The 72089-nt window shown below is 32.6% G+C and overlaps 4 protein-coding genes across 5 annotated transcripts in view; 2 read left to right on the top strand and 2 right to left on the bottom strand.

The window, feature by feature from the left end:
- Window positions 1-551, top strand: part of LOC113397270 (achaete-scute complex protein T8-like) — a 1504-nt gene extending 953 nt beyond the window's left edge. Inside the window, exon 1 of the mRNA XM_026635548.2 lies at window positions 1-551. This exon is cut by the window's left edge and continues 953 nt beyond it. Coding sequence (XP_026491333.2) covers window positions 1-373 — 373 coding nt within the window. The 3' untranslated portion in view covers window positions 374-551.
- An 11127-nt stretch (window positions 552-11678) lies between these two features.
- On the bottom strand, window positions 11679-19200 carry LOC113397130 (facilitated trehalose transporter Tret1-like). Its single transcript, XM_026635293.2, has 3 exons — window positions 18747-19200; window positions 14883-15018; window positions 11679-14529 (listed from the first exon to the last, which is right to left on the bottom strand). The coding sequence occupies exons 1-3, from the start codon at window positions 18885-18887 to the stop codon at window positions 13286-13288; spliced, it is 1521 nt and encodes a 506-aa protein (XP_026491078.2). The 5' UTR covers window positions 18888-19200; the 3' UTR covers window positions 11679-13285.
- A 4895-nt stretch (window positions 19201-24095) lies between these two features.
- LOC113397129 (cytochrome P450 4g15-like) lies at window positions 24096-31408 on the top strand. Its single transcript, XM_026635292.2, has 11 exons — window positions 24096-24205; window positions 25081-25292; window positions 25514-25711; window positions 26102-26284; window positions 27984-28053; window positions 29020-29146; window positions 29232-29418; window positions 29687-29799; window positions 29978-30215; window positions 30332-30517; window positions 31063-31408. Exons 2-11 carry the CDS (start codon window positions 25085-25087, stop codon window positions 31239-31241), a joined length of 1689 nt encoding a protein of 562 aa, XP_026491077.2. The 5' UTR covers window positions 24096-24205; window positions 25081-25084; the 3' UTR covers window positions 31242-31408.
- Window positions 31409-33863: 2455 nt separating this feature from the next.
- On the bottom strand, window positions 33864-67777 carry LOC113397131 (monocarboxylate transporter 13-like). 2 transcript variants are annotated; one of them, XM_026635296.2, is made up of 9 exons: window positions 67423-67777; window positions 42814-42937; window positions 41902-42045; window positions 40990-41262; window positions 40154-40217; window positions 37365-37512; window positions 36977-37121; window positions 35959-36147; window positions 33864-35313 (listed from the first exon to the last, which is right to left on the bottom strand). In XM_026635296.2, exons 1-9 carry the CDS (start codon window positions 67537-67539, stop codon window positions 35192-35194), a joined length of 1326 nt encoding a protein of 441 aa, XP_026491081.1. In that variant the 5' UTR covers window positions 67540-67777; the 3' UTR covers window positions 33864-35191. The 2 variants fall into 2 exon arrangements, with proteins under 2 accessions (XP_026491081.1, XP_026491080.1); XM_026635295.2 differs by having other exon boundaries at window positions 40154-40310; window positions 67423-67775.
- Window positions 67778-72089: the final 4312 nt, after the last annotated feature.

Genomic DNA, 72089 nt, shown 5'->3' with positions numbered 1-72089 from the left:
TTTTCCTTTCCCGAATTCAGCTGAACAGTTTACAGTGATTCCTGAACAAGCCTACTGCAGCGAAACAGATGGGGATTTCGAAGTGAAATACGCGGAAACGATTCACCAGCAGATCAATTCGAACTTCGAAGAGGAATCTGAAATGCCTTTGGATGCTATAAATCCCGACTTGATGTTATCCAACAATCAATACAAATTTAAAGAGGAGACAAATGGGTACCTGGATATTCAGCAATACGACGATGTTGAACTAAAAAAAGAACTTCCCGACATCCAAGTGACCCCCGAAGATCGTGAGCAGTTCGAAGAAACGCTTAAATGGTGGCAAGAAAAAACCAGACAAGCCCGTCTACTGTCAAAAAATGGCAATTAACGTATTAGTATTTAATGTTTAGAAAATATTCCTTAAAGAAATTAATACCAATGTAAATATATTGCAATTATTTAAACAGAAAAAAAACATACAGCTGTCGTTGCCAAAGAGTGTACTCGACGCGGGCGCAAGGTGTTCTGTAACGGTCACTCCTCGTAACGTTGATTAAAATACTGTAGAGTTAGATGTTTAACATTTAAATATGGAATAACTTATTTAAACAATTCTATTAATAATATTATATATCTATATAATTTTATATAGGTTAGTTATAATGTAGTTGAAGTATATTGTATAATTGTAATTTGATCTTACTAACGATGGTGTTATAATAATATACTAAACTAAATCGTAGGTATAATTTAAGTATGTACATAAAGGTCAAATAGGGCACCTAATAAAAATACAAATTATGATAATTACCTAACACTGTGCCTTCAACTAAAAGTTATGTGATGTTAGATAATAGGCTTAAGTATAATAAATAAAAAGGTTTATCGACACCTCGTGATTTAATTTATAGTACGACCTCTAAATAACAGCCCATATACATTTTCATCTAATTTTCGACATTCGATAATCTTAATCACACTCTTAATGCCACATCTTCTGAATAGCAACCCCTTGAAACAAACCCCTATGGTAATGCAGCCAAATTGCTGAACGTTAAATGACCTACTTAAAATGCTTTGTGTTTCAAAAAGCCGCCGAGCCAGTTCCACTGCGTACAATAAACTCTGGTTAGTGTTAAATTTAACAGGCAGTTCAAATTATTCATCTCACTGTAAAATTAAATATGAAAATAATAACGCATATTTAGCTTTTATTATAATTGCTTATTAATAATAGAAAATAAAATGTTTAGTGTTATTTCTCATCAAATTTCATTTATTATTTAACTATTAGGCTCTCGTACCTTAAGGGGAGATCGTCGGTGTAGTGAGACTGGGCCCAAAGTTTGGCCCGGTAACGGTTAGGCTGAAACGCCATTATGATTGTAATGCGCTGCCGTTACTCGTCTAAAAAATACCAGATTTCAAGGGAGATGAGAAGAATAGGAGCATTTTGGGAACGGGTATTGGAACGTACGCTCGATGCAAATTAACCGTTTTTTTTATTGTTTAAAAGGAATAATTTACTCACTCGTGTTCTTGAACTATTTTGAATAATTTTGAATAGATATAAGATATAAATGTTTTATAATGTATTTGCGATTTTTTGTATAGATAAAGTTAAGTGTTTTATTCGCATTATTTTTAAAAAGACTCTAAACAGTTTAATTATTATAAAAGTCTTATTGATTTGTTAGCGATAATTTGTGCAGCGAACTGGGACTTTTGCGTAAAAATTCGATATTTTTATATTCGAAGATTTTTTATCTTTGTATTAAATAAACAAGATCTATATTATAATTATAATCACACTTTTCTTGTAATAAAAACTATTTAAACAAACACCCAGGACGGTTTATTGCATGACTCTTGGTGAGAAGCAACAGAGAGGTCCTTACAAAAAAAAATCACCTCATTTCGGCAGCTGTTTTTATTATTATATTTTTGTTAATTCACGTAATCAAGATAGTTTACATACCGTTCTAAAAATACTTTAATGGCAAACAATTCTTTACTTTTCATAAATTAAATTACGTTTTGTTGCTGCCTACAAAATAAAACATTCAAATAAATCTACTAAACTCAATCAAATAGTAGAAAGATAGGTACGGACACCTCGTCTGAAAATATAATTATATAATAAATAAACCTTAAAATAATGCCAAAAATAATCTGAATTCATTTGGTACTTACTATAAGAGTACATATCTGTGTAATGAATTATTAAAATCGGTTCATTTTTAGATTTTATCGTATACAAACAAACAAATCTATAGAAACCTAACATAGTAATTCTTCTCCCATGAAATCTCACACAAGTTGCGAAAAATGCGCACCATTTACTTTGTTTAATAACGCAACTTCGTTGTGCATCCGTCCGTCCGGTTTCCGGGAGCGTTGAGAATTTTAATTTCTTATATTTTTTCATCAAACGTCGTCATATTTTAGGGCGCAACGTTGCACGCTATTTTGGCTTCTATTTAAATATTTTCCGCTCCATTCGTCAGGCACTATTCCTCATGATTAGTGTTTTAGATACACGTGAGCGAGCAGCGAAATTAATGCATTTTGAAAACCATTAAACTCTTCCAGGTAGCGGCAAAATAAACAAGATCACTTAAAAAAATCTAATATTAATAAACTCTTTACATTATTATCGCTGTAAATTAGAATTAAAAATGCTGTTTAAGTTTGTTTTAAGTGACGTGAACAAATAAATCTTTATAGGGGATTAGAGATTTTTACCCAAAATCCGTGGGAAGTTAATAAAATATCCTTACTTGAGAATAAAGAATCCTTTATCGATGGAACGGTGAATATTCAACTCCGTAGTATTGCTGTAATGTTTACTCTATCTCATAATCCCAAACACGAGAATCGAACACGACAACACATAATCTTTCAACAGCAAAGGAGTGTAGACACCACCTTCCATGCTACTTGAACTCAATTGCTTCCTAGTAGTTCGACCCAGGAATAAAACCTAATACCTCGGGATGTGTTTATTTATAAGCAAACTAGAGCTCCACCTATGCGATAGTTGCTGATTCAATGCTCATCTCGTACAGACACGCACACAGGCCAGTCAAGCTGAGGTGACAATAGAATTCATACACAAAAAATATACTTTTATTTGCACCAAAATACAAAAAATAAAGAAATATCACGAAATATAGAATCGCTATGTTAAAGCAATAACTTTATCAGTATAAATAATAGTATATTAAAGTAAGTAAGAGAAGCAGACACGTAAAAGCCCACTGCAGGGTTTGTCCCTTATTCCGTAGAATTTTAGAGACAAGCAAAACTTAAGGGTCCTTACTGCGCGCATTTTAAAAACAAGCGTCTTAGCCTTAAGTACAGATTCTTCAAATAAAGTGTTAGTTAATTACTTTCGATAGCTCCCTTCAAACAAATTATCGTAACTTAACTATGTATTTTACGATACTATTTATATTTTCCATGTTAATCATAAGTAAATAAACAATAAAAATATTAAAGGCGTGGGAATAGAAAACTCAGCTTCGTATTATAAAATGTATTAATTGTTTATATACATTACGCGAGGAAAAAATCTTGATCGATGCATCAAAAAGTCCGTTAGAAGCCGCTATATCTTTTGTTATTTTGGGGATTATAGCGCGAACGACTAACATTGATACTCTAAAAAAATTATTACATAAATCGTCAATGTTTGTTATAATGTTAAAATTATTTCGATATTATTCGAAGAAAACTATTTTATTTTATAGATTAGATAAAATAAAAACTAAAATTATTAAAAATTTTGTTGTGTTACATTTACTGAATAAAGATATTATGCTGTAACAAAAAAGTAGCATAACTTTTTTTTTTTATTATTACCCAAATAACATACATGAAAATTAACATATGTATCCATATGCAGTATATAAATAAAATATAATATTTCTACCTCTTTCTCGCCCGGTTCACTGGGCATAAATCAAGAGATACGAATTTTATGCATTACAAATATATTTATGAAAATTTTCAGTATAATCCATCTAGTCGTTTCAAAGTTAAAAGGACTAACATCTACTATAACATTTTAAAATTATCAAGAATTATCTCTGCAAGTATCAAACCGTCGCAGACTATCTACACACGCGAAGTAAAGTCAAAGAAGCTACCCTATTGTTGTAATATTTATTCTTGCGTGGATCTCTATTCCAGTCTTTCATCGAGGTCGCCTCCATTGTCGCAAGGTTCATGGGAACGAGCAAAAAACGGACTTTGCTTTGAGAATTACAACGTTCGAAACTGAATAAGCAGTTTTTCAACGCATTGCTTGCATAGATCCACGTGTTCAGAGATTAGAATGACGTTCATAATCTCAGCGTTCTATGCGAAGACCTTTGGGTTCTGAGACGTATATAAAACGAGTTCACTGATTTATTTACTGATAAATAGATAGCTTTATTTCAAACAGCACACAGCGTTGCAAAAGTACGATTAATACAAATACCATAGCTGAATAGCCATTTAAAAGGATAAGGAAAAAATAGGAAGAAACACAAAACAACAGAGCGTACTTCGCGACTTTAAGAAAATCATTATTAGCAACGCTAGTTTCGGTGGTCGCCTGTATATATGTCACTACGGTTACTTAAAAACAAAAGTATCTTCATTGATATCAGATCAAGATCCAATCGTACAATAAGAATATAAGTACAAGATAATCACTTCATTAGTATACACATTATACACTTGAGTGAAATGTAATCCGTCATAATTATTAACTAATCACAGGATCATTCGATCCTAGTGGTTTTTTTACGTTAAATAGCCCTCAATAATAGTTACCAAATATATAGTTACTTCGCTTAAATATGTATAAATAGAAAATCTTTCCGTCGCGTTTGGTATTCATACTTTAGTGTAGACTTAAACTTCTTGCAACAGACGTAAATAAGATTATCTGAGATAGTAGACAGAGAAATTGCCAGGCTCCAAAGCCTGGTGCCGCCATACGGCATGCGACCGACACGACGCAAGAACCATCTGGCAGACTCGGATTGTTACAAAAACCAATACTAAATTGACTACAGTAAACGCAAAAAGTCACGGTAACATATGCTTTTGTTTGACTGTAATTTGAAAAATCTCATTCGACGTATACGACCACCCTAAATAGATTATTAACTTACCTAACAAAACTAAGATATGTGTATATTTTTCTACTTTTCTTTATTGTATTTTCTCTTATGTTTTATCCATGTCAAACAACGTGTTTACAATTATATTTATAGGTTTAATAATACGGAATATACTGCATGTTAAGCAAACTCATCGAGCAAGATTTATCTTTGTTAGAAATAAGGTTCGAAGTTGGACCAAAAAGCAAATCAGTAAATCTATAGAGTTTTGATTAAACACGCTTACCATACGATCTACCAGTTTTATAATTATACATCTCATTTATCAATGAATATAATTGATTGTTATATAATCTCACGAGCGGAGCAGTAACGCTTGAACAGCTACGAATTATATAAATCAAATTTTTGCGTATCACAATCGCAATATAAATTTATCCATGTAACTTAAGGGTGTTGGAAATTAATAACTCACTTTAGAACTGGGTTTGGCTAAATAAATATATAAAATATTTGAGTATAACATCTTAAGCGGAAACAAGTAAGATCGGGAGTAAATGTATATAAATTAAACACATATTTCGAACGATTCGACCATTGTCAAAGAAAATATTACACAGTATGCACGCAAACGCAGGAGCACTCTATCATAAACCGATAGTATGGCAAACCAAGACCACCTAAGAGAGTTCCACTTTCCTATACTCTAGACTGTTCACACTAACTACTTATTGCCAAACTTCAGGATGCTTCGGATAATTATTTCATAGAAAATCGAATAATATATTATGAGTCTTGAGTTAGTCACTATAACTACGAGACATAATATATGAGAATATATTTTAACCCCACATAAGGACAAATAAAAGTACTTAGAATAAATTCATGGTTATTTCCAGAGTATTTAACAAAGTTGCTTGAATAATTTAAAATTGTATACTAAAAGTAATTATAACTAGAGACAGTATATTTTATACGAAACACGTACACAGATAATGTATAAAGTTCAAAGCGAATGAGCTCGTTTACATAAATGACAAGATAACAAACAGCAGATTCGAAATACAACTCGTAAACAATTCATTATTAATGATTCACGGCGCAAAATAATTAGCAACGTGTACTTCAGAGATATGGAAATACATTTTGATCTGTGTCATGATCTCCTAAAATAAGACAAAGTAGAGCAGCATGTGAATTGGGGATTATCACATAATCCCAACTTTTCATCAATCAGCTATTGCTTCTAAAACATTTCCAAGGTGTTCGAAACTCCCACACAACCGATCTATGTATCCAATCAAGTGTAGACAAGGCCCACCATCGTCTTTACCTCTTCGACCCACCTGGCTGGAGGAGTAGTCTCTTATAATCAGGCTTTCGACGTGACCAGCTCACTTTAACCTACTAATTTTACAAGTTAGGTTAACTCCGAATATTCTGTAAATAAAAGCATTCCTCATTTTATCTTACAGAGATTCCACGAAGATAGCTCGCTCATTAGCACACTGAATCCGCACCTGGAATCGTCTCGAATGATCTAGTCCTGCAAGGTGACTAGGACTATTCTGCTAATAATTTATAGTGTACAAAAGTATATCACTTGTTTAATTGACTAAACAAAAATTACATTTGGTGTAGACCGATCTTATTAGTCATAATAACTACAAAGTAACTTGTCTAACATACTTCTAAAATATGTTCCTAAATTAGCCAGCCAGTGCTCATTAGAAACCGGTAGTACCTAAGTAAGAACTACCTTGTAAATAACTGCCCATTGAAAGTTTAAATGCTTACTTATTCTTTATACTACAATGTCTATTAGCTAAAGTGAATATGTTAATCAATCGTGTGACAAGTTTTTTTAAAGGTCATAGTATAATTCAGTCTAATAAAACAATCACTATTATGTAAAATTTTAATTATAAATTAAAAAACAATAAATTATTCAAATTTCGAAAAATATTTAAAAAATAAAATGTATAGAATAAATAAATAAATCCTTTTCTTATTAATAAAAGTTATAACACTCATTTCAACAAAAATATACCTTTAAAAAAGTACGAATAATTTATCTACATATAATAAGTCAAAGTTGACGAGTACCTAATTTGTATTATCATTTCAGGGCGAATTGCTACCCTAAGAAGTCATTTAACATATTTCACTGACCCAAAATAGCCAACACAATTCGCCATCAATAATAATTGTGTTTATACTGTAATTCAAGTCAAGTCAAGTCACTAAACTGAAGTCATCGACTGACATAAAATGGGTTTATCATGAAATAGCAGTTTTCATTATTTGTTTATACCAAACGAACGCAGATATTATGGTATATATTGTATGTTGTATGTTGCAATGAATAGTCAACGCGTCACTATGACAGCCTTTGTTTATCATATAACTAACGTTGAAAATATTCCAAAGAGATAACATTAAGATTGCCGAATGTCTAAACAACTATTGACTAAAATCAGCTCAGCTAACACAAGCTTTACGCCCGAGAAACAAACCATTTGACAAAACGCTTATAATTTCTTAATCTTGGATATATTTGAGATTGCGGCGATACCTATTAAACCATTGTTACTTCATTGGAATATTAATTATTTACAATAAGTATGTGTGTAATACTCATTACGTTCCGCGTTAAATCACTCAGATTCCCTGTATCACTATTTTATGTTATGTTTCTCAGATTATGAGAGTGATAAAATAGAAACTGCACCTGTGTTTACGCACACACACTTTTTTAATAACTATTATATGTATATAGTCAAGTTCATCATTGATTTTATAGATAAATACAAATCACCTCATCATCTCTCAGCCGAAGGACGTCCACTGCTGGACATAGGCCTCCCCCAAAGATCGCCACAACGACCGGTCTTGTGCAGCCACGAGCGGCTTCCCGCGACCTTCACCATTATTTAAATTCTATAGAAATTCTGGTACTATTTTATATTATTTATAAAATAGTACCAGACTCCATTAATATATAATTGATACGAGCATGCCGTGTACACATGCTAAGGAATGTAATCTAGCTCAAAATTGTGTAATTCCGTAATTTTAATGTATGGTCTGATTGTATTCTGTTTGTGTACCTATAAATAAATAAATAAAATAAATCATTTAATAAATTTTATAATATAATATTAATTAATATATTTCAAATTTAAGTTCAAATACAAATATTAACGGACAAATATCGTAAATAATAAATTCTGTAGAAATATCAATTTACGGTGCTGTTGAACTTTGTATATAAGCTAATTAATATACGTACTAGATATTCATACCACTAATCCACTTGTTTAAAATATTTCAAACACCTAGTTGAAATAAACCAAGCCACGATTAGTCCCGTTTAGTATATTATAATCATGACCGATTTCTTGTGTAGGTAATCATTTTTATTTTGCATAAATAATTCATTGCATGTGATCTGATTGAGTTTGTACTATACAAGTACGTTAGCTATGACTAAATCATTTACATTTACATTAGCAGCCTGTAAATTTCCCACTGCTGGGCTAAAGGCCTCCTCTCCCTTTGAGGATATGGCTTGGAGCATATTCCACCACGCTGCTCCAATGCGGGTTAAGCAATCATCGGTTAAGATGCACGCGTTCTAACCACTGGGCCATCTCGGTTCTATGACTATATCACAAAATATAAATTAATATATTTAGAACTATGTGCATGTATTTCCTAGATAAAGTGCGTAACAAAATATAGACAAGTATTCATACTGATGTAAAGTATGTTTATGTAAATGTTAATGCCTCCACTTAATCTTAAGTTCATAGCCTTTTTCACCGCGCTGCTCTGGTGTGGATTGGTTTATGTATCAAATCAAATCAAACGACGCATGTAGGAAAAACCATCAAGTACGATATATAATAATAAACAATAAATAGACTTATACATATTCAATGGTACCTACTGGCCTTGGTTTGAACCAATTCTTGAGTGCATTGGCCTTTGAGACAATTTAGCTATGAATATTGATAGTCAAATATATTTAAAACTTAAGCGATTTCAAATAGAATGTGTTATTAATGTTAACAAAATTTCGAATTATTATAATAGTCTCTGTATTATATATTTTAACATCGCTAATATTACGCATGTTGCTTTATGAAGACCAGTTTAAAAGTTAGATAATTGTTTACTAGTTTATAATAACTGTAGCGCGTCCGTAACAAAACGTGTTCTAGCTAATATGAACCCTATGTTTAAAATATAAATGCGACGGATAAATGTGTCATCCACCAAAGATATGCTTGTATAAAGACATTTGTATATTTATTTTTTATTTAAAATAGGAAGTCAGAAAATCGAAAACAAATTTAGGTATAATTTATTAAAATTTTCCTACGAACACTTTAAGCTACAAACACGGTTCAGAAAATATGTCTATTATATATAGAAGATCCGACAATATATTCCATAGACACTGTTTTCCAAACATTTGACATTTAATTCGAATAAGTATGTAACAGAACGTAACATACTTATTTGATTCAACATCAGATTCTACGTATTTCTATCTCTTACTGTACTGAAGGAATTCAAGGTAATTAAATTGTACACACTAAGCTTTATCCAAGAGTAAATAAAGCATTCTTTCATCAAAAACAAACAACAGATAAAAACAGTAACTTAGTGAGGAAAAGTAGATTGCTAGTCGACGATAACGCATATGTTTATCTCGAGAACTTTAAATTGTACGCAGTTACGTTAAGAACAAGTCGAACACATGCATTGCATAAGGACAACAATTAAGAGATACAAAAATAGAATTGAGAGTCATGTGTGATTCAACCAGGAAACGCGAGATAAAAGACCGTCGCAGTTATGACGATGTTGAGAAGGGCTCCGAGCTCCTACCCTATGATGAAACTATTTTTTTCTTTCCGTCTCCGTTGATGAGTTGTTTCGTAAGTTAATTTGAATATTAAAAGAATATATATCTTTAAAACGATTACAATTTTAATTTAAAACCTTTACAAATAAAAATTAACATATTATTTGGCAATAAAACTTATCAAGACGAAGCACCTATAAAATAAACATTTGATATGATGATGATATTATCGTCTTTGTCTTTGTATTATAGTCAATGACCGCCTGCAGTCATTACAAACACTAGTGTGTATTAAAATATAAAATTGACTATTTCTGCCGCGATAAAAGCTATAAACAATAATTAAGATAATATATTTTATAATAAATTTAATTTGAATGTCAAATGTAAAAAATTAAAACATCAGATACAAGTATTATTCATTTACGATAGCTATTTCAATAATTATTCCCTTTAAATAATAAAAAATACCCCATTACCAGAACCGGAATCACGGAACAACGTTACACGTGCACGCAGATTTACGTGCACAGTTCAACTATGATTCCGCACGTCAGGCGCATGTCACAGAATTTAAATTACTCAAAATATATCCGAACAATAATCGTTACTTCCTATCAAGTCATTACTTATGTAAGTTTTGTAAAAAACGACGTAGGGTCAATGCTACGGCATATGTAAATACATTATTCCATTGAAATAAATTACATAAAAAGCGATTACCCCCTTTCATACTAAAATTTGGTAATAATACTCGTATTATTGTGTTTCAGCTTGAAAGATGGGTGAGCCGGTGTAACTACAGGTACAAGGGACATGACATTAGTTCCCAGGTGGTCAATTTTCCAATATAGAATAAAAAAGTCAATTTTTGTTAGATGAATCACTACTAAACAAATATTTATTTAAATAAGCTTATGTAAGCAATTTGAGTCACGTTAAAGTATGAACTTAAATGTTATACTGCCTTGAAAACGTCGAGATACCCAAAAGAGACTCACAGGTTTTGTATGGTAATAGCAATAAAGAAGTCTATGGTTTTATTCCATCTTTTATTTTTTTAATTTAAACAATTGAAGACAAAGACAAAAATATCTGCGGTATTTTATTATATTAACGAATACCAAGCCAACAACAAAAATATACGGAGCTCGTGGAACAATATAGTGAAGAATCAAAAGCGACTACAAATTCCCAGTAGTGTGAAGCGAAACCTATTATTTTCAATCCGTCAAGAATAAATTAAATTAATCAATTTCTTTAGAACTACACTGCTGGCAATTAGCATTTTCTATTAATTTTGTATTCGCTGTTGTTGCTTTACTATAATATTCAGCGCTCTGTTGTTTTATAATCTGAGATTATACTGAATCGAATAAAATCGGAATCCTTTATTAATTACTGAAGCATTAAATTTACTTGTTGATCGTACAACTACAAGTATTCTGTTTATTGGTTTTCTGCATTTTTATAAATAAATTATATATAAATTACAAGGTTTGCTTTGAAATGTCTCACTACTGGGCTAAGGCCTCCCTCTTAAGGAAAATGTATATAGCCCACCACTGACACCCGACTCAGGCCTCGCCATGTTTTACTTCACTAACGAAAATACAATAAATGATAAGGATTTGAACCCGATATCTTACCAAACATTTACGTTTCTTCTTAACATATGTATAATTTATTATTTCCTTTATTAAAATTATAATATAATTTTACATCTTCTTAAATTAATAATTAGATTTTATCAACTATTTGAGCATTACATCTAAGATATATTGTTATCAAACTTATGTTTAAAAGCTTCATAAATCAATACAAATTTCTATAATATCTTGCTTTACATTACAACTCCTCCCACTGCGGGTGAGCCTTTGAATTATTCTAGTATTTTTTATAGACCTCTAATTGATAGCACGTGTGCGACTTCCGCTCTGGCACGTGTCTTATTGTGAGTTATTAAATATTCGTTCCGCTCCGAGCGAAGCATCGCTCGCCCTGGCGATGGCACGATATGCAAGTGGTGCATAATAAACAAATGAAAACACAGGAACTACTTGACGTGAAAATAAAAGGCAATTTTGACGCTCTCCCCGAATCCTCCCCCGCTCTGTCTTGAGTTCCGTATGTCGGTATTATTAGCCTCTTTTCCTTTTTTAGTCAAATCCTGGGCATTTCATTTAAACGAACATCGAAGTACAAGTTTTCTTAATCATATACAATAGAAAATGCAAACATATTAAATTCAGACGCAATATCACAGTTACGGTAATATGGCAAGCTTGTTAAGGAGATCACAAAATACAGTTTTTATTAGAATATGAATCCGAAAATAATTGACGCTAGCAGTTATATCAACGTTGCGTAATCTTCTACGATATAAAGACTTAATACATAATTTGCTTAGTCAAAGATAAAAACCAATTATAAACTTTATCGCTTTAATTTATTTTGTATATAAAATATAAATAACGATTCCTCTCATAACTCTGCGGTTATCTAAATATAGCCGTTTCCATGCCCCAGATGTTTTCCTGATTTTTTGCCTCCTTCAGAAACATGTCGCGTTCCGACGTGGGAATTTCTGGTCTCCGATAGTGGCTCGCAGATGTTGGCGAATCATCGAGAAGCGTACACTTCGAAAGGTCATATACACGTGTCAAAACAGGAAGACGTGTGTAACATAGCGACGACGCGTGCCACTTGTCCGTCTCTAACGTTCTGTGAAATAGACCTCAGGTTTTTATTAGCTAGGGAGCATCGAAGCGACTCAAATCCACTTTGTCTTACAACAACGCTGCTTTTAAATTAAACGAATAATTTAAACAAATAATTAATAAAAAGTTATAGTAATATATCACGTGATATTATCGAGACATTAATTTAAATTATAGGACAATTACTTCAATTAAACAATCAAAACATTTCGTAAGCGATAACACGTATCACAAAGATATACGAACGCAACATTACTACGTTATTAAATCCATGTATATATTTCGTAATACTAAACGATACTTAATACGATTTATTACAGTGCCCTCCATTAATTTTAAAACATTATCTTACTGGGTTAAGTAGTTACCTCTATTAACAATCTCAACGTCACTTAGTTATTAAAATATTATCAAATAACATAAACGTACATACATAAATACCAATTATATCGAATACAATAAAGGTATATATCATTTATTTAAATCCTTTGCAATATAGCATTCTCTTAAAGGTATCACACTGGAGTTTAAAATAAACTTAAATATTGTTACATATTATTCGAACACACGACCTCCCGACATTGTAATTATACGTTCACACAATCCTTATCTTTTCTTTTGCTCCTGTCTCCGTATCGGAATTCTTCGGCTATTTGTAATAATGTCTTACCTTTTGTTTCAGGAAGACAAAAGTATAAGAATATTGTCCCGAATAACGTTGACAATCCATAGAACAAATAAGTCCCCTCGTATCCTATCCCTTGGAACATGGCGGGTGCAGTTTTTATCGTTCCGAAGAATGCGACTGACGTCATCATAACGCTGATACCAGATCCCAAGCCCTTTGTTTCAGTTGCGAATAATTCTCCAACCATGTTCCAAGGTAACAATGATATTCCCAAATTAGACACAAATATATATATCGCCATTAAACCTAAGGATATGAATGGAGATATATGTCTTATAATACGTTTTTCCACTAAATATAAGTACATAGCGAGTAGTATCAGAGACAAGGTGGTGAAGATACCACTGAATATAGCCAAAGGCCGTCGTCCTCTTTTCCTCAATAAAACGCAAGCTATTACTAAGGCAATCACTCGTAAAATATCCGTTGCCAACATGGCCGCATAGGTGTGCGAACTGTTACCAATGAGCACTTCCATAATGTCGGTGGTGTAAGCGCAGATTACGTTTATCCCTGACAGTTGAGTTATTATGAAAAACACTATCATTATACACAGGGGCTTCCAAAATTCAGGTTTTTTGATATTTTCCGTTAATGTCGCCAATTTGCTCTTCTCTTCTCTCCTCTGAGTCTGATCTGCTATCATCTTCTCCAGTTCAGATTTCATTTCCGGACTTGTACCTCTGTACCATTGGAAGGACTGCACACACCTGTCGATTTCGTTTTTAGATGCCAGCCAAGCCGGTGATTCCGGTGCAAAATAAAGTATAATGCATCCAAGTAGAGGGAACGCACCGCAAAGCAGCGAAGCGTGGCTCCAATGTAAAAACGTTCCGAACAAGTGAGACATGAAGACACCTGACGCTATACTCAGGGAGAGACCGGCTAAAAATAGTCCTCTGTAAGCCGGTGAGCTAATTTCTCCAACAAAAACTGGCCCCAATGGACCAAGCCAACCTTGACAGAATCCTGTAATGAATCTTCCAAATAGTATGAAATTTATGTTTCCGGCAAATCCAATGATGGTCCAACCACCGATGTAAAACACTGATAGTAATATTTGTGATGCTCTTCTTCCCATTCTTTCCATTAAATATCCGGATATCATGTTTCCGAATAACAGAGCAAACGACGCCATAGCCGCTGGAAGGAATTATATAAAACGTCATTAAATGTTTGCACAATTTTTACAATATCTCGTAAATATTTTCAAAACCTAAATAAACTTTATGCAATAAAACCAAATACTTTTACGAGAACAATTGAATTGTCAATTCAGAAGATTAAATTAATCTAAAGCTAACATAAAAGAGTAAAGAATAAAATAACAGCCAATGAAAGCAATAGTCTTGCATGTCTTAACTTGAACCCACAACGAGTATGACTCGCGTTCTTGCCACTGAGCCATCTTGAACATAATTACATTGGAAGTCTAAAGTGATTGGACTCGATATCTTAGTGCAGTATAGTTATAAATGTGTGTCAAGAATACCTACCCACCCACGAGACCATTTCAGTTGAATATTTATGTTTCCCCTTAGCATGCTGTAGTTGAGGTATGAGGATTGCTGAAAACCCTGCGGTGGCTCCCGCACTGAAGGACAGCATAAACGACCCTAAAGCTATGAAGGCCTGAAATAGAGAGCATTACTCAGTTTAATTATTTAAGAAATATCTTACGTAATTCCTATGTAATCCTAGTTAACTACTCGTCAAACAGAAACGTGATAAATAATTGATATCGCTTACATTCAAGCCGACTCAGAATATTATATAACTTGTATATTACGAATAGAAGAAATCGATAAACATGTGTTAGAGTTCTCCTGTGAAAGAATATTTATTTTTTTATGATTAGGCAGACGAGCAAGTTCTAGCACTATAAGTAATAATTACCATTCCTTCCATCACCAATGTGCCACCAACCTTGGGAACTAAGATGTTATATCCTTTGTAGTTACAAATGTCATCCTTCCAACCGGAACACAACAATACTGCTGTTTTTCGGTGGAATATCTGATGAATGGGTGTTACCTAACCAGACGTGCTACAAAACTCTACCACCAAGTAATTTTTTAATTAAATTTAAATAATAAAATCCAGTTTTAGATTTATAATATAATATTTCATTAAGAATAATATTAAATAAATCGTTATGAAAAAATTTATAACTTTGCCACGGCCCGTTGATAGATACAAATTCATGACTTTTTATAAAAAAGCAAATTAAAATATTATATAGAATTGGACACATTAACTAAGTTATTTATTGAAGTCTTATTAATATAATATATGCCATGCAGTTTTATATAAATAAAGTTATTGCCTAAATATTTCAATAATTTATTCATATATACATGATCAGTTCATTGACACCAAATCTTCAACTATCAATATGATATTTAATTTTGATTAAAGCGGTCACTGCCAGACCCAGTGCTATCTTGATGAACACCACGGACTCCGTACCCCACGTTATATTAATTAAATAAATGATTGTATTCAAATAAAATCAAAATACACTTCATTCAAATAGGCATTTCCAAGAATCGTAATTTTACAATGCTAGTTTTAATATTAAGTAACATCTGCCTCAGAATATGGAATCTATCGAAAAGAACCGACAAGAAACTCAGTAGTTACTGTTTTTCGTAAATAAAAAATACATTTAATAATAATGAACAATTATATTTATGTGTCCTGTATGTAACGTTAACAAATATAATCCATATATCGGTATAATATGCCTTATATATTTTCTTAAATCTGAGCTTTAAATTTAGTTATAGGTAAATGTATTATATACGAGTATACATATTCGTGTAAACATCGGATTATTGGCAAATCAGCACCTGGTGGTAAGTACCACTGCCCATTGGCGTTATTAGAAATATTCACCATTCCTCACAAAGGCAACGCGCCAACAACCTTGGGAGCTAAGATGGAATATCAAACCGGAAACAATATTAAGATTTGCTGTTTGACGGTAAAATATCTGATGAGAGGGTGGTATAATTTAATTACAAACCTCCAGGTTACGTTCAGAGAAAGAGGCATCTCCTGCTAAGCACGGTTGTCAGAAAAAACTCCCTCTTAACAATGTTAGTATGATTATATAAAATGTAAAGTATCAAAGATGTAGGGTCAAAGGGTACTTTTAATCATTTTACTAATTATATAACATATATATGCTTGTTTCGCGAGACACTTTGCAGATACGTTACAAATAGATGATTACAATTCACGGAGCTCCAAAAACCAACACCTTTATACTCGTATCTGGTCCACACGACGCATACGTTGCAATAATCATTATCGTATCGGGAAATAAATGTTTAAAGTCGCCGTATCAAAAAAAGATAATGAGTAACAATTATATTTCTCTGACCGATTTGGTGATGACGGTCAATCCCAACGACCCTTGAGAGATATTGTAGTATCGTCACTAATAAACCTGATGGGACGGCGAACCCATAAAACCGGAATTGTTTAGGCGCAGGACTTTACGTTCTTAAGTCCCAGGAATGTAATCACAACCAACTGACAAACTCCATTCTTTATATACAGAGAATTTCGCGACAGAAAAAATTAACTTATTATCGACCGATGGACGTTTGAACTCCACACTTCGGAAACTTTACCCCTATAAATTATAAATTTGCTACTAACCAATAAAGCCATTTCTGAAACGATATACAGACGACTCTCATGAGATAACGAAAATAGGTGGAACATTTGTTTCGACATTGGTTTTACGCTAAATGGAAATGTAAACATCAATTTAATTTATGCAATATTAATGTTTAACCAAATTCAAACTTAGCCCATATTTGGTCATCATATATTATAATATATTTTCGTGTTCGGTAATGATTGATATCATCATATCTACTTCCAATCATTTGAGCCGAGATGGCCGAGTGGTTAGAACGCGTGCGTCATAACCGGTGTGCTTTATTCATGTTTATATATATTATACATCTCGTGTTCTTCTATGTAGGAAAACATTGTCAGGATACCTGCACTGGCTCTAATTTATATGAATTCGTGAACCATGTGTACCACCTACCCGCACTGGAGCAGCGTGATGGAATTATGCCCCAATTCTTCTCCTCATGGGAGAGGAAAACTTAGCCCGGTAGTGGGATTAACAGGCCTAAAGACTGTGACTGTTACAGTTACAGCTCCTGCACTCATTCAACAGGAGAGGAGTTCTAGAGAATATTGTGTATTCAAAGAACAATAGCGAACATACCATCGGTTTATCTTTGTTTAGTTTTGTAGGTCATTATTGCAAAACACGTCATTTTTTCCGATCACTTATCTGACCCACGCGACAAAGGAACAGCGCTGTCACAAAGGTCGGGTTATATAAATATATTGATATTATTACTGAGATATTTTTTTCCCTTACATATGATACAAAAAAATGTAAAATGTAAAATAAAATTAGGATAACTATGACAAATTTTCCACACATAAAATCGATAAGATTAACAATTATATTGGGGAGTGTTAAAAGCTGAATGAATTATTGTATATATTTCAAACATCAGAACAAATGTGTCTTGTGTTATGTATTCACATTTATTAAATTAATTAACTTTCTAAGCAATTGTAATAATTAGCATTATAGAATAGGGGGTTAAAGTACATACAATGACGCGCAATGCTGTTTCCGCTAAAATGTAGAACAATAATTAATGTAAGTATAGCTCACTATGCATCATCTTTAAAACGGTAGCAGAACATTACATGTTGAAATTTAAAACACCAATTGTATCATTTTTATGATTTACTATCGCGTTTTTTATTTTATTTATTCAAATATTAATAATACGTCCAAATAATAAAGTAACCAATAATTTCATATGTATTTTTAAGACGTATATGGAAAGAACAAAGGATATTATAAGTATTAAAAGTAGCTTGGTTTATAACCTTTCGTTGTGTGTTGACTTCAAACCAGCTTCCCGAGGCAGTTGTTGGCTTGCATACTCGGTTAAAACGTAAATTATTTTTGTATTTAACATCAAATCAAGGTCCGAATATATAATTAATACATTCGTTTTGAAATTCGACTTTTTGATTTAAAAAAAAAATATTTGTTTTTGTATAATTGATTGGAATAAATCATTTTAATTTAATTCAAAAAATAAAACGTCATTTGCACGATCGGTTAAAATTGACCCCAAAATCAGTAATCTATTTCGTTGTATTTGTTACTTCAATAAAAAATATACATATATATTACTTTATTTGCGAATGGGAAAGTTCAATTGAGGGTTTACGAGCGAATGAAAACTATATCACATCAATTCTCAGCCTCCTAACAAATACGCAAAAATTATATAACGCACCTGTCTCCAAAAAGGCGAATGACTGGATTGTACTTCATCGTAGGTCTTCGAAGTCCTTTGTTCACCATTGCTCTTAGCGTTACCATTCTCGTGTTCACTTACGTTAATTTTTTCTAACTCAGAGGCGGTCGCGCGGTCCATCGCGTTCCGAATCAGTGGTGATACTGTGTCGTAAGTCCGAAACGAGGGTTTTATGGAACCAATCAGATGTTTGATGTTCACTATCTTATCACTGACTCGTAAATACTCGCATTAAAGATCATTTCACGTTTCAATTCAACCGTCATTGTCAAGATCAAGAAAATTTTAAGAAATCTTTTAGAGCACCGAACTGGTGGATCTCTATTTCATTCTAAAACGTGTTTCGTTAGAAGCTCTCGACTAACGGAACCAGAATATGAAAGTGCGTATTTTAAGCTCGGTGAAGTATTCTGATATGAAAAATGACCGGTGGTCTCGTCTATACGACCAAAACGTAAAGTTGGAGGAACGCGTTTATGATTTATACTTCATTACCTTGTTGTGTACCTGTTTTATTGAACGTATTATGTCAACGATATTATTACTTTTATTTGAAATTTTATCTCTGGAATCTTCGTTATCTTTGTGTTCTTATCGCTTATTTTATTTTGTTTGAAATGTAATATTAAATTTCTTCAACATGAAAACATCGACGTACAATGTTACTTTCATATCAATTTACATATAATATTGGTACAAATTTCTTAAATGAAATTAATGGTTATTTGGTGCAACTACTTCATTTCAATTTAATTTAATTTACGTAATTATTAAAAAGTCTAAATAAGATTGTTTTAATGTTAATTAAGTAGGACAATTAGCTAATGTGCCAACTGACGGTAAGTGGTCACCACCACCCCTAGATATTGACGCTGTTATTACCATTCCCTTACACTGCCAATGCGCCACCTTGGGAACTAAGAAGCCTTTTGTTATACTAGTTCATCCGCGGAAAATATCTGACGAACGGGTGGTATCGACCCAGACGGGCTGGCACAAAACCCGTTAAAAACTTACACACTTTATGGTGCAGATTTATTCTCCTGGTTCAGTTGCTGTATAGTTTCGTATCAAAAAAATATCAAAAGTAGGCTAACATCGCGTTCCTTTGTTTGTATACATAATGACTCACACGTGACTTTATTAGTTGTAAGCGTAAATAAAGGTAATAAGGAATAAAATAAAAAGCATATCCTAATGATGACTAATTTACTTTTTAAATCCACTTAATTTTATTGATATAACAAGCAAAGAAGTGATAATTTGCAGTGAATGTTGAATTTTTATAATTCTAATGAGGTTATTGACACATATTATATTATGTAAAATGATTATGATATTTTTTTTATATTTCTGATGAACCTTTTTGTTTGAGAAACTAAAATAAGTTAACTTGCCAAACAATTAAATTTCTGGAGTCGTTCGACTTAAGTGTTATTAATACGTAAAGTAATATTAATAGGACGTAGAAATCCTTATACTGAGCAAATACATAATTTCCGGTACTTGGTTTAGTACTTATGTATAATTATCCCTTTTTTATCAGTGCAGTGAGTTAGCTGCACAGAAAAGTAAGCTGGAAATGATAAAGCTGATATCTACCGCCGGCCACAAGCTGGACGCAAATTTTGGTTTGGTGTCGTGGGCTTACCAAACACCATACACGCGGTGGACGACATAAGAGAGCATCATGCTTCCCGTCTAATCACACCAGTCGATCTCCCCCCAAAGCGCACCAATAGTTTCATATCATAATTAGAGCTTCTACGACACTTGTATTTTAATAATATATAATAAAATTAACTCCCACTAATTCATTTGTGTTCTAGCATACAGTAAATATAGTAAGAGTCGTTACAGTATCATACGTTCATTAGGTTCTAATGGAGTTCGGGCAAGAGCGAAGGGTCAAAAAACTCAGATTTAAAAAAGGACATCATAAAATGACCACGAAGGAGTTGTTTATCGGATCTCACCCGAGAGGACTTTAACCTTATTATAAAAAGGCTTAAGGGTATATTTAAATAAACTAGCTTCTCACAAGTATTAACTTGATATTGTTTACATGAAGGCTTATGAACTGCTTTTAAGAACCCTTCATAAGCTTTGTTATTGGCATAAAATCTACAAAGGAACGGTTTCTTTCAAAAGTCTACCTTAAAGCGAATATAATATTAAAAATATATTTTCAGCAATTTCTTTAAGGAATTTACTATATGTATATAGCAATCGTATATTATATATCAAATATGTACTATTAAAATATATGTCATCGTAAAACTATAAAAAACTTTACATTATAATCTATCTCACAAACTAAACTGTTTGTAAACTGTCGAAAGATTACGAATGGCGCTTCAACTTACAAAACGTACAAATTTTTTATAGGTTTAAAATCTATAGATAAGATAATTTCGGATTTGGATAATTGAACTGAAATTCACTTTCATAGATATAAATCTACGGACAAATAATGCGTTTAATTATAAGCGATGTACAACATTTTATATACATCAAAATATTCTTTATTCAAGTACGCTCAAAAAGCACTTTTGAATCGTAATTATATAAGATTTACATTTAATTCAACGCTAACAGCGGTTTCAATTCCGTTGAAAATAAAATACTTTTATAATTAATTACATAATGTTATTCCAAAAAAAGTTCATGGTTTTTATACTAGCATTGTACTGGGTTATTAGCTTCTAAATCATTAATTATATTTAATTTCGTTGTCAAATCATGTCATTTAAATATAATAGTATTTTTTTAACAAATGTTATTTACAACTTGGTACCTATTTGTATAAAGATATATGCAAATAGATACATATTATTTTACAAATTTCTTATATTGATACGGTCAAAAATATATTTGAATAAAATCCTCTAGGCTCTCCTAAACTCTACTAGTAAGTCCTCCACTCCCTAATAGTACTTAATATTTCTGTATCCTTTTCCTGTTAAATGTATGCAAAAGCCTAGGAAAACTAAGACGTAAATTGAAAGATTACCTACTTTTCAATCATAAAATTCCTAAGAACTTAATAGAAACACAACATATATTAACAAATATACAACAAAACGCCTGAATAAATCTTAGAGCAATTACGCTAGAACAAAAAATTAGTATAATAATTATCAAAGTAAGGAAAGTAAAAACCATTTGTAATTTAATACTAGTAATAACTAGAAAAAATTAAATATAAAGAATATTTTTTATGTATTTGTTTATTAAATCTTACAAACGTAGCCTCGGTGTCTTAATTTAATTGCTAGATTTATCCGTTTTCAGCAACAACGGTCTATCTGAATAGAGAAAATCGTAAATACAGGAGCACTCACTATTCCCTCATGCAATACGATGGGATCGCACAGATTTACCGGCCTACCACTTTAGATGTTTTCCGAAGCAAAGGAGTGTTAACACTTGCAATTTTCAAACTCAAGGCTTTTACTGAAAATTTCTTAGCTGAAATACGCGAAAGCTTTTATTTGCCCAGCCCAGGGTTAGATTTATGTACTTTGGTATCTGCAGCCTTACAAGCCACTAGATCATATTACCAATAAGACAATCAATAAATGTGTCGAACTTGCGGATATTCGTCAACGTTCCAAACACTTCATACAAATATAGGTTGACGCTCGTTGGAGAAATATTCCAGTGATCACCCTTTAAAGTTTTAAGTACATACATATTAAAAAATCCAGATTTATTACGTGCACTTGAAGAGGTATCATGGTTATAATGCTTCTGGTGGTATTACCCTGAATTATGTCACAGTCTACTTTAATAAAAACCATTAAATTATTTACTAAAATAATATCTCAATATTCTGATAAATTAAAGGCTTTACACTTAAAGATTAATAGTAACTACCGTAAACATTTATTGTAAGTGCACTGAGTCCGGTCAGTGGACTTACTATATCAATTTCTTCATGTAAATAACATTTAATATCGAATTAATGCAATAAAGAGATATCAATATATACGAAAAATGCCACATACACACAAGGAGCAAAAGAGATTTAAAACTTAAATATAAATTTAGGGAATAATAGCGAAAATGAACGGGCTAGGATATTTTTAGATATTATAAATTAAATTTATCCCTCAGTTCACAATATTGCTTCTTGAACTAGTTATAAAATGAATAGTATTTATAACTGTGGCTATATTACAAATTAAATGTTAGCCAATGTTAAATATTGTATCACACAGAGACTCTCTTAACACGACAATCTATTTCTTATTCGATGTTTTCACTTTTCACTAGACTTTTTATAGCCGTACTATTATTTATTAAAATAAATACTCAAGTTAAAAACGATGCATTTCTAAATACTCCAATTACAAAAACAAAATATAATTTAGTATTCTACACGGATTTATTACAGCAATAGTATTTGAATATAGCGTTGCGTGACGTCAAGTTTTCAATATATGTTTATTAATTTAAATATATATCAAAAGTTATTAATTTATAACCATATTTTTAAGTCATATATTTTAATATTAACCTAAAACTAAGATGGTATTGTTGCCCTAGAAAAATAATTTAAAATATATTATATTCGCCGCCAAATAGTACGCGCCGTTTACTGCCAGTCATTCTATTGGCAATTATTTTTTGGCTACAATCACCGATTAACAAACAATGTGAAATATATGGTCAAAGGTTATTCATTATCACAACAAATTAAAGTATTCCATTAAGGGACAGATTCAATAAATTGTTTTTTAAAAAAAAGAAACCAATAAAAGTTGTTTTGTACTTAAAGAGTTATTAAATTGTTACCCTGGGATACAGATTATATTTTTTTAATTTAGTTCAGGATACCCTACACTATTGCCATCTCACGCGTAGTCTATATTATGAAGCTATATTCTGGCGCGATCCAATGAACATAAATTAATCAATTTACGAGATTTTTTCTCAGAATTTGAACTATGAATTAAAATCAATGATCCCTCTTGGCTTTGAAAAGACACAATCATATATTATTATATAAAATCCCAAAATGCCCTTACACTAGCTTACTGTTATCTTTCCATCGTCGTAAGGTACACCTCCGACTTCCAGGTCCTCCTGAAATGGCAAAGTTCGCCATGGCCGGCAAGCACTCCGACGAGTACTGTGGACTCCAAGCACGTACCGAGGTCGTATCATCTGTCGATCGTGTCATATTTTTAAAAATATTTTCCACTGTTCCATTTTTAAAAATAAATATGTAAATCCAAACAAAAACATTAAAAATAATCTACAATCTTCGCCTTAACTACACTTATTTATTGCATATTAAAACAGAAGTTCTTAGCTGAGTTTATTATATAAAAAGTGCACAATATACAAGGTAAGTGTCTTTAGTTAAGTTTAGTGGTGATCAGTGGAGTGCGAAAGAGACATTTTGAGACAGTAAGGAAATAATATAACAGGTACTTTCAAATCAAATTTTATGAACCTTAAAATTCCTGACCTACATCGTGTAACAGACTTCCTAGTAATACTTCAAATTATAGACTTTTTACAAAATTTGTTAAAACTGTATTTTAATCTAGAATTGTTCTAATTTTTAATTGGTTTATCGATAAATAGTTAATTACTTAACACTAAGTGGTTTGCAAGTTGCATAAGTTAGTTGGTTGAGTTACAAAAAATTGGTGAACAAACTTATTCCACGGATAATAAATACAAATTAATATTTTTATAAAAAAATATAATATTCTACAAAAAAAAAAAGATTATAGAATTTATGAGAAAACCATTTTTTTTAATTTTCTCTTTTGAAAAAGTTTGTCTTCCGGACTTTGTTGTATTTATTTCTTTTAAAATATTCGTATGTAATATTTCAGTTTAAGTGCGCTATAAAATAAATTAAAATCTAAGTGATGAACGAGTTTTGACTAAAAGAAAAACATTTCAAAATTGGAACATATTTCATGCATCACACCAAGAAAATCTATCATTTGCAAAAAAAAAAAACAAGGCGTTTAATCGTCAGACAAATAAAAATAGGTTTTTTATGGAATATTTATTTAAAGCGTACATAAGCTACATCATAAGGCAATCAAAATCAAAATGTACTTTATTCAAGTAGGCTTTTACAAGCACTTTTGAATCTTCATTTAACAAACTATATTAAGTAAAGCTACCACCGGTTCGAAATGTAGATTCTACCGAGAGGAACCGGCAAGAAACTCAATAGTTACTTTTTCAACATCTAAAAATACAGTCGTGTTAGTTTAATGCAATATTATAATTATAGGATAAAATCGGCGGAATGTTGATAATTATATTTAATTTAATTTAGCAACATGTCGGTCGTCGACGACGTTAGCCCGTACACGCTGGATTCGACGAGATTGATCTTCTATCCACTCGTACTACTTGCAACTGGCCTGTGGCTGATATACAGATGGCAGCAACAGTCAAGACTCCACACACTAGGGAACAAGCTGCCTGGTCCATTACCAATTCCTGTATTTGGAAACGCTCTTTTGGCTTTTGGAAAAAAACCAGAAGGTAAGACTATGAACAAATACATCATCATATTTTAGGTCTTATAGGTGATATCCTATTTTTTTTCAGAAAGTTGTTGACAATTAATTTTATTTGATGTAACAATCATAGTATAAATTAGAACTAGCATTTTAAGTCCAGTGGACTTGTCTGTTAAACATTTGATAATAATATTAACAATATTTATAAATTAATAATAATGTTCAAATTTCTCCTAATAAAAGAACTCATAATAATGGCGTTGGAGTATGCAGAACAATACGGAACCGTAGTCCGAGGATGGCTTGGAACAAAGCTACTAATATTTTTGTCAGACCCCGACGACGTTGAAGTCATTCTGAACAGTCAAGTTCACATCGATAAGGCTTCAGAATACAGATTTTTCAAGCCATGGCTTGGTGAAGGTCTTTTAATCAGCTCAGGTACTTTGAAAGCAACTCAATTACTTAAGATATTATCATTATAATTTAATTTGGTACATCAAAAATTTGGTGCGAATTTTTACATAAATTTTAAAATTGTGTTACGTTACATTAGTTTTTTTTTTTTGGTACTATTATATTGTAATAGTTTACAATTTCTTTAATTGTTTACCAACAGTTATTGGGTAAATTTTTATGGGCAATATACCTCATGTTGTATTACAGAAACTTTTGTAATCAAAACGCCTTAAAAACACTAAAAGGTGCCAACTGCCCTTATGTGGTATGTGGGGAGCTTTAAAATTAATTGCAGTGAATAATTAATTTTTTTTTTTTTTCTAAATAATTAATTTTTTTTTTTTTTCTAAATAATTAATTTTCAATTTTTAGGTGAAAAATGGAGATCGCATCGTAAAATGATTGCTCCAACATTCCACATCAACATCCTCAAATCCTTCGTTGGTATCTTCAACCAAAACAGCAAGAATGTTGTCGAAAAAATGAGGACTGAAACGGGAAAAGTATTCGATGTCCACGACTACATGAGCGGTGTTACTGTCGACATTCTCTTAGGTAAGTCTATCTACTACGTTCGCTTTTCCACAAATTGTCAGCAGCAAGCTCCACCCTCGGGTGAAGAAGAGCTAACTAAGGGACGTTTTTTCGAATCGTAAAAGTCTCACATCTTATATAATACCTGGTGGAGGATTAGCTTAAGAAAGTGAAATAACAGAGTCTACCAAATCTATATTTCATGCAGCTCAGACATACATACTTTTGTATCGCTCGGTCCATACTGCACCGACCCCAAATAAACGGTCCAGGGTGACTTGGGTCAGCTCAGGGTTCCGTAATCCGGTTTTCTATTGATCTCACTATTTAATTTGTATATAATTTGTATATATGTATGTGTACGCGTAACTTGATTTGACAAATATTCTAATTCCCTCTATTGATTTGATACGTAATAAAATGATATATATAGAACATATATATTTATGACATATTTATATCTTCTATTAATATTTTAGTAAGATAATTGAACTAATTTAAAACATTTAAGAAATATGAAAAATTGTAACTAAATTTTCTTGATTATGAAAGATGCATTACTATAAAAATGTAATTTACTTGAGAATTGTTAGATTTCAAATAATAAATACGTCATGTTTTTAAGTAAGAGTTTAAAAATTAAAGTAATTTAATTAGATTAAAATCAACTCTTCATTCGTTAGCGATATAAAATTATAAATAACTCGGTTACTGAGAAAAAAGTTCGTGTATTCAATAATAAAAATTATTTTTTTATATAAATATAATTATATTTATATACTATCCTCAAGATATAACGATAATATTTATTTCAACAAACAACAAATCGCTCAAAATTTCCAACACGTATTAATTTACACTACAAACCTAGAACACTTCATCGCAATAAATATGTAAATTAAAAAATTACCCGGCAAACTTTGCCCTTTTTCATACAATTATATTTACATACGAATAAATAAACATTAAGCTGTTTTAATTATTAACTTCGTTCTATATTTTTTATTGATTTATGTAATTCGAATTAAATATAAACAACATGAATCAAACGCAAGGAACTACGAACGATTCCGTAATTAAGTCTCAATTCAAGAATTTACACGCCGTATTTATAAAATTACACAATTCCCTTTGTGTTTTGATGATTGCGTTAATTTGGTATTTGAATATTCATTCATATTCATTTTATAATTATTAACGAAAGTTTTAACCAAGCTCGTCTTGTACCTGTCAGAAGTTATATTGAAGAATTTAATGAATTTAAAACAGCTTTTATCGAAAATTATGTAGATACTAAAATGACAATTGCTTATTACAAACGGTATGCTTGCCCTATTCTAGCGCTAAACAACAATAATTAGTATTGTTATGTTCTGGTTTGAAGGATGATTGACCCAGTGTAACTACAGGCACAAGCATAACTTAGTTCCCAAGGTTTGTGGGGCATTGGTGTTATGAGAAATGATTAAGATATCTTATATTACTAATGTCTAAGCAGAGGTGAATTACTATTAGATATTCTCATTTCAAGTCCACCTTCATGACGTAAAAAAACAGAATAATAATTCGTTAACGTAATTATATTAAATCTAACCTTATTTTAATTGAAACACTTTATAACCAAATTAAATGAAATTATTCTTGAGTAATATATTTTTTGTACACAGCCATCATATTATAATCAATTGTTGTTAAATTAAAATTGAACTTTATATTATAGAAACTGCAATGGGAATAACAAAGGACACGCAAGACGATGCCGGGTTTGACTACGCCATGGCGGTAATGAAGTAAGTGCTTAATGTACGGCTTCTGTACTTATCGTCGTAAGTCCTTTGAGTAGGGCAGAGTATATCGTGTAGCGCCATTGCGGTCTGATTTTGAATCGAAACACTGTTCTAGATATTGAAATAAACGACAATTAGATAACAGAAATGTCTGGGAATCGTTATATCTGAAACCCGTTTTTCGAGGACGTTCCCTCATGTGTTTCGTAGATCAGTGTTTATTAACAGCACAGAGTAAACTATTCTAGAAATTGGAAATTTATTTTCATCCTTAAAATGATTGGACATGACTAACGAGTCCAGGCCCTTGATAATGATCGTGGACTGAGTTGCAACGCATGTCTTTCAATAACGGGCACAATCTATCGAGTTAGCATGTTTCATAATTTGTGTTTTACTCCATCACGTGCTCAACCTGAAGCGAGATAACGTGAGGAAACCTACTGTGCCAGATAACGTTCTTATATCGTATCCCTACCAACCCGCAGTCATGTAGCTTGAAGGAATGAGCTCCAAATCTTCTGCTTAAAAGAGAAAGAGGTCACTAGCAGCAGATATAATACAAAACTTACTGGCTCTTACTCCACCTCTACTCTACTTTTCATCATTATTATGTACACCTATATACATATCTGTATATACGTAAAACCGTGCTTATTTATTTGTTACAGTTGGTTTTATATTAATTGATATCACGCTAGGTCATCGTCGTTTATATGAATACATGTAACTTGATTTACTATAATGTAAAATTATTTATTATTAAATGACTACTTAGAATTATATCACATATTTGATTGTCTCGTTAATATAGTGACTAGATATATGACTGCATATCCCAAGTCCTGGGTTCAAACCCTAGATCGGGCTGTTAAAATGTTATTGGAGTTTTATATAAAAGTTCTCAGTAACAGCCAGGAGTCTAGAGGTTTGCCATCGGAACCTTGTCTCATTTGTCCATGTTTCCAGGATGTGCGACATTATTCACCAAAGGCATTACAAGTTCTGGTTGCGGTTTGATTCTGTATTCAAGTTCACATCTTTCTTTGAGAAACAGAAAAAACTTCTTGGCATTATTCACGGACTGACTAACAAGGTAAGACATCTACTGACCATCGATATGAAATATCTGAAATACTATGAAAATTTCATTATAAATCAATTCATTATTTTTTATTTAGGTAATTAAGAATAAAAAAGAAATATACATACAAAATAAAGCAAAGGGTTTTATTCCACCGACCATTGAAGAAGTAACTAAAGACACTCCCGAAAATGATACTGGATTAGCTAATGTCAAAACTCTTGCTGATACAGTTTTCAAGGGCTACCGTGACGATTTGGACTTCAATGATGAAAACGATGTTGGTAAGTAATGGAAAGTATAATTGATTAATGCGAATTTCGTCGGTAATGTCGATGGAATTATTTTAATTCGTTGATTTACAAAATCATCTTAAGTATCTCAAATCGTCTACTATCCTAAAATCGACTGCAAAAAGATTTCTTTTAGGCTGAAATTTTTTTAGAACTACAAATAAGTCGACCAACTTTTTTGTAGTGCACAATTAGCACAGTATCTTTCGTATTAGAATTAATTTAAGCTTTACAGATCCGTAAAATAAATATTTTACAGGTGTAAAGAAACGTCTGGCTTTCTTGGATCTTATGATTGAATCTGCGCAAAATGGAACCAACAAAATAACAGACCACGAGATCAAAGAAGAGGTCGATACGATTATGTTTGAGGTGAATTTCGAAAGTTTTATGTAATACATTATAAAAGCTACAATAACTCAGTGGATGTAACACATGAATCTTAACCGATCGCGAGTTTTAATCTAGAAAAAACCACACATTTGTTGGAAATAAAGTACTTGTTTGAATAAATGGAAATGAAATAAAGTATATTTTGGTATATTTATAGGGTCACGACACAACTGCAGCTGGTTCTAGCTTCGTCCTGTGTCTCCTCGGTATCCACCAAGACATCCAGACTAGAGTTTACGATGAGCTGTATGGAATATTTGGTGATTCGGACCGCCCTTGTACTTTTGAAGACACGCTCCAAATGAAATATTTGGAAAGAGTCATTTTTGAATCTCTCAGGATGTACCCACCCGTACCACTTATCGCTAGGAAGTTAAAACGTGATGTCAAAATCGGTGCGTAAATAACTGAATAATATAACAATAAAATTATAAAGTATTCAGAAATACTATTTCCATATGGACAGTCATTAATAAAACATTAAATTCAAATGTATTGATTTTCCTTGCAGCAACCAAAAACTATGTTCTTCCGGCTGGAGCGACCGTTGTTATTGGACAATTCCAAATACATAGAAACCCAAAATACTACGCAAATCCTACCGTGTTCAATCCCGACAATTTCTTACCAGAAAATACTCAGAACAGGCATTATTACAGTTATATTCCATTCAGCGCTGGTCCCAGGAGTTGTGTGGGTACGTAGATAATTTTTTTACTAAAAAATAAAAAAATGCTCGTTTGAATAAGAGTTTAAAAATGAATTATTGCAATTTGGTTCCTGATTTTAATTCAACTTATCGTGTGATATTTTCGATCTGGTACATATAGAAGAATAATTTATCCAGGAAAGCAAAACAGAAATCGTAAACGAAAACCAATCACAAGCATCAGAGTAATAGCCACGTGCTATGACGTCACATGAATATTTTTGATACAAATTCTTAAATTTTCAAAACGCGTTAATATTTAAATTAAAATAATGCCATTAATTTCCAAAATAGATCCGCCTTTTTATACGGTAAGCGACGACAGCAGAACGAGTTTCATATATAAAACCATCAAATTAAATATTTATAGATTTCAAAGTGGACTTATGGCGCGTGCCTCATTGTATGATTTGAATTAGATAATAGTGATAAAATTTAAAATTTTACGTTCAAATATTTTTATAATTAATTAATTAAAATGTTTATTCATTAATGAATACATAATCATTAATTAATGAGTGTTTTAATTTAAGGTCGTAAGTACGCCATCTTGAAGTTGAAAATCTTGCTATCTACAATCCTCCGTAACTACAAGATGGTGTCAGACATAACCGAGGACCAGTTCGTGCTTCAAGCTGACATTATCCTCAAGAGGACTGACGGGTTCAGGGTTCAAATCGAACCGAGGAAGCGGATTCCGTCAACTGCTTAATAATATTTCATAATTTTTATTTTAACATTACTTATGTATTTGTGAGAACTAAACCACTAATGATAAATAACTATTGATATTTTTATTTTATATAATTGTTTTTATTCAGTCTAATAAGTGTTGTATTAACATATTTCTTTATATCACATTTAATACATATTAGAAATATTTGCATAAAATATACTTATTTTAATATTATAGAATTATATTATAAATAAATGTAAAGTTACGTTACGAAATAAAAAAAATATAAAATAAAAAAATTGTTCTTTTTATTTTAAAACTTGCTGTTACCCGCGGCTTTGCCCGCGTAGAATATGAATATATTTACAAATTAACTTAAAATGTTACGTTAATGTAATACCTCTTTGTACACCACATTGGTGTGTATTTCAGCCCTTAGGGTGGAATATCCAGAAACGCTTAAATGCGAATCAACACATATTGATTCGGTAGCCCAAAAATAAAATTTCGACCTTCTAACTTCAAAATGACAGACTTCCAGACTAACCTGAATACGAAATGTTAACACCTATTTTGCCCTTTAGGCCTAAAAGATCAAGAAACGCTTAAATACGTATCTACTCATTTTTAATCAGTAGCTCAAAAATAAAGTTTCATGCTTCCAGCTTCAAAAATGACGGTCTTCCAAACTATTCTATATACGAAATGTCAAACTCTATTTCTCCCCTTTGGCGTAAAATATCCAGAAACGCTTAAATACGTATCAAATCATTTTTAATCGGTATCCTAAAAATAATGTTTCATGTTTCTAACTTAAAAAATTCCATACGAACGCTCAACCCCTATTTCACCTATTTAGGGGTAGAATATCCAAAATTCCCTCCCGAGTGGGTGTCATGATATGTTATTTTATAAGTGTACAGCCTAAAATATAAGTTTTATGCTTCTAGTTCTAAAAATTCTAAACATGACAATACTTTCAACAACTTACAACCTTTCATCCCCCTTTTCAACCCTTTACAGCACTTTTTTCCAAATAAAAAGCCTATGTCCTTTCTCAGGCTCTAGACTATTTGTGTGCCAAATTTCATTTAAATCGGTCCAGTAGTTTTGGCGTGAAAGCGAGACAGACAGACAGAGTTACATTCGCATTTACAATATTAGTATGGAAGTATGGATTGTTATTTCAACCGCTAGAGAGCTTCCGATAATAACCGCGTCCGATCGCTGTTAAATTCAAAGTGCTACAGGGAGAACCGCGGCTTCCGACGCGCCTATAGCCCGCTCCCGCCGCCCCGGCCGGCCGGTACCACCGCAAAAGCTACGTTCCGCAAATTTTAAATTTATAATATCTTTAAAAATATTCATTTAAATCATATGCTGTAAAGAGCCATATAGATCAATTTTAAATCAACAATGTATTTATGTAAGGTATTTCATTGGATAAGGATTAATGCTGTATAGGTTAAAATCGCTTCGAAAATTAGCCAATATTTGTGGTAAAAAATAAATGACAAAAAAATGTTATTGTGGGTTATCACTAACAGATAGACACATACCATCGCGAACTTTTTTATAGACATTTTTGAGGTGTACAATTCTGTAGTACATTATTTTGATCTATCTAGTAGGGTTCAGCCGACGTTTACAATGTAAGCGCAAAAAATTTATAAATTTACGACATCACATTAGAAACTTTTAAAATTATCAGTGTTACTTAACTATATTGTCTATGTATTATATACAAAAACCTTCCTCTCGAATCACTCTATCTATTAAAATCAAAACCGCATCAAAATCCGTTGCGTAGTTTTAAAGATTTAAGCGTACAAAGGGACATAGGGACAGAGAAAGCGACTTTGTTTTATGTAAAGATAACAGAATTCTTTTTAAAAAATATGATAAGTACTGTAACGTTTTATGAGAACTCGTCGAAACAAACCAAATGAGCCTAAACAAGAAGGGTTTACCAGTAGCTTTTGAAGATTTTAGCCACGCCATCACTGTATTCGTCATCGAATCGCCGGATGGTAACAATACTTGATCAATAAATAATAAATATGATATATACTTTAACTTATCGTTTTGCAATGTAACAGCCAGTAAACCTTCCACTGGTAAAATAATGCCTTTCCTTCCTCTTAAGGAGAAGATTTGGTACTTATATCAATGCGCGTTTGATACAGATGTCGCAAAGTTTCATACAATACATAAAGTTCTCTTCGCAAAGTTTTTCTTCAACATCAAGACTTTCTAGATTTGCATACATGCCTCACTTGATTACCTACTTAGCAAGGATAACATTCAATCAAAACTTAAATATTAAAACAACGATACAATTCAACATATAAAATTTATATATTCCAAATAATATACATTTCATATAATTACATAGTCTGTTTTTTATAGAAGTCAAATTAAAATATATTGTTCGAGTTTTACAAAATACAAATCAGGTAGTTGTTTTAAATGATGTACGATCAAACTCGTTTTTGTTAACATGGCGCGTGCCTTATCAACATGTTTTCAAATTGTTGATCGATAAGATACATAATATAATATATTTATTATTTTTAATTATATTTATCAGTAAATAATCTAAATAATATCAGGAAGTGATAGTATAAAAATAACCAAATAAATGAATAATTTATAAAATTTAACTACATATTTACTAAAAGAAAGTGAATGATAAAATATCCAGAATAATAATAAAATAATAATCCAGCTTTTTAATATTCATTCACTCACTCGGACTGTTTTTGAATCACCGCTCAGAATTAAATCAGCTTTTTCATTTATTAATTTAAAAAAAGAAAAGATTTATTGAACGTACATACATTTCTAGTGACGTCATTGTTAATAATTAAAACAAAAGTAATTATTGAAATAAAAACATAGTCAGTGTCTAAAAAACAATGTGCCTTTTTTATTTAAATTTAACAAAAATAATAAAATTATTTTGTGATTTTTTTTCCAAATTTCAAATATAACGAAACGAATGATTTTTTAAACAAATGAGATGTACGTGAATTTTGCTTACTTAGTTATTGTTACTTAACTTAAAATAACAAGGTTACAATCAGATAACTTAAGTTATATATTTATCATTAAAGCTTTGATATATTTTTAGTGAACAATAAATTGTTTCAACAACAAAAATACAAAATTATGTTAACATTTATGTTTGCTAAAACTTGGCTAAAAATGTTTAAAAGTCATAATATCTTTTGTAAACAAACATATATCTAATTAAAATTTAATCTTATCTCTATTATTAATTATTTATTTTAATTTTATAAGTGAAGTAAAGTGGTCATAGAGTAAAAATAATACTATGATACGAAATTAATTAAAAATAGTGAACTTGACCCCCGTTTACAGATCCTTAGATTGAATGAGGAATGATGTTTTTTGATGAAGATATGATGTCTTTTGAATTCTAAGAACGACAGACTCACACAAAATTAAAAATCCTAAAAAGATTTTTTTAATTTAGAATATCGTCTTAATTTCACAATTACGTCGTGTCTCAAAATTGTGTAGTTTACAGGAGAGCGTAATTATTTTTATATAATTAATATCCATGTCATACTCACTATTATTTACGTCGTAACTCATTTATAACGTGCTTTTGAGATATCAATTGTATAAAGACAAAATACTGAAAGATACGACTATTTGCACTAATAGTGGCGATATTTTTGCACTACGTAATGGAGTGTTAACCAAATTTTAATTTCTGGGCGCTCTAATTACCAAAATGATACAATGCTTATGAAATATTGGCAGTTACGTATTCTCAAGATGGCGACTGACGCTCGCGAGAGAAAAACAAAATAATCAAAATGAAAGAATCGATTATAATAATACGATGTTTAAACAACCTCACTATTAATGTAACTCGTCTGGACTATTGTGCTTATAATTATTTCGATATTTGAACATCCATCCGACTTAGCCTATAACAATTACCTAATATAAGTTTAGGAGCTATGCTTACGGCTAACAAAATATTCTACCGTCCAAAGCACGATACAAACTAGACAACAGAAACTCATAGCTAGAAAACAATTGATATAACTGCCCGTTGTTTCGTAAATAACACCTGGAACGAAAAAAATTAAGTTAGTTTCTATACCATCACGAACTTACTAAACTACATAAGGTTTTCATCTGGCAAAGCATAGCGCAGACTATCATGCGACGATCACGCAAGGTTTCTGCAACTGCGCACTTGCATAAACAATTTTATTATACACGCAAATTTGCGTCACTGCGCACTACTCGTAAACGCGCCAAATACTGCAACTTACGCTTATGCTACGCTTGCTAATTTTTATTGAGAGAACCAACTATCTTTTTTATAATAAAAAGAAATATAGTTTTTAATGAAATTTCAACATCTTGACCAAAAATAACCGATTTCTAATTTTTCATCAAATATAAATGTCCAGACAAACAAAACATCTTAATCGGTTTATAAATGTCGGAGCTCTGGGGGTAAATAACATAATTTAAAAAAATAAATGCAATCGAGTGCATATAACCTCTTTTTCTTTGAAGTCGGTTAAAGTTAATACAATACGCTATTGTTTAGTCTAGTTGGGAAACCTCGATCGCGCTTTCTTACAAAAGTAATATCTAAAATATGGGATGGTACTAAGTATTCCGTCGACATTGTGTGAAAAATGCTACCAGTGTAAACGCTTGGTAATTTTTAAAATGGAAAAGACCCGAGTCGGTTTCTTACCTATTAACGGATCAGCCATCAACATTAAAAATCCTGAAAACAGTATATGCAGCGCCAAAGCAGCCGGGAAACGGTCTGGCGCCGCGCTGACCAAGACCAAAGGAAACAGGACTTGTACTGAACACCTGACCAGGCCAGAAACGGCCGTGATCGCGATCACGAAGTTCAGATTGTCAGACGATACGAGAGCTGAAATAGGAGAAAATATTTGTATTAAGACAATTTTATTTGTCATCAGGAACTTGTTACTCTACCAATTATCTGAGCTTGTCGCTTTCAACTCTACTCATTCTCAGAAACTCCTATCCTGCACATATCGTTCCTCACAGAGTCCATCGCTCCTATATCCAGTGTTTCTCTTGCTTTATTGTCCACATTCTCACTTCATGCAATATGACATTCACCTCTTTACATTAAATATCCCTGTCAGTATAATCGATTTGAAACAATCAATGCTAAAGTATATTTTGTATAAGAAATGATTTAATGAACATTCTTTTGTTAACCAGCGATTTGAATATGCGCCGTCACAAGCATGTATAAATAATCAATTATTTTTTTGTTATGACTGTATTAATGAATCGTATATAATAGACTTCTATCGCTCTAGTTTCGTTCTTAGGATCATTGGATTAAATCGTTCAACTACGGAATAGAGATATTCTTTAGTAAATGAAGTGACTGTCGCGTTCTAGCTTATAGGGCTGCAAATCCAGAGATCCAACTCAAACCGATACACAGTTATTACGTTTTGTCTTCGTCAAAAAATTCTCATGGACTTTTCGAAGTTTGGAAGTTAGAAGTGTTAACAATGCTACGGTACATCATGGAGCACGTCAAGTTTTCTTCGTATGCTTGAATATTAAGAATACACTTATGTACTCCTGCGCAATTGTCTATCCTCCGTTCTCTCATCCAAACCAATAAATCAATTCACTCGGGGGCCTTCGTCAATGTTGTAAACATTATGATTATTTTATTTGCATCTGTATATCGGTATAAGTTTAATGAGACGTACCTACTCGTAGAACCATAGTCACACAAGTACCGGCGAAGAAGAGTTTTTTACTATCTACATTATAAAAATATGTAAACACTGCGAGGCAGAATCTTGCCGCCAGATCGGCAATCGCCCCAATCATTACACACGTCGCGACTTGCATCTGTAAAAGTTAAATTAATATTAAAATACATATTAACACAAAAACACACGCACATCACATTCACAGCACTGAATGCATCAATTTGTAATGTATTTCGCTGCTGGGTATTGACCTCATCGACAAACTACAGACGTTTGATTCGTCATAGCTTCGGTAACCATGAGGCTTGAGATATTCCATTATTGTTGTACGTTTATTTAAAAAAAAAGAAACAGTATAATATATACATATATATCTGCTAACCTGTGAGTATCCGTATGAAAATAGCAACATTGGCTCCATAGCTAAGTATGTAACATCAGAAACAAAGGCGAACCCGAGTCCGATCAAAGTGCTCACAAAACGGGGATCCTTCAGTAAGTCCAATTCGACGTTCTCATATATTACTTTGCTAAAATATATACAATACCAATAAATTAATATTTCATGAAGAAGAAAAAATATTGCTATAGGTACACCAAAACTTAAAATATGTCATCCATAATGTCCAGCTAAATTCAAGAAACGATTCGTTTTGATTACGGATAGTAGAATACCAGGCGTAAATCAAAAGCGTTTCAATAAAAAACTTTGAGTAAGTTTTAAAGTATATGACGTTAAAACTTATAGAAACGAACGCTTACTGATCAGGACCGATCCTAGCATAAGACCATCACTTGAATTTAGTAAAGGACACTTAACTTCGTGGATTGTTCAAATACGATAATTGATAAATACTTACTGATATATATACAAAATATAAATACATATTATTAATAAATGATTAATAATATCATAATGTAAGTATCTATAATAAATTGCGCTCAAAATATTCTTTATTCGTGTAGGCTTAAGGCAATGTTGAATCGTAAGCGTTGCCACCGGTTCGGAATGTGGATTTTCTCAAGAAGAACCGGCATGAAATAAAATGGATACCGTTTTTTTTTAAATTATAAATATATAAATATCTATAAACGACACAGAACTACTTAATTTGTAGGTACACGAGATACAGCAATTATTCGATCCATGTGTTCTTATTATTTTCTTATTTTAACAACAAATTTATTTATTGGGAGTTAACGAATGTGAATTCGACATTTTATTCATTTATATGTTTTTCTATTGTGCAATAAACAATAAATGTTTTCATTTTCAACAAAAGATTTAAATATATTAATAATATTGAATTAATTTAAGGATAAATGTTACCAACCGTCTTGTTTTTCCAAGACACGTCCTGATTTTGTGTGTCCTGGGATATTCTGGACAGCTGATTAGGTCATGTATTATAATATATTCGCGACAGTTTTGGGATCCTTACGTTACGTACTCAGCTCGCGAGTGTTCGCGGGGCCCGGCCGCAAATTTTGATTATTACTATAAATTCAATTTCTTGTAACTAATATTCACTACATATAATTTAACCATACTGATCTCCGCTTGATACTATTACTGCATCCTGGTTTCAAACTGAATTGTCAATGACATGTTTCATCAAATTAAATTCATAATTTTTGAAATTTTGGTATGGTAACGCTGTCATTAGACCTTCTTAACGTATGATGAGAACTTAACATAGCATGATAGTGTTAACACCACTTCAGAGCTTAAGGCTGCCTTTTAATTGTCTGACCTTGACTCTTGATTTGAACCCAAAATTTCAGGACCTACAGCTTTGTAAACCAAAGTAGCACTCAATTTTATGAAGGGAATAAGATAATCTAGGGTTGAAATAGGACATAAATTCGTTCGTCAGGGCGTCACGGTAGCATGCGTAAGCGATCCCGTGGCGCCCACCGAAAGACGGAGAAGGTACCGCTGGTTTTTTAGTGGGTATTACGGTGTTCCGGGGCGCACTCGGCGTCCAGGGCACCGGCGAGTCCCACATACCCCCCCACCTCACATCACGTGGGGGAAAAGAAAAAAAAGGACATAGGTAACTTGGTTAAAGGCAAGCGAACGGCGACCGTGATAATGATGATTCGTTCGTTAGTTAATTTCTTGCCGATTCTAGTCGGTAGAATCTACATTCGGAACCGATGGCAGCTTTTATGTCAACATGATTATTGACTGACGAACAATTTGATTTTACACAAAAATGTTCAATTAGCAAGTTTCTGGTTTATAGGTGGACGTTATAAATTATTCAATAGTTTATTTTATTTTGAATACTTTATGTATAAATGTAACAAATCTCATGATTACTATATTAAATGTTATTTAAAAATAATACAGAATATTAATATGAAAATTTAGCTAGCTAGCTTTTATTAATTAATTCGAATATATAGTTTAAAAATTCAAAAAAAATATTGCGACATATAGCAAAGGCCTCTTCTCGTGTCAAGGAGTAACCTTGAAAGTTATTGCAGGCGTTGCTACATTGCGGATTGATGGGGAAGCAGGTTTCTTCGTTGTATATTCCTTCACCGCAGAGCACGAGGTGAATTAAATACACAAGTTAGCACGTCAAACCTCTTTTTATTAATAACGTTAAATAGACGTGCATATGGTCCACCTGATGGTAAGGGGTTAACAACGCCCGTATACCTAAGTTAACACAATTTCTTATATCACTGATGTGCCAATCATGGGAACTACGATATCCTTGGTTACTGTAGTTACTCTGGCTCACTCACCCTTCGAACCGCAACACAACAATACTGAATATTGCTGTTCGACGGAAGAATATTTGACGAGTAGGTTGGTAGCCAACAAGTAAAATTAATCAGTAAAGCTTGCCCGAGTTTGAACTTGCGTTCATCAGTAATGAATATGATCTACGTACACACATTGAGTCACCTCAGATTTAAATATCTCCTTATTTTTTCAAAGGCGTAAAAAATTCTGACCTAAATTAATTACAAACTTTGATGCAACCTTATTTAAATAATCAAACATCAAAAACCTGTTTTCATTTATAGAAAAAAAATCTGAACCATGTATTATAATTTAAATTGTATAATCAGAGAAATAAACTAAATGTCAAATAAATGAATGTCAAATAATAAAGATAACATTTTTCGTGAATGATTACGCAGGTTACTTACATTATGCTTTTTTGTATGGACTCATGACGACTAGTAGATTTAGTTCCGACGACATTGTCTTCACCTGGTAACATTTTTACAACAGATTCATCAAAAGCCTCCGATTTGTTGCATTTTATTTTAGAAGAACGTTTAACATCGGATGTCGCTGATAGTTCTAGAAAGGTGAAATGTTTAAAATGAAGAGCAGACAAAACAGGATCACAAGATGTACAAATAAAAACACAACATGCAATAAAATAAAATAAAAACGGTATCGTAAACTTTTTTTATAGTTGTCATTCAATTCGTTTTTGCCTGTTTATAATCATGCAAAGTATGAAACTATTATCAATTGATTTGAATATCACAAACCAGATCAAAATCAGGTCTATGGGATATCCCGTAAATAGATTATTTTTTTTTATATAAGATTTTAAATTAACATTGTTATTTTTATTACTAACAGTATTTAAAACGGGATATTTACCATCTCGTGAACAAGATATTCGTAGATAATGTCGAAATATCGAGTTCCACCAAATAAAAATAAAAAACATGGTAAATATCCCGTTTTAAATACTGTTATTTTTTTTTTATTCAATTTTAGTGGTGGTCGACCAAATTTGTCTCCTGATAGTAAGGGCAGTAAAATACAATTTTTATCAAAGCATGAGTTGTCGGTATCTCTTGAGTCTGTGATCAAACTAACTTGCTTACTCTTAAAACAGGAAAACAGCACCACCAAGAAAAACTGTTTGTAATTGTAATTTTGAAGTACTTGTTATAGATAAGTGTTATGTGAAAAACAGTGGACTCAACAATAAGCGATGTTATGATACGTATTATGTGCTTACCTATTTCAGGACAGTCAGCCGTCTTGATCATATGCCATTCCACAGGATGCATTACAATCATGGCGAATATTAAATGTAAGTCGACCGCCATGACCAGGCCTAAGGTCCACCTGAACCCGTACTCTGACAGAAGGTATGTCACAAGAATGGGAAAAGTTATGGACGCCATACTACTCATTGTTTGATTGGCGCTCATCATTGCAGTGCGTTTTTTGGTAAAATAGCAATTGAATGCTGTAAAACTAACTGGTATCATCACGCCGAAGCCTGCTCCTAAAAAATACATTATTTATTTTTAGCATAGGAGATAATCTTGCAAAAAAGATAAACCAATCCAAACCTCATCCCCAGCCCTTGACTTAAATTATTTGGCGACCTGTCCTTCCATTTATTATTCGTCACCTGATCGTTCACATTCATCTCTCTCATATTCCTCCTCACACACTTCATCCATGTCTTTTTAGGTTGTCCTCTTTCCCTCCATCCCTCTACTTTCATGCTTATCACTCGTTTAGTTACATGTGTCTCCTCTCTGCTCCTTACATGTCCATACCAATAAACGAATCCAAATATTAACATTAAACAGTTAAAATGCATCCTTAATTTATGTATATCTCTTATAACGGTTGAGGAAATCTTTAAAAACAACTCCAAGACAAAGATATTAAAACACGTTAACCCTTAAACCCCAATAGAATAGCGTTATTTATTTTATTGATGTAAATCATTGGAAATTATAAGAAACATTATAATAACTGTTTTAAAAACCAACGTGACAAACCGTTCATTATATTCAGACTGAACACTATTTGAATATTTATTAATTATTATTAATATTATCAATATTATTTGAAGAAATCCATCAAGTAACACAAATACTCTATATATATTTGATAACAATAAGATAGATACCTCGTATAACTCCAAACGTAAACACCAGTTGATAAGTTCTTTGAACAAATATAGTTAATATATCCCCTAAAACGAACAGGCCAGCTCCAACTAAACCAACTTGACGAAACGAATATTTCTTCAAGGCTATTCCGCTCAGGAACCCTAAAAATAAATTGACATTATTTAATGTTGCATCAGATTTTTAAAAAATTAAAAACATAGGAATCACTTATATGTTTTTGTGACGCGATATTAACAGGTTATAAGTTGATGTAACAATTCAGTCTAGACATCTAGACATTTACTTCAACTGCAAGTCTTGCTTATAGTGTAGACCCCGTGTCCCTGTGTTCAAACCTTGATTCGGGGCAATTATCGAGTACTTTTTTCAATTTAATTATTGTTTATTCTATTCCGTATAAGTATACAGTCTAGACACTCCCGTGCCTCGGAAAGAAAATCCCATTGGATTATGAGAGCGCGGGGATAAGCGATAATGTCATAGGGGTTGTGATTCATTTAGAGGTAATCATATTATATTTATTCATATATATGCAGGGCGCTTTGTCACCGATCAAAATCCGTGGAGTAATACGTAATTCACATAAAATAACGATGACATTTCACCTTACTTGGAAATTGGACTTGGCTCTGTTTCCATTTAAATATCGGTCAAATCAATGAGTAGGACAGCTGAATGGATACGTCATTGACAATCATAAATAAGACTTCACATTTAGATTAACGGCTTAAAATGGAATGTGTGTAGTCTTCCATCAATTGGAGTTGGTAACACGAGCCTTGAAATTTGACTTTTGACCTGATTTTATTAATTTCTCGGAATTAACTCTTCGCTTCAATAATTAAGACGATCTGATTGATAACAGAATCCATTTATCGTAGGTTAAAAATTGAATTATATTAAATTACCTGCAATCGATAACGCTCCGTTATAAACACCTATGACAAGCGGAAGCCCGCTGGCTCCATCCTGCTCAAGGAAAAAATTGTTGAACAAAATACCGAACGCGTTAGACGACCCAAAGCCGAGCATCTGCAAAAAATATACGGATGTGTATAAAAACTTGTTCCATCGTAAAATAGATATATTTATCATGATTAGATACAACATAAGATAAAAAATTGTCTCGCTATAGCTAACACGCGGACAAATAATTTTATTTTCAAAATTAAAGACACAATTTGTTGCATTATTTTCCGCTAATCGAACAAAAACATCATTAAATTGAATTGGAAACAATTATTTTTTTTTCATTAAAATGAATGAAATTAATTAATCTCTATCTTTTTGCTGGTGTCATTAATGAAATAATCTAATTTTTCTTATTGTTGAAGCTGAATAAATCGCCATTTAACCTTATTAATTAAATGATTTAATTAATCAGAAAAACTAATTCTTTCATATTAATATTTATCACGGAATTGTTTTCGATTTTAGTATTTATTTAAACAAATGATTATTCGAATAAATTTAGGTCACTTTATTTTGTAGTGCACATAAATAATGCAAAATTTTATTAAAAACTGAAATAGTAGGTACTTTAAGTTATAACCATTAATTAAAAATATATTTCTTCGAGAAAGAAGCATTTATCCTTAGCCTCCAAGGCGGACTTGAGAAGGTGTAGAACTTATTCCAAGGTGAAATGAGATGTTAGCTGGTAACTTTATTTTTCTATTTCTTCATAACATAAATAAAATATATATCAATAACGAAGTTTACCTACGGTTGGCAAAACTATGCTTTCAAGCAAAACCATCTAATTATTATTGTGTAATTCTGTTTCATTTACGAGTCCACTATTTATCAAGGTAACCTCAATGTGACTCGGGAAGACCAACTTCTTTTTTTTTGTAAATTAATTTTAATTTTAATGAACATAATGTTAGGAATATTTTCTGTTTATTATGTAGTGCGATTACTTTTATTTATTGCGTAATATTTTCTATAATTATGATAATTAGATTCCCGTTCTCGTATTTAAAAACAAGTATTTAGTTGTGTGATGTAAACGATTGTGTGTTGAGAATCGGTTTGTCATGTTTTGTTTTATTAAGAGCATAGTTTGTAAGCGTGGGAATTTATTTTAGAACACACACATAGGTACTTTCCAATAATACACTTGCATTGTGCAGTGTATCGTACGCACCCCCTAGACAATTAGTTGCTTGTTTTCGTTGCAACGAATAAATTAAATTTTCATTGCGCGTTCATAACGTAGGATTTATAAAAATACATTTATTTATGAGTAATGTATTAGCTATAAGGTTGTCACTCGCAAACACAATTATAAATTATTTGTTAGCATAGGGTGCGGTCAGAGTGCATTAAGATGCCTCATATACATTATGATTTTTATTGATTCTACTGCTCTCCTCTAACTAAATTATTATTTTCTGGATATTTTAAGGTTGGTAGGTATAACGAATTAGGGCGTTAAAACACATTAAATAATCACTTACTTAAATTTTATAAATAAAAATAATGGAGGTAAATATTAATCAGTTTTTTTTTTAATTAACTAATAACTAAAGACATAAATCTTCTTGGTTAAACAAGTCAATTAAAATTATTTTATATTACACAAAAATCAGGGGGGCGGCCCGCTGACGGTATCTGGTCATGAAAGGTACTAACTAAGTATAGCATCAGTACAAAATGGAATGTATATCAACCGTTTTTGCTTAGCACTATGCACTATTTTAATTAAGCATTTAAATAATTAGGAATTAAGCAGACGAACTAAACGACATGAGTTTGGGTATGAGTTGGCGTTTGTTTTAAATTTCGTATTAAGAGAAAAAAATAAGCAGGATAGTGCAAAAATTACATTACATTCAGGTTCATTCGGGTATTCACTATGTTCATCCTTACAATTTTGTACTTTTAATTCGACATTAGGGGAAAATAGTTACCCTTCGTACACTTTTCAGATTTTATTTTTTTACGATGTGATTAATTGTCGTATTTACCTAGTTTATGTGCTTAAGTGTAACAAATATATTATAGTTTGTTACAAAAAAGTCCAAAACTATTATGACAAAAGGTTAAAGGGTTATAGGCTTTTTTCTACATAAAATAATTGTACGAATGTACCCCACGTATTGGTATGGTAGTGGTACGTTCGTACAGTAAATGCGGTAAATTCGTACGCCATGGGGTAGATTCATACAGAGTAATTAAAAAGCCAATTAAAATCGTTCAATTTTTATTAATTATTACAAAAATATTTATTTATCAAAGAACTAACTTAATAATATGTGACTTGACTAATAGTCGATAAATCTTGAAAAGTAAAAATTAACAATTGCATTCCACGACACTCGCGCCCAACCCTTATGCTAACTTGTCTATGTGTGCGTAGACGATTCGCGAAATTATAAGACTCGGCTCGAAATAAAAACTGACGTGCTCCCACCTTGAGATCTGGGGAGGGACTGAAAATTTGTTGACAGCGATGTCGAATAATAAGTCAAAACCGTCAAATGATTTTCTCCATACTAAAAAGTATGGACGACGAATGCCAAAAAGTAAGCAATATTGAAATAAAAATTACTATAATATTATGTGATATAATAGAAATTTAACACGGTGAACTTATTATTTACACTTTTGTGTCCCCATTTAACCAAAAATACATATATAAACTAGCAGCTAAATAGCTTAAAAAACGTTAATAGAAAAGGTCGATTTCAGTGTTTGGAGTGATGTTGACGATGAATTTACTGAGTTATTAATACAAATTTTATAAATATCATGCGGTGAAACTTGAGATCTATCTATTAAGATACTGAATGTTTTTTTTCATCCATAATCAATACTCCAGTTTTAAGATGTTTCGAAAATAGTAAGCGCTATTTAGGCGTTCCGCAAGGACTGTCCTCTTAACATACGAACATAAACGGGTTGTTGTGACATTATTTATTTATTTATTAAAGAAGGGGTTGTATTTGAACAGGCGAATATAATTTCAAAGTTAAGATGTAAAAAGTATTGAATTTGGCATACAGAAATATTAACTGGTGGGGTTTTGTGCAAGCCCGCCAGGGTAGGTACCACCCACTCATCATTAATTCTACCTCCAAGCAGTAATACTTAGTATTGTTGTATCCTGGTCTGAAAAGTGAGTGAGCCAGTGTAATAATAGCTCATTTGCTAATAAATTCACTCACTCTGTATACAAACTTAAGTACATATTTAATTTGGTCACTTAAACGCTTGATTGCTAGCTTAGGTTAATGATTGCTCTCTTTTAGGCTTGGAACGGCTTTTTATCATTTTAGTCGAATTTTCTTGACAGAAAAACTCAATCCCTTTATATCGGCCCAAGTTTTGAACAATAACAACATTAATACTAATAATATGTTTTGTGTCATATCTTTAGCTTGCGCTCATATGATAACGTTTGGAACCAAGATAGCACAACATTAAAAGTATCTCAAAGGAAGATCGGTTGTTCATTTACGAGAAAACAATTTTTGTTGGCGCTGTAATCATGCGTACTGCGTGCGGTTCAGATAGAATCAGAATTCAGGTTCATAGATTACTAGAAGTAATCTTCATCGTCAATTCATCATCCTTGTTCAAATACGGTAACACTGAGATAGCATATAAGCACACAAGTAAAAAGAATTGCTCGAAAAGAATAATATGTTAACAAGTGACAGGTTCTTCTAGGTTTTAGGTTTATAAAAGCAACATTTTCTGTTAAAAAAGAGGTTTTATTTGTAGCAAACGCATAATAGATTATTGATAGCGCAATAGATATATTTGTATTTTAATTGTTACTACCAAAATGTTAGAGGATTGAGATCAAGCACAAATGAAATTCGTCAAAAAATTTTAAATAATGATTTTGATATTATATTTTTGACTGAGACCTGGCTTAAAGATGATATTTTTGATGCAGAAATTATAGACGATAGATACTTTGTCTACAGACGTGACAGACCTTTATGCAAGTGTAAAAAAACTGGTGGTGGTGTACTTATAGCCGATTCTAAGAAATTTCCTTCCCGCCGTGATTCTGTCTGGGAAAGCAATTGTGAAGATTTGTGGGTAACAGTAGATGTAGATACCGTTAGTGGTACTGAGTCTATCCATTTCTGTGTAGTTTATTTGCCTCCTCCTGTCAGTGCTCCCTTACTTGAATCTTTTATCGAGAACACTAATAAAATAATGAACATGAGTAATAACTTCACTGTAATTTTGGGCGATTTCAATTTGAGTGGCATATCATGGTCCCCATGATTGACGATACAGTGGAGGCAATCCCTTCAAACTACAGTAACTGTGTTTTGAAAAGCTCTCTTATTAATTTTATATCACTTAATAGTTTAAAACAATTTAACTTAGTACAAAATATCAAAAACAAAATCTTAGATCTTACTCTTAGTAATAGAGAAATAATAGTTAAGGAATGTTACAATCCCATTAAAAACATAGAAAAATATCATCCACCGCTTGAAATTTCAATACCTGAATTTAAATCTGTCTATATTAGAAATGAATCTAAAAATAGATATAATTTTTATATGGCTGACTATGAGTCTATAATCTTTGAACTCAATGAAATACAGTGGTTAGATTTGTTTTCTAACTGCAGTAATATCAATGAAATTGTTGATAAATTTTATCTAACAATACGAAATATTATTTGCAAATTTGTACCAATGAAGAGACATAATCATCGAAAATATCAGGTTTGGTTTTCACCTTAGTTGATATCTCTTCTTAAATTAAAACACAAATACCATATTAGAATTAAAAAATACAATAATCCTTTGGACTTATTAGAATTTCAATATCTACGTAAAGATTGTGAAAAATTAATATTGTTTTGCTATAACAATTATGTCAATGATATCGAAAATGAAATTGGAAAACATCCCAAATATTTTTGGACCCACTTTAAAAAATTTCGCAAAAATTCCAACTCTTACCCTTCTGTAATGTATTTAAATGATATTAAGGCTACTGAAGTAAAATCCGTTTGTGAATTATTTAGGAATCACTTTTCCTCGACATATGCTATTGATGATAGCATGTCTCATTGCCTAGATTTCAATATTACTTGTCCATACAATGGAGGATGTCCATAATAAAATAAAAAGACTTGATATAGCCAAGGGACCTGGACCTGATAATATTCCTGCAATATTTCTAGTTAATTGTACAAAGGCAATATGTTTGCCGCTATCAATAATTTATAACAGATCATTAGAAACTGGACAATTTCCTGAAGTTTGGAAAGAAACACGCATTGTTCCTATATATAAATGTGGTAAACATGAGTTAATTGCTAATTATCGCCCAATTTCAATAATTTGTTCTATGGCTAAAGTTTTCGAATCCCTAATTTATACACATATATATAATCATGTCAAAAATTATATAAATGATAATCAGCATGGATTTGTAAATAAACGTTCTACTTTGACCAATCTTTCGCTTCATGTTAAATCTAAGCAAATTAATTGAATGGTGTGATAATAATAAAATGATCCTGAATATTGACAAATGTTGTCACATAAAATTTACTCGTAAAAAGAAAATTACACCATCCAAATATTATATAAAAAATATAGAATTAAAGGATGTTGACAGGATTCGTGACTTAGGCAACATATTGGATAATAAATTGAATTTCAAACTGCATATAGATAGCTTTTGATATAGCAAACAAAGCACTAGGCTTTGTTCTAAGGTGCTCCAAAGACTTGAAAAGGAGTGAAACTGTTTTAAGTCTCTTTAATTATTTCGTGCGTAGCAGATTAGAATATTGTTGCTTAATTTGGTCACCGTGTCAAAAATTGCACATTAATAGAGTCGAGAATATACAAAAAAAGTTTCTTCGTCAAATATCATATAGATTTAGGATAAATTCAAAGTCTTATAATGAAAGATGCAATCTGTTCAATATACAAAGTCTGGAGAATGGACGAAAAATATTGTCAATGATTTTTTTATTTAATTTATTTAATAATAATATTGACTGTCCGGAACTTTTATCAAAATTCTATTTAAACGTCCCTCACATTAATTCCCGTAATATAAGCCATTTCTTTTATACCAGATTATATAAAACGCAACTAGGTAGGAATTCCATCATATCGAGATTATCATTGTTAAACATCACCATCAGTATTAAAGTAAAAGATTTAGACATAGGTATGTCACGATAGTCGACCTCAAGTCAATCGAAAAATAAAGAATTTCATTTGTGCTCAATTCTAATCATATGGTTTATCTTATTAATTATTATTTATTATATAATAGTTTAAAAAATGTATTGTATTTCTTATTTTTAATTATTGCTTATGTTTGATTCATATTTTCAATAATTACATTGTGTAATATGATAATGCACGGTGAGACTACCTGTAAGTAGTAGAACTTTTGCCTGGATAATTTTGAAATGTATTTTTTTATTTTTTATTTTGGATGTGATATTGTGTCCACTGTTGTTTGTCGTAATGAAAATATAATAAAAAAAAATAAACCAAACATAAAGAAAAAAGTAAAAAGAAAATGAGTTCTGATTAGTACATCTAGTATCACGAAATATACACAAATTTTTTTACTTCCTAGTCAATGTCAATGATAACGCAAAGTCAAGTTTTGCGTCACGTAATTATGTATAAAAATGAAAACAGCTGAGATAATATTTGCCTACAAACAAACAATTATACAACATCACATTGTATAAAATCGCAATCCTGTTTTTATCTCTGTATAATCCTCTAAGCTGATTTAGCTAGATCACTTGTTTAAGATTACAAATGATTGAAGAAATGTTTATATAAGATAACATTAAGATACTAAAATCAGTTATTAACAGTAACAATAAAACTAACGGTTATTCAAATAGTAGATACTTTAAGATATAACCATTAATTAAAAATATATGTCTTCGAGAAAGAAACATTTATTCTTAGCCTCCAAGACGGACTTGAGGAGGTGTAGAACTTATTCCAAGGTGAAATGAGATGTTTGCTGGTAACTTTATTTTTTTATTTCTTCATGACATAAATAAAATATTTATCAATAACGAAGTTTAGCTAAGGTTGGCAAAACTATGCTTTCAAGCAAAACCATCTAATTTTTATTGTATAATTCTGTTTGTGTTTTGTTTTTAATTTTGGTAACCTCAACGTGACTCGGGAAGATCAACTTCTTTTTTTTTGTAAATTAATTTAAACTTTTAATTAACATAATGTTAGGAATATTTTCTGGTTATTATGTAGTGTGATTACTTTTATTTATTGCGTAATATTTTCTATAATTATGATAATTAGATTCCCGTTCTCGTATTTAAAAACAAGTATTTAGTTGTGTGATGTAATCGATTGTGTGTTGAGAATCGGTTTGTCATGTTTTATTTTATTAACATACGAATATAAACGGGTCGTTGTGACATTATTTATTTATTTATTAAAGAAGGGGTTGTATTTGAACAGGCGAATATAAATTCAAAGTTAAGATGTAAAAAGTATTGAATTTGGCATACAGAAATATTAACTGGTCGGGTTTTGTGCAAGCCCGCCAGGGTAGGTACCACCCACTCATCATTCATTCTACCTCCAAGCAGTAATACTTAGTGTTGTTGTATCCTGGTCTGAAAAGTGAGTGAGCCAGTGTAATAATAGCTCATTTGCTAATAAATTCACTCACTCTGTATACAAACTTAAGTACATATTTAATTTGGTCACTTAAACTCTTGATTGCTAGCTTAGGTTAATGATTGCTCTCTTTTAGGTTTGGCACGGTTTTTTATCATTTCAGTCGAATTTTGTCGACAGAAAAACTCAATCCCTTTATATCGGCCCAAGTTTTGAACAATAACAACATTATTACTAATAATATGTTTTGTGTCATATCTTTAGCTTGCGCTCATATGATAACGTTTGGAACCAAGATAGTACAACATTAAAAGTATCTCAAAGGAAGATCGGTTGTTCATTTACGAGAAAACAATTTTTGTTGGCGCTGTAATCATGCGTACTGCGTGCGGTTCATATAGAATCAGAATTCAAGTTCATAGATTACTAGAAGTAATCTTCATCGTCAATTCATCATCATTGTTCAAATACGGTAACACTGAGATAGCATATAAGCACACAAGTAAAAAAAAATTGGTCGAAAAGAATAATATGTTAACAAGTGACAGGTTCTTCTAGGTTTTAGGTTTATAAAAGTAATATTTTCTGTTAAAAAAGAGGCTTTATTTGTAGCAAACAATAGAATTAAATTATTTCATTTGTATAGATATTAAACCAAACATAAAGAAAAAAGTAAAAAGAAAATGAGTTCTGATTAGTACATCTAGTATCACGAAATATACACAATTCTTTTTTACTTCCTAGTCAATGTCAATGATAACGCAAAGTCAAGTTTTGCGTCACGTAATTATGTAAAAAAATGAAAACAGCTGAGATAATATTTGCCTACAAATAAACAATTATACAACATCACATTGTATAAAATCGCAATCCTGTTTTTATCTCTGTATCATCCTCTAAGCTGATTTAGCTAGATCACTGACTTGTTTAAGATTACAAATGATTGAAGAAATATTTATATAAGATAACATTAAGATACTAAAAGCAGTTATTAACAGTAGCAATAAAACTAATGGTTATTCAAAATGAATGAAAAATTTTCTCGCAAGATTATTTCTGAGTCGGTGACATATTATATTAATGGCAGTTCAGCTATATCAAGAAGTAAAGAGCACACGTGATCTTGGCGTTATACTTGATAGTTCATTAAGTTATAAGCTACATGTTGATCATATAATAAAAAAAGCATCTAAACTGTCTGGATTTATTACTAGACAGTTAAAAATATTTAAGCAGCCGAGTGTTGCTATTCTTTTATCAATACCTTAGTTCGAAATATCCTGGAATATTGTAGTGTAGTATGGAGCCCTTGCTATCAGGTTCACATTAATAGACTTGAACGTGTTCAAAAGAGATTTTTATGTCACCTCACTTACACTGATAATAAACAACTGGTCACCTCACCAACGCGAATACCAGACGTGGAGGATCATAAACCTTCCCTGTTGAACCTTCTGCTGACTTCCCATCCGGATGGCTACCAGGTTATCGTCGATCCCCCTCTGGGCTCGTCAGACCACTGTCTCGTCCGGAGTATAGTGCCGGTTGCGCGGTACTCACGACCTCGTTTCGTGGGCTGCCGCAGAGAGTGGCACTACAAGTCAGCAGATTGGGATGGGATGCGGTCCTTCTTTGCATCCTACCCATGGGGGCAGGTTTGTTTCTCGCCAGATGATCCGAGCGTTGTTGCTGACTCTGTCGCCGATGTGGTACTTCAGGGTATGGAACTATTCATTCCGTATTCTGCGGTCCCCATCGGTGGCAAGTCCCAGCCCTGGTTTGGTTTCTGCAAAACGGCTTCACGCCGAAAATTGATTGCTAAGGCGAAGACGGAGTACATTGGCAGAATTGGCGAGAGACTGGTGCGCCTCCCTTCAGGAACACGTGCGGTTTGGTCTCTCGCTAAGGCTGTCTTAGGGAATTTATGTCAGCCCTCTTTTCCATCTTTGCACAGAGACGGTGATTCATTGGCCCATACAGCGAAGGAGAAAACTGATCTTTTAGGCTCTCTCTTCGCTGCGAACTCGACTCTGGATGACCGAGGAAAGTCCCCACCAACAATCCCGCGGTGTGATACCACGATGCCGGAGGTTAAATTCCGGCAAAGTGCAGTTCGTAAAGCACTTCTTTCCTTGGATATTCATAAGTCGAATGGACCCGATGGCATCCCTCCAATCGTGCTACGGACTTGTGCTCCCGAGTTAGCGCCGGTCTTAACGCGTCTTTTCCGGCAATCCTATGCATTCGCCGTCGTCCCGAACTCCTGGAAGACTGCTTTGGTGCATCCGATCCCTAAAAAGGGCAACCGCTCAGACCCGTCCAATTATAGGCCTATAGCCATCACCTCCTTGTTCTCCAAGGTAATGGAGTCCATTATAAATTACCAGCTTCTGCGGTACCTAGAGGAGTACCAGCTGATTAGCGACCGCCAGTACGGTTTCCGTCGGGGTCGCTCAGCCGGTGATCTTCTAGTTTACCTTACTCATAGATGGGCGGAAGTAGTTGAGAGCAAGGTGGAGGCATTAGCAGCCAGTCTGGACATAGCGAAAGCCTTCGATCTCGTGTGGCACAAAGCGCTTCTTTCGAAGCTTCCTTCCTATGGGCTTCCCGTGAAATTATGCAATTGGGTTACCAGTTTTTTGGCAGATCGGAGCATCAAGTGCATGCTCCGACTTAAAATTCGTCAATGCTGGTATTCCACAAGGCTGCGTTCTATCACCCACTCTGTTTCTTCTGCATATCAATGACTTGTTGCAAATCAGTAACATTCACTGCTATGCAGACGACAGCACCGTGGACACCTCATACACCGGCCATGCTAATATTTCTCGGGAAAACGTCGAAGAAAACCGGAACAAACTTGTGTCTGAAATCGAGTATTCGTTAAACAAAGTCTCGAACTGGGGTCGGCTAAACCTAGTCCATTTCCACCCCAAAAAGACGCAAGTTTGCGCGTTAACTGCTAAAAAAATATCATTTGTCGTATCTCCACGATTCGAGAACATTCCGTTAGCCGCCACAGTTAGTATCGGAATACTTGGCGTCGATATTTCGAGTCTCGTTCAGTTCCGCGGTCAATTGGAAGGCAAAGCCAAATTGGCATCAAAAAAGCTCGGTGTGCTCAGCTCAGCAAGGCAAGACAGTATTTCACGTCGGCCCATCGTCTAAGACTATACAAGGCGCAAATTCGGCCTCACATGGAATACTGCTCTCACCTCTGGGCGGGTGCTCCCCAGTACCAGCTCATTCCATTTGACCGTATCCAACGTAGAGCGGCTCGAATTATCGACGATCAAGCCCTTTAACCTATATTATAAGCCTCATTTAAACCTTATCCGAAAAAAATATTGAAAAAAAAAAAAAAAAAAACGAGGATTTAGTATTTGTTGTTTTCCTTACTGCAAGCATTTATAAATTTAATTGTAAATATATGACTGACATAAATTCTGTAATTAAAATGGTGGAAATAGTAACTACTGAGTTTCTTGTTCTTCACTGCAGAATCTACATTCCAAACTGGTGAAAGCTTACAATTTATTCTACGCTGTAATATGACGAATAAAGAATATTTAAATTCTTGGTTTTAGAGATCATGCCGAGTGACCAACGCTTTACGTACTTTTCTTAGGTGCAGACTTCTGAAGAGATTTGCTTGATAATGTTACAAAAATCGACTTTTTATTTTCTCACTATAAATTTAAGTTTTTCGAGATGGACCTTACAAACCTAATAACTTAAAAAGGAGGGAAGGTAACTTATCATTTACTTTAATTATAAGCTTCCTTAATATCTGTTCTTCCTTAATATATAATATCTTTCTTCATATATGTTTGACTACACATTCGGAAAGTATCATTTGTTAGAACAGCTTCCAGATTTTTTTTATGATATCGGTACACATGATGGTAAGTGGTCACCACCGCCCATAGACAATGGCGCTGTAAGAAATTTTAACCATTCCTTCCATCATCAATGCGCCACCAACCTTGGGAACTAAGATATTATGTCCCTTGTACCTGCAGTTACACTGGCTCACTCACCCTTCAAACCGGAACACAACAAAACTGAGTACTGCTGTATGGCGGTAGAATATCTGATGAGTGGGTGGTACCTACCCAGACGAGCTTACACAAAGCCCTACCACCAATAACTATTATTTCGAAAACAAAAAAAAAATATATATGATAGTTCTACAACATCAATTATAAAAGCAAAATGTTTTTTTATGTTTTTTATATGCTGATTGACAAAGTCGTTCTATGAATATTAAGATTGAAAGTCACTGTAACATCTACCATAGTTTTAGAAAAGATTTAAATTAATAAACCAGTTAAGTAATCCACGGCGTTATGTCTTAGAAAGGGAATTAAATAATTGTGCAATGAGCCCACAGTTCATACAATTATATTACAATAATAATTGACCATCGTACACCTTCAGAGTCGAGATGGCTGAGTTGTTATAACATGTAAATATTATTGAATTTTAGTATTCTATATTTTGTGCTATTAATTCACCGCGTGCTCAGCTATAAAAAAGAAATTCGTGAGGAAACCTGCTTCGTAGATAAAATATAACATAGACTTGTGATCCCAAAATCTTGCATTCGAACTGCGTGAAATAAGATCCATTCTCCTCGAAAGAAGAAGCCCTCCAAGAAGGGCTTTGCCCAGCAACGAGACAGGCTGTTACTTCTACACCTGTACAACAAAGTTTTTTTAAAGTAGTTACTAAGCGAAGACACTATTATAGTCTGAATGGTGAACGAGAATTACAGACAAGAGACATGACATATATGAACGATAGTGTAGTAGATTGCATTGGCATAGGGAAACCATTCTTTGTATTTCTTGCCAGTCTTTGTGGGTAAAGATGACTGCTAGTCTGCCAGCATTATTAGAAAAATATATATATTAAAGGGCGCCTTCTATCAATAATACCACTGTTGATCGAAGATTGCACGAACGTTGACTAATCTTCTTGTAACACCTTACCAGTATTATAGTTAGTATGCCAAAGTTTGAATGTATGGATATTTGTTACTCTAATACGCCAAAACGGCGAAACACATCTGAATGTAATTTTGCACTGAGATATATTATAGCCCTGAATAAATGTATAAACAACCCTTGCAAGCGAAGCCGCGGACAGAAACAGTAATAGTATTATTATAAAATCTAGCTCAAAGTATGTATAAAATTGAAACAAAACTATTTTAATAACTGTTTCTGTCGTTTCAAATTCGTTTCTTATATCCTCTGGTGGTACTATGGTGACTCGTTTTGATGAGTACGTTATTAGGTATAGTCATTAGTTATATAATGTCTAAGCCGACTGAACATTACATATTCCGAAGAAAAACAAAACGCGGAAGCTAACAATAATATTTAATCACACAGTTAAAGGTAAATGTAAAATTATGTATATTTAATACGTATATAATATTTCATACACAACATGCGTAATTAAAATGGTTATGAAATGATATAGCTTCGCAAAAAACAAGTTGTTGATCATTTATTAATGATTAACGACGCGTTTTTTGCTAGAACACTTAGAAGGCCCTTTAAATAACTTAAAAACAGGAACACATTACCATACAGATAACATAGACCCATTTAAAGAAATTACAAGGTATGATTTTTTGGATGAATTTGAAAATGGGATGTGCGCGGAATTTATTCCCATACATATCCCATACATATTTTTGTATTTTTTATTTTCCTTTTCTTAAAATTCAACATAAAACGTAAACTTAGTAATAACTCTAACAAATGTAAGCAATGACTGGGACGTCACTGGCCTTTAAGATGCGGTGTCTCCTAGTTTAGGGATACAGGGCCTCATTGATGTATGTATCGTGTATCATAATAAAATATTTTTATTTTTATACATAGACTGGCCACTTGATGCGAATGCGGCTTTCAAAACCCTAGTAAACAATAAATCGGTCTAATTAGTGTCTCGCGCGTGATAGGATTTTTGTCAAGTCAATTAAAATATACTTATAATACGAATAAGTTAGTTTATTGAGTAACATATTGCTCGTGTATTTGTAAATAATATCATTATGTAAAAATCAATGGCGAAACACGCTCGGTTTTGAACCTGAAACGAAATAAAACCTCGTGTTCGATCCATTTTGGTTTTATTACTTTAGCAAAATACAGAAAAAAATTATAAAATTTTGACTTTTAACATTATAATCAAATTATTGTTAAAATGTATTATTAAACAAGCTTACGGAAGATTTATACAATTAATTAACAAACATAAAATATAAAAAGCTTCCTTTCATGGCGATTACTCTGGCTCGCTACTTCACTAAAACTTGGTGAATATATAAATTATCGATTTAATGACATATACTTATATCAAGCTGTAAGAGCTGTCCACTTCCTTTCGTTCCTTGTGTCCGTAATTACACTGCATGCCTCCAAACTGGAGGCTTCAACCAAGTAATAAATCCGCAAAACTCGATTTTGAATCCGCTAATTTCGAATTCGAAGGCGCACGTGTTCTACCACTGGGCCATCTTGGCTAAATTAAGTTAAAATAAAGTGATTACCACATTACCATAAGAAGCCAAAATAAGATTAGTGAATTCGACCTTAACAGCTCCAAAGTGGATTATTTAACTGTTTTAGTCGGCTTAACCCAATTATTGCGTATTTCCCGTAAACGTATCACACTTCTCAATTTACATTTTTAAATAGCATTTGGGGAATAACGTGTTAGTAACGTAAAATAAAAGATTATATTTTTAATGGAACAGGGGTTCATGTCATGAACCGATTGGCTCAAGAATTGTATGTAATATTTTCTTCTTCGATGTTCGTAGGCTAAGCGTTTGATGAGATGGGCATCGTTTGTATTACCGCTTCGTGCCTGTTTGGGTAGTACCACCCTCTCATCACCGATTCGAATGCTGAACAGCTCTATACTTAATATCACTGATGCCAATAAACAAGGGAGGTAATTCAGTTCCTAAAGTTGGTGACGCATTGCCTATATAAGGAATTACTGCTAACTATTAATCTACTCATTTGGCCTATTTTGGGATTATTATTTTTCGTTTGGGACATACTTCCTGTTTGGTCTCGTTTAAATTTGAAGTCGGTTGTATTTTTATTGTGATTTTGATATTTGTTCTTGCCACGTGTTATAGGTTCATGAACATAGCTGATCACCAATATTAAGTTAACATAATTTTTTTGGTTTATATTAACACGATCAATATTTTATAATCAACTTCGACGTTTTCAAGTGCAAGGCTAACGTAATTTACTACGCCTTCTTAGTATTCATAAAATAAAGGAAACAATATGACGACCAATCTAACACTTCATTTATAAATGCATGAACGTGTATCTCAATATTAATTGGTTTTCAATTATAAATTAGACTTGACCGATCTGGTTATTTTGAACGCGAATTTATTAGTTATATTTTACAAAGTCAATTATCATGATGGTTACTTTATGCAAACACTTACAACCTTTTTAGTAACTCCTATACAACGGTTACTAAAAGGGTCGCGATGATTCGCCTTCTTTATTCAAATATGACGTTACTGATGACGGAAAGAGACAAACATATGTAACAATTCCCGTGTTATAAACGTATCAAGAAACAATTGTTGCAATATAAGGCGGAAAAGATCGTAAATTGAATTGAACTAATTTTTCTACAGAATTTAGAGGTTATTTAAAAAACTTGATATAAAGAACTAAATTATCAAGTTCTTCTTTCTGCCCTAATTTGTGAATCAAAAATATGGATTCATTTAAAACTATAAATCGACGTAGGAACTAATTCGCAAAAAATAATAAAAATAAGACAACTAAATCCGCATTCCACGTTCGTTATTCCAATCACAAACCACCGTTCACACTGCCCTGAAGATAACACAAGATATATTTTACATAATTCTGTAAATATTACACAACTTACGAAAAAGTCATACGATACTCGGGTGAAATCAAAATCTATCTCAATTACGCGCATTCGTCATTGTATATCACAGATTTTATATAACAAATATTTATAACTAGTTATATTGAAATGTCGCGAAGGTCGTTCACAACGCTACGCATTCAATTTCAGCCATTTCATTCGAGAAAAACTATATAGTATATATATTATTGTGAAGTGAGCTTTATATTAGGATAGGTCAATGACCGTGTACTTGTACCGGCTAACTAATATTGCTAAGGACATCATAAGACATCGGTGAAATGTATGGGTCCTTATTCAAGCAGATTATGAAACGATCGATTTGGTTTCACTAATATCTGATGCCAGATTAATCTCATATTATTTCGATTGAAGAATTAATAAAACGATTATGATTTCCTTTCATTCTTTATTTTTATTAATAGCTGCAATCAATAATGCATCATTAATTACGCCTCGTACAGTTTTATGCCTTGGGAACAATCGGTTATTTTATATTTTACGAAGTTTCAAATGTACTCAGTAATTAATGTACTTATTATGCATTGTAAGTTACTCGTTTATAAGAAAATATTCTCATGAACTTACTGATTCGAAGTAAAAATAAGTGAAGAATAACTTAATCGTTCATGAAAGGTTACGTGAATCGGATTTATCGTATTTTAGCATTTGTCAACCTTTCAATCGTCAAATGCTAATATAGACCATTGCTCACTTTCACAAATTCCAAACGTTTTGCTAAAGATAACGTATTCTTTGGTAAAATCACAATTGTAAATAAATAATATTGTCCTTTTGACGCTATTTCAGTCACAACCGCAAATCTAGAAAATATGCAGTCCACGATTTCTTAACATAAAAAAACTATTTAATAATATTCATTTCAACACTGTTAATACAGTGTTGAAATGTTGACGAATGAAAATCACTTTATTTCATATAATTCGCTTTGATTTTTAATTTGATTTGATTTGACCCGGGGTCCACATGACGTACCAGTTAAAGTATGGAAGGTGTTAAAGACTGACGGATGTATGTGGTTGACTTTATTCTTCAATAAAGTTGTTGCATGAAGAAACCATCCCTCAAGAATGGTGCAATAGTTCGCTAGTGCCCATCTTCAAAAATAAAGGGGATGTACAGGATTGCAACAACTATAGAGGGATAAAGCTCATGTCACATACTATGAAAGTATGGGAGAAGGTAATAGAGAGAAGATTGGGAGAAGAGAGTGAAATTACCCAAAATCAGTTGGGGTTTATGTCAGGTCGAGGGACAATGGACGCTATTTTTGCACTCCGCCAATTGTGCGAGAAGTACAGACGTGTTCACAAGAACCTGCATATGGTGTTCATTGATCTCGAGAAAGCCTATGATAGGGTGCCTCGTGAAGTGTTATGGTGGGCATTGAAAGAGAATGGTTTGCCTGGGAAGTATGTGGATTAATCCGTGCTATGTACAGGGGATCCTGTACCTACGTCCGATCGTCTGCCGGCAATACCGACCAGTTCAGTGTGGCTGTAGGGTTGCACCAAGGGTTGGCTCTAAGTCCTTACCTCTTCCTGCTAATTATGGACCCTCTAACGGCGGATATACAGCAGGAGGCACCCTGGTGCATGCTTTTTACCGACGACATTGTACTGGTTAGTGAAGATGGACCTGAGATCCAGAGCAGATTGGAAGATTGGCAACAAAAACTGGAGAATGTTAGCTTGAAAATCAGTAGAACGAAGACTGAATACATGTTCTGCGATTTCGGCGGTCTCTCCGGTCCTGAAGCCATAGCGCTTGATGGCGTGGCCCTTCCAGTCTGCTCCAACTTCCGGTATCTCGGTTCACTCATTCAAGGCGATGGCGAAATAGATCGAACGGTGAAGCACAGGATTAACACAGGGTGGATGAAATGGCGGCAGGTTACGGGAACAATTTGTGACCCCGTATTCCCCTTAAACTTAAGGGGAAGATCTGTAAGACCATGGTCAGACCTGCTGTTCTATATGGATCAGAGTGTTGGGCTATAAAAGGGATGACTGAAAGACAATTGCATGTGGCGGAGATGAGAATGCTGAGAGGAATGTGTGGTGTTACGCGAATGGATAGAGTAAGGAATGAGTACATAAGAGGAAGTTTGAAAGTGGCACCGGTAACCGAGAAGCTATCTGGAAACCGGCTGTCTTGGTATGGGCATATTATGCGGAGGAATGAGAACCATATTGTGAGAAAGGTTTTGAGAATGGATGTGGATGGATATAGAGGTAGGGGACGACCCAAGAAACGAGGGATAGATTATGTGAAAGACGATATGGTTAGAAAGAATGTTACTTGTGAGATAACGTCCGGCAGAGAAGTATGGAAGAAGAAGACATGCTGCGCCGACCCCAAGTAAAATTGGGATAAGGGCAGGAGGATGATTAACCCGGGTTTTGAAGTTACCAGCTATCAGTAGCCTTATAGTCAAGGTACAAGACCAAAGAGGTTAGATATGTGTATATTAACAATTATTTGTCAAAGAATGTGTTTCTAACAATAACAACAATAACAATTGAAGTAACTTCCGCCATAGTAACACTATGTTCTGACTCTTGTGGGTACGTAACCTTCGGTGAACATATCGAATAGCTATAGTAAGATGATATATTTGCACAATATTATATTAAAAAATATAATTTCTTACGGACACTTTGTTTTATGATTTATTTCAATGTTTTAATCTAATAGGTTAAATTATTTTATACCAAAAACAGAAGCATTTTTTTATTTGACCGATAATATAAAAAAAAACAATTGGACCTCTTTGATGACGATATTGTGGACACGTGTTTTGCTTAGATAGAAGGCCCAGTAGATAGAAGACGTGAATCATGTTAATGATTCTGACTTCGAACTCGGGTAGGTAACCTGCATTTGTCTGTAAAAACCCGCATGGGAACAGCCTGCTAGAGTAAACTCCAAAGCTTCTCCTCAAAACAATACGAGAGGTGGCCACTGCCTTAACCCAAAAGTGGGACATGAACTTGCAATATAACTTTACTTTTAATTTTAATATCAATAAGTTTATACAAACATAAATGTTCTTTGTAATTTATTGTTTCGAATAATATAATCGCATTAGATGCCGTTATTTTATTGTGTATTTATTATGTTCACATCAAAGTGAACGACCTTGGGGTGACCTGTTCGTGACATGGGTGTGCATTGGAAATATTCAAACTTTTATTTATAAATAAATGAAGAGTTAATTTTATTAAATATTGTAAATATTCATGAATCCTTATAAATGACAAATTAATTTTCGTCTCGTCAAATTGCAAGATTATGGTAAATATATTACTGCCGTTAGATCGTATACCGCATATTATAAAGAACCAAGAAGAGTAGGTATGAAAACTAATACCCAAAATCAGCCCAATTACACTTGCGAGCGACGATTTGCGAGCAGGGCAGAAGCAACTCAGTCGATTCGTCAAGCATAATAAAAATGGTAATAAAATAAATTAAAAGAAAGATCAAGCTATAAGTTTGAACTCATCTCCGAAACTACAATACCGCTTTGTAAGAAAAAATTACAATGCCTTACATCGCCAAGTAACTTTGGGGAGTAAGCTGCTCCCTTGTGCCTGTAGTTACACTGGCTCACCCTTTATGCTGGAACTATGTACTGGCGGTATCTGAGTAGTGGTGATAATTGCTTGAACTACTCGTTAGCACTTTGTGCAAGCCATTTATTAATGAAAATTAAGTATATAACTTCAAACTTCAACCCTTTGATAAAATCAGTAGCAGTTCGAGTAAAAAATTTGGTAAATTATATGATATTTAGGTGATGAGACGCACTGAGTGCAGAACAGACATACAAGATCAATAGGGACGGAGTTAGTTAAATAAAAAATAAAAACTCGGTAACTACATCGTGTTTGACGCGTTTTGCAAGCTATTTGGTCTCGCATCGGTCACGTGTTGCTGAGCATAAAAAAACATGTTCTACGATAAATTACAATATCATTATACAACAATTTAACTTTATTTATAATTGAATTTAAAACGATAAGGGTCACCGGAAAGTTCAATGCGAAACGAAGTTCCACTGAATGCACTGAATGCTTAGTATTTAATTCATTCATCTTGAAAAGAGCACGAAGCACCTGCGCTGTAAGTTCAATAAACTGTAATACATCTAATTAAACTTGCTATCGTTTGCTATGAAGCACTAATGCTGATACGCACGACGCGACGGTGTCGCAATCGGGTCCGCGTCGCTCGATCGCGCACGTGACTACGAACTTTTGCATTTCAAATATTTTATGAATATTCATATAATAGTTTTTGAAAAATTATTAACGTCGGTTTTGTTTTCAGATACGAAGGCTGCCTATATTACAAGCCCTTATAGGGTGAAGCAGCTTATTTAAAAAAAAAATGCAAACGACATTTGTTGCATTTATAGGGTTCCGTATGACAAAACAGAATCCTCGTAATACTTTTTAATCTGCATTTATCTTATCTGTCCGTCTGTTACAGCATATTTATTCCGGGTCTACTAGTACGTCAGTTAGCTTCAGAAGGATTTGAAACTGAATCACAGACGTTTGACTTTCATAAGCCGATTGTGATTTGGAGCTTAATTTTTCCTGTGCTAAAATTCCCAGGATATAAGTAAAGGGCCCTCTCCATAGGAGTCCGACTCGCATCGCACTTAACCGGTTTTTTTAAATGTATTTATATCTGACTTTGAAAATGAAATCTTAAAGATAGTTCTAGAGAATGGTAGAATTTTAAGTCACGATTTTAATTATTAACACGTCACAAGTGCGAGAGTATACATTTACATGACATGCATCCATTAAACTTTAAGGCAATGACCGTCATGTAATGATTACTCGGCATATTGACAATCGTTAATCGCTAGTTGAACGACCGCGACCGTCGAAACGACGATTTTCATCTAAGGCAATATACTTTAACGAATTAGCTTTGAAATTTCAATCAAACGATTAAATTTCATGTTTATGATTTTGTGAATAAAATAATTGTCAACAAATTAACTACAACACTTCAATGCTGACAAAGACGACATCACGTTCAATAATTAATAGCAATTGCGCGCGTTTACTGTCCACATCGAAAGTGCATATAACGTATTTTGTGCTCTTTATGTTTTGAAAGTTGTGACCTACTATTTACATTTAACGTGGAATAGAGAACTGACAACTTTCAAAATATATTTTGTGCACGAACACATACGCAATCTTCATTCCCGTATCCTTGTAATCAGATAAATACGCTAATCCGACAGATGGAAGGAATTTTCAGGCGCCATAATAACGTTAAGTGCTCTACAAAGTATGGATGTATAAATACTATCAATTTTCAAGTTATTGAGATTGTCTTGACATCGAGCCAGGATTCAAATCCATCTCATAAACTAGCAACCAAACTAAAGAGGTATACAATCCATAAACAACCGTATGATCGCGGTCGACGACCGTGATCGACCGTGGATCAACCCTGTTTTAGAACAGTCTTTCTAACACTTTTCTTGCACTCCCAGTAATTTTATATATAGGCAAAATGAACATTGGAATGTTCTTATACAAGTACATAATACAATCGAAGCGTTAGCTAACAATAATGTAATACTCAAAGGTTGTCCATAACGTCGTGCGACGCTATTCAATCATAGTTATGTGAGTATGATCAAGCAACAAGTACGCTGTCCTGGTGTTTTATTTTCGTCGGTCGGCGCCGGGTCTCGACCCACCGCGAAGGAAACGCTTGCTTAGAAATCAGAAAACAAGAAGAGAGTAAAGTGTTGCCAATAAAAAGGGTAAAACACCACTTAATACCTAATCACCAATTATTTCACCTTTTCTTCAAAGAGAAATGAGGCCTTTTTTATTTATTCAACCGCGAAACTGTAATTTCGAGTATCACAATAAATCCAAAACCAGCCTAGCGCATCAAACATTTGAGGATATATACCACAATACCAATTTAAATGTAGAAATGTCGCCAATAAAATATAATATGCCTTCGGATAATACGTTTACCTTTGTGTATTGACATTAGAACCACTCACCAGTAAGTTGTGGTAACCTTAATCTTCAGAATAAGGCGATTTATTTACAACTGCCGGTACGCGGGGACGCTTATGACGGGGTTTCTTTATAAAACATGCGAGTTTGTGTATCAACGTAATTTGTTTTGCCTTAAATCAGCTTATAATTGTGAAATCTAGCTACCTCAACTTTTACGGATACAAATTAATAGTGTTCGAATTCAAATCCTACACCGGCTAGCGGTAGATCTTCAATATTGAACAATAATATGTATTATGTTTCTGTTGTCTACTTACGCTTGAAATAACGAATATTCTACATTATGCCTATAGATATTCAGTTATCATATATTAAATAGTATAATTAAAAATAATTTAACATCTTCCTTCATGTAATATTTAAATTAAATTCTCAAAAATATAATTACTAAGTCTGAATATAAATGTTTTTTTATGAATTTTACTTTTGGAGTGTTATAGAACAAAATTGCAATTAATATGTAATTTATATTTTACTTCTGTGGAAAATAGATTAATTTTAAGATATATATATTTTTAATAAAACCCATTTGATCCACTGATTTACATATATACAGTACTAATGTCAACGCCCGATACGGATATATGTTATATACAAACTTATAGTATATAAATATACAACAGAATCGTGAGAAATTATTGTAATAGTTTATATTTTTATATTGCTAATAAGGTGGGTGTAAACACTTTTTATTCGTTCATTAACTGGATAAATGAAGGAATCAATTTTTTAAGTAATATAATAATTTGTTTTATTGTGTACCATATACATCACTTTTTTTTAAGCTAGCTTTAATCACTTTTTATTAAAATTAAGTTTTATTAAGCTCTTCCAAATGGCCTTGCAAGGAACACGGCTCCGAACACGGCCAATATTATGCATCAGTCGTTTGACTTAAAAATATAATTGTAACAATTGATATATCTGCTTTTACTAAAATTACACAATAAGCTCTTTCATTTAAGCAAAACATTAAATGCTCAATATGTTTTTATCATCTTTAAAAAACTCAACGAACATTAGTTGAACACCATCCTATAACTAAGAATATATTAATGGGAATTATTTAAAAATAGTATTAATGAGATGTATTATATTGACATCAAATAACTTGCTAACGCATTTTATAATAAAATACTAAACTTTTTTTTTTACCTAAATTGACTTTCTTATGGGTCCCTTCTTTGCAAGGCCAAAATGTTCCTAAGAAGGCCAAACTAACAATTATTATCAATTACTTTTTTAAGAAGTTTTTCATTCTTTGAGCTCTAGCTGGATCCATTAGCTGGGGTTTTCTTTTTGAAATAGATGGGTTTCGGGCCAAAAACATACTGGACCATTTGTGTCCGGCCATTCTTGTGCATACATATTGAAAGTGTTCTTGATTTTAAACCTCTTACAAAATAAAAAGGCTTGTTTCCTGATAAATTTAGGCGTAAGCGGTACACCCAGTTTTGCAAAACGTTTGATTCGCTGTGATATCTTCCAATTGTTTTGTCCAAAATAATTTTGAAAAAGAGTATTCAATATGACTTAAAAAAATTAATAAGCCTTATAAATAAAAATATTATAAATATAAAATATTGTTTTAACTGTAACGGTACGTACTTATAACTAAAAAGTAACTGTTCATATGTTAAATGGTTTGTAGAAGTTCCTTGTAAAGCCCATGTACCGTAGCAAGGCCAACCGTCAAATTTTTGATTGGCCTTATAAGGAACCAACGACTTTCCTAAGAATACTACCAATATTTTAACTTATATCGAGGCAAAACTATTTTATTTTTCTGAAATACCATAAAGATATCCTTATACGATAATTTACAGTAACAAATATGAGATAATAATAAGTTATTAAACTTAAAACCTTTGTTTTTCTGTGCGCGCGATTAACAATTGTAGCGTCGACAACAAAGTCTACGAAGCATGAGATCGCACAGCCACAATAGTCGCGCATGCAACTTGCCGCTGCATCTGTGGCCTTGATTTTGATGCATCTTAGTGTATAGCAGAAGGAATATGTCTTTACATGTCAATAACTACGAATTTTCAATAGTTTGCCTTCAAAGAAGCGTGGCCTTCCATGGTTCACCCACCTTATATTGCTATTGTTATAAGATTTACGATTTGCTAAATAGACTTATTATATTAAATTAAATGTCCCTTTATTGTTGTAGCGATCTCAAAAAATAATGGACCAATTTTGATGGAACTTAAATATATTTTATGTAGTCTACATCGCATTACATAAACCTTACTGGAAGTAGGGCAAAGATAATTCCCTCCGGACGAAGCCGCAAGAAACAAATAGTACTTGAGATATTATAAAAACCCAACAGAACAATTCGTTTTATGACATTAAAAAGACAAACTTTATTTATAATTATTTATATATGAGCAGAAGTACCATACGTTAAGATACACGCCAAGAGGCTGTAATCACAAACAATTAAATATAAAATATGTACTATGTTTAAGGGTTTTAAGTTGATATACAAAATTAATACAACTAATATACAACAAAAATAATTCCTAAATAATCTTAAATTAAAATTTATAACTACTAAACTGATTTTAATAATGCTTTCACCATTAGAAAGAAGATAATCCAGAAGTAACATAAGCTACATGATATTTCGGTATTTTATTATTTATGTACGCATCTACTCTTATAGTGAAATTTGCACGCGGGCGATGTCGCGGGCACAATTATTATAGTAATCATTTATAATGAATCATCGTTCGAAAGTTACATATGAACATGTAATTTATACTTGAATTAGTATAATATTTTTATATTATAAATACTAATATTTCGACATATTAGCGAAAACTGAAATACTCACGAAAGTAAATCCGACTCCGATACAAACAATATAACCCCACCCGCCATCCGGGGGGATCTCGGTTTTCTTATTGTTCCTTAAGTTATTTCCCTCGAGATGTGCGAACGCCTCATCCATTTTTAATAAGTAATCTTTTAAAAAATTCACTGCACAAATAAAAATATTATGTATTTGCAATAATTAACTGACTATGCTCATATTTGGTAAACGTAATTATATCCAAATTTCTTTAATTATATACGTAGGTTTAGGTTATTGGAAAGTTGCATTTTGTCCGCAAGGCTTGCAGACAACCCGTACGCGTAAGAGCTAGCCTCCTTCTGTCCTCTCTGTAGTCTCGAGTCTACACCGCGAGATGCGGAATGAGGCAGATAGGCGGAATTTTTATACCGAAGAAATTTAATTAGCTTTTTATTCATATTTTGGATTGAAGACTGGCTTAGAATTCAAACCAATCCATTTTTTTTTTGTAAAGATTTTGTTGTTTTACAACTTTCAAAAAAAAAAAATTGAAAACATTTAAATAAATTTATTACTAAATCGTCTTATACCATTTCGCATTTTTAAATGAATTAAATTTGAATGTAACTTACAAGTTACATATATGTACTTAAATAGATATTAATTTTCCACTCTTTATATCCAGTACAGTAACCGTTTAGACAAAATTCTGATTTTTGGATAACCAAAAATTATCGTTCATTACGATTTTTAAAATGCCTTTTATATGCCTTCTAATATTTTTGTTTATTAAAAAGTGTTGATTACCATTAAAAAAAACCAGCGATGTATCTAAATAATGCCTATAGATTTATGTTAAGGTTTTACATTAATTGAAATGCCGAGGTAGAATGAATATGTGAAAGAAAAATTTAATCAACTGAAATCAGGTGGCAACGAACTTTTTTAATCCAAACAAATTAAAACAGCTGTTTTTTTATTTTATTTAAATAATATATTACTTTTTTAAATTTCTGTAATAATATCCTTCATATCGTCTAATAACTTAAATCATATATAATAATATGTCAAATTAAATTTTACATGTTTTCCGGATTTACGTAACAACTACAAGATTTTTTAGATTCACATGAATATTTCGATACTTAATAGATTTATAGGATGTTTAATTTAGTATTTAGATGGCGAATTTTGAAGTGTGTTTTGAATATATTATAACTTAAAATATTAAAAAAAACGTTTTCAGAAAAAAAAATGCCAATAAAAAAATTACGTTTTATTTAGGAAATTATCATCGCTTCCTCCACTCAAAAAACTCTGGCCTTCAAGTCTTACTGTACGCGTATATATTACATGTATAATTTGCTAATTTATTTAATCTAGGTCGTAAAAGGCTTTTACTAGATGCCAGCATTCATATGAACTGTTCTCAATTTCAACTGTTTTTCACGCTTTAAATGCGGAGCTAGATAACGATTATTAAATTAGGTTTTTTTTTATAATATAGGTGGAACACGAACAGCCGGTAGCTGCTGGCGAAAACAGTGTGGTTGTCCGAGGCAGGAAATGGATTTAATATTGCGCTGTTGTGGATTTATGGACATCCAGGTGATGTGGATAAAAATTTGAATTATGACGCGATGTAAGAAGGTAAAATTTTACAGCCGGGATTCATTCAACAATTCCTCGGAACATTATTCGTAAAAAAATGAGCTAAAAGATGCAGTGTTCCAACACCTCTACGCAAAGCTAAAGTGTTAAGCAGGTCAGAAAGGGCTTGATCGTCGATAATTCGAACCACTCTGCGTTAAATACGGTCAAATGGAAGAAACTGGTACTAGGGAGCTGCTGCCCAGAGATAGCGTAGTACTGTGAGACCATTTGAGGCCTCATTGGGCCTTGGTGATGGATCAACGTGAAATATGCCTTGCTGAGCACACCAAGCTTTTTAGATGTAAATTTGGCTTTACCTTCCAATTGACCGAGGTACTGAACGAGGCTCGAACGAACGCTCGAATTAACGCCAAGTATTTCGATACTAGCTGTGACAGCAAGGGCAATGCTGCCGGTATCACAGCCGTTTAATTTAAAAAAGTTTATTCCGGTAAGATAGAAAAAATATAATAAAAAGTTTGTTTGTTCCTATAAATGAATAGAACGGAGACACTTAATTGTAGACGCTATCATTTTATAGATATCAACTCTTAGGAAGATATTTGAAAAAACTATATTGATTCAAATTTTAGTACATTTAATATAAAAATTATTTGGTTTTACAAGTCGTTCCACAAACGACGCGGGTGCCAAGCTTCACAAAAATATTTTTTAGACCTGGAATGAATTCCTTGAGACCTTCGATTGTATGCAACACGAAACACTGGAAGCTACTTCACTACGCCATTAGAGTCGCTGCACTCAATCTTTTAATTTCTACTTTTAGTACCTGAGCGATCAAATTCAAAAACGTCAAAGTTGAGGCTAGATAACTCCTAGGGCTCCTGTAAGTAAACGGGATACCGCAAGGATCTATTCTTAGTCCATTAATATTCCTCATTTACACAAGTCATTCCATTATCTTATATTTTGGATAATAAAACATAAGATAATATGTTTAACCACACTCTAGAATAGATTACGACAACTCACAAAATTATAATAGTGTATATCATGAACCGCAATATACACTAGCTTAACACACAAGTACAACTTTATAATAATAATAATAAATCATTAATCTCTGACTTTGTGTCCATTTTGTTAGTAACAATTATCTTATCCCAGTTTTAATACAATAAAACTAAATAAGAAACAAACAAACAAAAAATACTGTTAATAATCACTGCTGCCCCATTCTTTGACTCAACTTTCACAGGACTAAAAAAGTATTCCACGCGCGGCTTCGTCCATGAGAAGACGCTGGGAAGTACTAAGTATCTTGTCCTTTCCTTTAACCCTGATAACGTATCTGCAATATTTCCATAATAAGCGATTGAGTATCTACGACATTAAAGCGTAACACTAAAAATAAACATACTCACTTTCGTATATAATATAATTTAAAATTATAATAGTTTAGTTTAAAAATTGTGTACTCGTGTAGGAAAAAAGACGAACATTTACATTTATTGCAAATCACAAAAAATCTAGTCTAGTTTTTGTTGAGCTGTTGATACGTTGCACTCAATAAAATATCGTAGGTATATAAGTGAACGAAAAATATAAACAACTGAATCAGATGGCAATGAACTTGTTTAAACAAAAAAAAATTAAATCGGCTGTTTAATACATATTAAAATAATACGCAACATTTAAAAAACTAGTGTGTATTGTAACTTCATATCTACTCGTATAAGTAAAAATATAATTAAATTTTGTTTGTTTTTCCGAATTTACGTAAAAACTACAAGATAATAATATATATGTATATTTTAATATTTATGTACTTAATAATACTTAATAATATTGGCCGTTTAGTTTTATGGCGAATATTTTTTTGAAAATTAGCATAGTATGTGTTCACACTGACAAATAGGTCCAGGGACTCCCCAATAGAACAATCTAAAAGCTACAAGAAACACAAAAAATGTCGCATCATATAAGATTTATAGGGTGTAGCTAGCTAGAAGTGGAAGCAAACGACTAGGAAGGCAGACCCCACCATCAGATAGGAATAATAAACTCACAGGAGAGAGGGTGTAGCTAGCTCTTCTTAGCACGTTCGCTTAGCTCATTGGAATAAAATAAAGTAAAAGTGTATGTATCCGAATATTTATTTAATATATCGCTATTTAAAAAAGCTATGCATCCGAAGTCAGGGCAGCCTAGTAAGAATATTGTAATAAAAATTATATCAAAATAATAATATCTTTTTATAAAATATTTAATTACGACTCATATAATAATTGACTGTTACTTAATTTTCGACGACCTTCTCGTGTGAGATACGAGCACGCTTTGTCCAAAAAAGATAATTCTTACACGATTCAGATTTTTGTATCGGTCACATTAAATATAAATTGCACTGGCCTCGCCTTTCCATTTAAAATACGGTTTTTTATGATATAGGTTGTTGCGGTACGGGCAAATGAGCCACCTGGTGGTAAGCGGTCACCACTACCTATAGACTGTAGGAAATATTAAACATACCTTACAACACCAATGTGCCACCAACCTTGGGGGCTTAGATGCTATGTCCCTTGTGCCTGTAGCAACAATGCCTCACTCATCCTTCAAACCGGGACACAATAATACTAAGTACTGCTGCTTGGCGGTAGAATATATAATGAGTGCGTGGTACCTACCCAAACGGGCTTGCAGAAAACCCTGCCACCAAGTAAAAATCATTTAAAATTTAAGTTACTAGCAGAAAACTAATCACCCAAAATATTCGTAAAAAATACGGTACTTAGAAAAAAACAGACACATTTTGTAATAACATTTACGAAGGGGGTTCAAAAAGTCAGAGAATGGAAAGGAGTGCTCCGTGGAGATATATTTATGTGGTCATCATGATCCGCCTGTCATTCCACTGCTGGACGTAGGCCCCCAATTTATGTGTTACTATAGCAATTTAACAAAACGCCACGTTTTAATAATATAAATAAGTTGTTCTGAAGGAAAACTGCATTAAAAGAATGATAACACTATGAGACATGACTGTAGGTTGGGGGCCGCGAATGAAAGTTGTTTACGCTTTATGGAAGTCA

Source organism: Vanessa tameamea, chromosome 3 (genome assembly GCF_037043105.1).
Source record: "Vanessa tameamea isolate UH-Manoa-2023 chromosome 3, ilVanTame1 primary haplotype, whole genome shotgun sequence".
NCBI classification, from domain to species: domain Eukaryota; kingdom Metazoa; phylum Arthropoda; class Insecta; order Lepidoptera; family Nymphalidae; genus Vanessa; species Vanessa tameamea.
Note: the sequence above shows the minus strand (reverse complement) of the source record. Positions and strands in the feature narration are given on the sequence as shown.

Excerpts from the sequence above, each read along its gene's own strand:
- LOC113397130 (XM_026635293.2), bottom strand. The coding sequence starts at position 18,887 with ATGGACCGCGCGACCGCCTCTGAGTTAGAAAAAATTAACGTAAGTGAA. Across the intron at positions 15,019-18,746 it reads ATTCGCCTTTTTGGAGACAG|GCCTTCATAGCTTTAGGGTC; the intron begins GTGCGTTATATA and ends TCTCTATTTCAG. Across the intron at positions 14,530-14,882 it reads TGAAATGGTCTCGTGGGTGG|CGGCTATGGCGTCGTTTGCT; the intron begins GTAGGTATTCTT and ends AATTCCTTCCAG.
- LOC113397129 (XM_026635292.2), top strand. The coding sequence starts at position 25,085 with ATGTCGGTCGTCGACGACGTTAGCCCGTACACGCTGGATTCGACGAGA. Across the intron at positions 25,712-26,101 it reads AGGTCTTTTAATCAGCTCAG|GTGAAAAATGGAGATCGCAT; the intron begins GTACTTTGAAAG and ends TTCAATTTTTAG. Across the intron at positions 28,054-29,019 it reads TACGCCATGGCGGTAATGAA|GATGTGCGACATTATTCACC; the intron begins GTAAGTGCTTAA and ends CCATGTTTCCAG.
- LOC113397131 (XM_026635295.2), bottom strand. The coding sequence starts at position 67,539 with ATGGATGAGGCGTTCGCACATCTCGAGGGAAATAACTTAAGGAACAAT. Across the intron at positions 37,513-40,153 it reads TCCATACAAAAAAGCATAAT|CAAAGTAATATATGAGAACG; the intron begins GTAAGTAACCTG and ends TATATATTTTAG. Across the intron at positions 36,148-36,976 it reads GACTATGGTTCTACGAGTAG|CTCTCGTATCGTCTGACAAT; the intron begins GTACGTCTCATT and ends CTCCTATTTCAG.